Raw genomic sequence first — 72,089 nt, 5'->3', positions numbered from 1 at the left:
AAGGTGAAACTGGCAAAGGAAAAAGTACGTGGTGCCCTGCATTTCTAAGCTTTTAAATGATGTCATGCAAAAGGTAGAATTCCTGTGTATGCCGCTCCTGTTACTTTAACTGCAATTCTGGTAAATGCTGTCTCATTGGAAATGGTGATGATGTGAAGGCATCCCAGTGGATGCAGCATGCCACACTGGGCAGGAAATCTAACTGTCTTGGGTAACTGATGGAGCTTGCTTAAAGCTCTCAAACAAACAAAAAACATTGCAGGAGTTTGGGCTTTGCTAGTAAACAAATAGATAGTAAACTTCCCAGGTAAGCTGAGTGTAAGCTATGGATATCATTGAGATGGTTGTTGAAAGGAAATTGTGCCCAGCAGAGTAAATGAAACTAAACTGCACTGAGTACTCTCTCTGTTATAGGTAGTTGTATGCAGTGTTGTTGTGGTCATGTTGGTCCCAGGAGATTAGAGAAACAAGGTGAGGGAGGTCATGTCTTCTATTGGGCCAGCTACGGTTCATGAGAGAGACAAGTGTTCGAGCTTACACAGAGCTGAAGAAGCTCCAATGCTTGTCCCTCTCACCAACAGAAGTTGGTCCAATAAAAGACATCACCTCCCCCACCTTGTTAGAGGTTGTCTCAGCAGTAGAACAGAGGGGGAAAGAAGCTAGGAACTTATTTTGAGGATCACTGTGACAAGTTTTCAGAAGCCAGGGGAAGAAAAGGTAGATTACTTCTTACAGCTCAGTAACACAGCTCTTAGGCTGAGTTCTAATGAGGCTGCTTAACTTTGGAAAAGACAACAAAGCCTTGCATTTACAATAAGCAAGAAAGTGACAACACTCTGCAAACGCAGCCGTGAGAACGGGTTTCTGACTGAAGGCAAGCAGGCACACCCACACACACCAGTTATCAGCAACAATTTTAGTCACCAAATTATTTTCTCAAGGTAGTAATAGAAAACAAAACAAATGCAAACCTATTTTTTTAATCTATCCCAGCTAACGGAAAATGCAAAAGGAAAACCAGGGGCTGTCCAGAAGGTTTTTGGATGTACCAGCAGTCACTTGGGAACATAACAGGAGGACATCTGGATTATTAAGATTTGTACACTGATGGCAATAAAGCTCACTACCAGTATATTTTGATGAGGACTTCTTTTTAAGAAAAAGGTCATTTGATGGCTATCTTAGCAACTGTACATGGCTTCTCCCTCATTCACTTTCATGTGCAGAAGCAATCCATGGCAAATGCAAGATACTGAAAGCCTGGTCTCTTATGTGGTGCACACAAAGAATAGAGTCTGCTATGTTTTAAACTAATTATAAAATGTTGCCCTGTATATGTAGGGCAATATTCAGTAATACAGCCTGACTGCTTTACAACAATCTATCAGTGCAAAGCAGCCATAAACCGAGCTTCAGCCTGCTAGTTAAAGTGGTTTGATGGTTACTTTGCATCACCAGAACAGTGCAAAACCGCCTGAGTGTATCAGTGAATCTGGCCCATAATAGGTGTTTTTGTGTTTATACAGATGGCCTCAATTTTCAGAACTGACTAGTGATTTTAGGTGCCAAACTTGAGTCAGCTGAGAGGGAGCTGGTTTTCAGGGAATAGATGTTTTATGTTGGACACCCAAAGACTGAGTATCCAACATGACTTTGCTAGACACTTTTGAAAATGTATGTTCGATAGACAGGTTGCACTAATGAATACTTTCAGCATATGGTATGGACATCCCTTCCCTATTGTGTAGTGTGTCGGTATACAGAAACGTCTGTTAATTTATTAATACTAATGGGGAGGTACAATCTGATACAGAGAAGGTCAGCCACAGAAGATGCCATTTCCTTTTTCTCTAAGAGATTTCTCTAAAGCCTCCAGAATGTTCAATATCATCTTCACAAAAATTATTTACCAAATTTCTTCAACTGTTTTCTAAGCTCAATGCGTAAGAAATCACTCCAGAAGAAATCCCAAGTCCCATCAAACATGCTACAAATCAATCCATCATTCAACATAAAAGCCCTAAGAGAATGACAATGGCATTAATAATGGAAAAGATGCCCAGGTGACTTTAGTAATCACACACATAAATCATAGTTGTGGTCTCAGTTAAAAAGCAGGAGCCAGTAATCAAAGACCAATGTGCGCAGCACAATGATGTCACCTGGGACTATTCAAATCTCACAGCTTTCCCAGGTCTTCAGTCTTCTGCCTTTTCTGCATGGATTGGGGGGTTTTTATTTAAATCCAGCGAGAGCTGAAGTAAAAAAAACCCCAGATAGCTATGACTGTGACAATGTTAGGAAAGTGCACAGGAAAGCCAGGAACTGAGCCCCACTCCATTTTCCTATTGTTGCAAAAGTTTTTCTGTTTCTGAAAAGACTCAAAAGACGCTCCATTAGCAAATCTGCCTTTCACTTCCAGACATCAGGTTCAAATCTGCCAAGGCCATGGAGCCTGGGGATCTACCACCAATTGCAAAAGCCTCCCAATTTGGCATGTTGGGAATTCTCTGCGTAGGTGATATGCAGTACTCCAAATGCAGAAGTCATGTAGGTCAAAAGTGAGGAATATGGGCAGAGCTGGTGCGACAAAATCACGTGATTCAGACTGGACACAAGACAATACTATAGGTGACATGAATGTCCAGAGGTATCATAGTATTTCCTGGAAAATAAACAAACAAACTTTTGGAAGGGATAATACTCTCCTGCTTCAGTGCAGAACCTGTCTCCTCCAGCCCCCCAGAGCCATTCTGCCTATCTCAGGTGATTTCCTATCAGGTGCTATTCCGGCACAGACCCCCACTGCGCCCCCACAGCAGAGTCTGTGCATACCGGTATCGCTACATCCACCAGCAAACTGCAGCCATCTCTGGAGCATGTGGTCCCCACTAATAGAACGCACTGAGAACAACAATAGGACAAAGCACTTAGATATCTAGCCCAGAGTCCTTGTTTCCACAGTGGTCAGTTGTTGGTGCCTGGAAAGTGACAGAAAACCATAAAGTACCTGACCAAATGTGTAATGTTATACATGGGAGGGAAACACTCCTCCTGACCCCTGTGATGATGAGTTTAGGTCATGAAGCATGAAATTTTATTGCCCTGCCAAAAAATTGCCCTGTCTCTTTCAAGTGAATTTCATTGACTTTAGTGGCATCCCACTGTTTTCATTGTAGTTAACTGACTGGATCCAAATATTTCTTGCTAGCACATTGTGCTGCCCACTGACTCCAAGTGTATATTAGCCAAAATGAGTCAGTGAAAACTTCCAGAAGTAAATGGCATTTAGGGAAAGCAACGAAGAACTAATGCTTATACTGGTAGCACAAGATATCTAATTGAGATTTCACTGAAACCCTTTGGCAATACTTAAAATTGACTTTTAATACTTTACAAACTAATTAAGAGTAGTGGACTGGATAACTACAATGAAGCATAAGTGGCATTTAATTGGACTACAATGAATCATAATTGGGAATAAGTGTAGCACAGAACAATAAACAACATACTGGGAAAGGCTATGGCCAGTTATCAGAAATGACAAATGACAGATTTCATGCATCTTTGATGGCCATGAACATGTCCGCTTGCTTTGCCCTTTCTCCTAATGCAGAAACAAAGGGACAACAGCAAAACTCGAAGGCAGCAAATTGACGACTGGTCAAAGTTAATTCTGTTTAACACAGTCCACTGCTAGCCCATGAAACTCACTGCCACAAGATATCCCTGAGGCTGAGATCTCAGCAGCATTTTTAAAAGGATTAGACATTTATATGGATACTGAAGACAGCCATGGCTTCAAAGGAATCCAAACCCTCCTTCTTCAGGGTATAAATTGCCTTCTCACTTTGTTAGGAAGAGACTTCCCCTATTGGCAGGTATTTCCAGAATTGCCCACTTCAGGGCACCTTCCTCTGTAGCATCTGGCACTGGCCACTGTGAGAGACAGGATACTGCCCTAGATGGATGTTATGGCCTAACCCATTATTGCAAACCCTACTGGTGACAGGGATGGCGATTTCCTGCAATATCCTGGACAAACTTTGCCTCTAGTAAAGCAAATGGTGATATTCTGCTAGCCAGACTTGTGCTGTCTTTGTGCTCCAATAGCAGGAGACACGTGGTTGATTGCACCGTAGAGAGGGTGCCCGGGGAGTCAGTGCTATGACTAAGTGCAGAGTAAAGCCTGAGAGCTGGTAAAGTGGGATTTACACCTCCTGGAGGCACAGACTCAGAGGATTTCTATCACTTCCCTTCAACAGTATGCTAGCTGGCAGCAGATTTGCTTTCGGAATTGGTTTCCAGCACCAGCGCTTGTTAATTAATATTTCTTGCTGCCTTACAGTTTTCCCCCCTGCTTTTACATTCTCTGTTGCATTTCTAGGATTTATTTCCTCTCTACCCCTCCCAGGCTTGGTGAGATTTTCAGGCTGTTTCCATAGAAGTGAACCAGGTCCCTAGGTGGGCTTTCCTAAGTGGCCCCAGTTCTCATTTGACCTCTGCTGAACAAGGTAAATGATGTCTCCTTGCGTTGTTAGAGTGGTCTGAAGTGTAACAGGAAAAGATGTTGCATTTCTATTGAATGCAGGGGTTCTGCCAAAACCAGGTCTGTTTGGCATTCACTTTTAGGCTGCTGTCAATACCTCACTCCCCGAAGGGGGCTTCTGAGACCATCACCTTGTATTGAGCCATTTATACTGGTCCTCTTCAGATGCACTCCACAAATTCATCATGTAGCTGGTGGTGAGGGAGCAGCCTGTGGCAAGTGATGGAGCACTTTAATGGAAAGCTAAAAAGTAGGGGTGAGAGCTCTGTTCGCCCCTCTGCAATCCCACTGAAGCCATTGGCACATATGACTAGAACTGTACAAAACCCCTGGTTCCTGCCGAGCTTTTCTCAAGTTTCTCAAAGGGAAATCTCAAAGGGAAACATCCAACATTGTCAAGGTTTCTTCAAAATAAATATGCAAACCCAAAGTCTTTTGCATGATTTAAACCCAGAATTACCAGGTGTTCCAGCTTCACTTGAAACTAGATCACTCAGATCCCCAGGAGTTTCACAAACCTTGATTGAATCTGTCCCATGTAGCGGGTTTGTAACAATTTCCACACAGCTCTCACCACATCTTGCAGTTTGAGAACTGCTGGCAAAATGGAAACCTGACATCAGCCAAGGTATTATGTCTGGGGGTCTGTCTGACCCATCATGCAATTACGTTCAAGGGATTTCTCTTTAGTTTCTCTCCAGTCAGATACTTGTCTGATTTCTATGGCACTCTCTCTAATTGATAGCTATCTTCTCCATTGTTCAAAATTCGTAACCCTAGCATGAAAGGTGCATCTCTACAGAGGGTGCCCGTTAGTGCTGTTGTTTCTCCAAAATGTATTGATCTGTAATCTGCACTTCAACTAATCTTGATTATAACAGCTTGAAGCGCCAAGCCATGAAATATGAAGTTGGGAGTGGGAGAAGGGAGAGGTAGAAGCCCACTTACACCTGAGAACCAGTGATTGATCTCTCCCCAAGAGATTTCAAAATGAAACTTTAAATTGAATGACCCAAAATTATTTCCATCCAGTGAGCAACTAAGCTGAAGCTAAGTGAGATCAGTATTCTTCCAGGTCAGCTGCTCCTGGTGTGTGCCGCACACACACTGCTAGCATGCCTGGAAAACGCAGCACTGCCTGGAAGGGAAAGAGGGAATCAACTTATCAGAGCAACATGAGAATTCTGCTCCTGAAGGCTTTGCTTGCCTACAGCTCAAGAGGCTGAACCTGTTAGTCCAAATGCTTATTGCTGGATGTAATATCTTCCTCCACAGCCCAGTCCACTTGGGACAGCGACCGTGAGAATAGATATAATCACCTGTTACCTGGCTCTTCCTAGAAATCCATCAGTAATTCGAGTGCACCCATCACCTGTGAACTGTCACCCTGCCTGGACTGCCCCCAGAAAGCAGCGCACACAGAAAAGCTAACGGAATGCTAGGAACCATTAGCATTAGGAAAGGGATAGACAATAAGACAGAGAATATCATAATGCCAGCATGTAAATCCATGGTACGCCCACACCTTGAATGCTGTGTGCAGTTCTGGTTGACACATCTCAAAAAAGATGTAGAATTGGAAAAGGTAGAGAAGGGCACCAACATTTACAGATATGAAACAGCTTCTATATGAGGAGAGATTAAAAAGGCAGAGTTTTTAGTTTGGAAAAGAGGTGACTAAGTGGGTCTATGATAGAGATCTATAAAATAGTGAATGGTGTGAAGAAAGTGAATAAGGAAGTGTTATTTACTCCTTTACATAACACAAGAACCAGGAGTCACCCAATGAAATTAATAGGCAGCAGGTTAAAACCAACAATAGAAAGTACTTCTACAATGCACAGCCAACCTGTGGAACTTGTTGCCAGGGGATGTTGGGAAGGCCAAAAGTATAACGGGGTTCAAAAAAGAATGAGATAAGTTCATGGAGGATAGGTCAATGGCTATTAGCCAAGATGATCAGGCATGCAACCCCATGCTCTAACTGCCAGAAGCTAGGACTGGACGTTGGGCTGGTTCACTTGATAATGGCTCTGTTCTATTCATTCCCTCTGAAGCAGCTGGCATTGGCTACTGTCAGAAGACAGAAATATAAGAACACCCATACTGGGTCAGACCAATGGTCCATCTAGCCCAGTATCCTATGTATTATATTGTTACCCAAAAGTCTACATGTCCAGTACAGCAAGCAGTATCCCTTCTAGCAATTACGTTCCCAGACACAAGCAATGTCAACTTAAAAAAGGGTTAGCTTTTTGCCTTTCCCCCTCATTTAGAATAGTTCAGACCCTAGCAAGGGTATCCAATGGCAGTCCTACAGCAATACTTTCTGTATTATCAAGCTCTCTTCTCTTCTGTAAAAACAGGGGCCAAATTAATCCCTGGTGATATTCCATTGGCTTCACTTGAGTTACCTCAGGGATTAATTTAGCCCAATATCTGCAATTATCCAATATCAATGCTAGAAGACAAATTTTTAAAAATTCGCCCAAACGCTCTGATAGGCAAAGTGGTTAGCTAAAATATTGCTGCAAGACAGACGTGAAAGGGGAGGTCTCCCTGCCATACACATGGAGTCGACACTGGTATTCCTGTAGGTTTCAAAGCCTTCCCTACTCTGAGCAGCTTAGCCCCTGCTGACAAGCCATTGACCATGATTTCTGCAAGGGAGCAAAGCGCCCTCTGTGCTTGCCTACACTTTCACTTAAATCCTGCTCAGCTGCACCTGCTGGGGACATCCACTGTCAGCAACCAGTACTTTTCCTAGTGTAGACAAGGGTCCGGGCAGTGAAACCCTCATCCAGAACACTGTCGCTGGGCAGACAACCGAGCCGTGACAATACAGGCATGAGGATGGCTGTTGATGATGATGACACTGTCCTATGCTGTCAGTCACGACAAGTGGACAAGAGTTAGTTAAACAATACGTCTGTCAGGCCAGCCATGACCGCTCCCCCTGCACATACTCTCCTTTCTGTTGTTCCATAATCAATATATAAGACCTTGAAGTACACTAGCCTATGGCAGGGTCACCTAACAGACTTCAGCGCGAGGTTACTTAGCCAATCTATTGCAGATCTATTATACACCCTGTCATCTCTCCTGACTTAACTGTGTTGCTCCTTGTCATGGTTTGACCTACAAAGCAAATATAACCTTGTTTAGTGGCTAACACCTACAGAAACAGCTTCTGTGCTGGACAATTTTTTTATTTTATTTATTTTTTTTGGTTCAGCACTCTTAATTCAGTCACTTACGTCTGTAGGAGACACTAAAGTAGGGTAATAAATCCCAGTTGGGCTGTCTGGATCTATTGCTGCCCACCTGGCAGACCTTGAGCGGTATTAGCTCTCAAGAGTCCCTTTCTGTGCTCAAGGATTCACCTACATACTAGGAAGGAAAGGCAGTCTGGTAGTTTAATTATAAGATGCTTTCTGCATCAAATAGCTCAGGGAAGTGTTTTTAATAACGCTAAAATATCAGAATGAAAACGTACAAGGTCGTTCTAAAGGAGGGATCCTAGCAAAGCGGATGAAATGTTCAGCGTTCTTGATGAACAGGAAGGACATAAACATAAACCAAAGCCAGAAGGTCAACTCAAGGCTAATGCACTAGTCTCACTTAAGCTCTAACAAACCCTCTACGTAGAGGTGAATTTCACCCTCTGTTAACATTCTATAATTTAATTATGTTCCCATCAGGGCAAAGCTCTTCAGGTGGTTAGCTGAAGAGCAGAAAGAGGAGACAATCTCAAAGCCAGGAACTCAGGAGTTCTTAGCTCCCGTTCCTTAGTTCAGACCAAATGCTCATGTCTCTGCCCATCCATTCCTCTCTAAGGGCATACAGTTTCACTCTAGACACCTCCCTCTAGAGTAAGATTAGTACTGAGGGTGAAATGTACTGTGGGGAGAGGGGCAGTAGAAAGCATATGAACCACTGACAAAACTGTGTGTAAATGGGGTTTCAGTGGTGTATAGGCCTTGAGCAAGCCCGGTGCCAGGCTCAACCAGAAGGCCTAAAACTTGCTCATTGTAATTATCCACATTGATATAAGCACATATATAATTGTAAACTTTTGATCAGCATTTTCAAGGCCATCTGGACATTAGTACACATTTAAACTCAAGTCAGACTTTGAAATAAATCACCCCGATTCCCTTAATAAACTAACGCTACAGTTCCCAAAGTCAGAGGCTTTTTTGCTGAATGCGAGGTAACAACACTACCTTTCTGTTGGGTTAGTATGTTTTTTTTAAACTCTTGTCTCTTCATGGTCCAATTAATTTAATTTTAGACATAACATCACAACCAGGTGTTAAAGAGTCCTGTCCAGTTCAATTCATGAGGGTAAATACACTTTGCAGCTCTCCTCTGTGCTTTTTAACAAACAATCAACCCCAATGCCTTGGCTAGAGATTTCCAACTTCTCTAGTGTTTATTCCACTCAACAGAAAAGGCCCTGGTAATTCCATCAGTGCTTCAAATGACTCTGAGGGCACTTATGTTTCATCCGAGCTGCTTTACTCAGCCTGTGTCCCCTGCTAAGGGGAAGGTGGCTGCAGGACAGAGATATCAGAGCACGGACTGACTGTGCCTAGCAGGACTCCTTCTTTTGTCTCCCATTTGGAGCCAGGTTTTCAAAAGTGCCTAGCACCCACGACGGGGACCAGGGTTCCAGAAGTTCAGCATGTTGGGTGCAAATCAGGTACTGTGCTCTTGGAAATCTGGCCAGAAGTGGAATGATGGGAGGGGCTGGCTACTTTTTGAAATTCTTTCCCCAACTATGCCCACTGATCTCATGCAAATCTAGCCCTAAGCTCATTTGAAACGGTGGCTGCTTGTTCCTAAGGTCACATTGGTTCCGCTGCGCAGTCACTTTTAGGAACTTAGTTATACAAGCAATTACTTGCAAACAGATTCTGTTGACTACACGCTGAGTGGGAGGCCATATAAAATGCTTCTAGCAAATCCATTAGATGTGTGTTGAGAGTTGGCTCAACGGAGTACGCAGCGGTCTGAGCCAGCAGGATAAGTAACTTCCCTTTAATAACTAGCTCTGGATTCTACCATGAAGAACAACAGTGACCCCAGCATGGATTTCAAACTGACGCTGCACCACCTCGGGTTAGAGAACATTTGATAAAAGTCCACTCGCGTGTGTGCCTGATTGGATCTCATAACTACCATGCCCTAAAAACACATTGAGTCTTTATTCTTCCCAACCACAGTGCCCCTCAAGCACATTCATTGTTTCCTGGTGTTTCGGAAAACGTGAAACACCATGCATGATGACACTTTATAAGCCCTAGTTTGCAGAAGCCATGTGAAAAGGAGAATGAGATAGAGCAGCCTTTGTTTCTTTTACTTGACCACTGGAGAAGTAGTAGAGAGTGAGCGATAGACACCAGGCCCAGCAGTTTGAGGGTAATTAGCAGAGATGTGATCAAGATATTTAATGTAACAAAATGACTTGGATACAAAGCCAAGAAGAACCAAAGGGCAGTACCCAAGAGCAGGATGGCAATTAAGTTTATTTCTCAGTGTTTTCCAGCCATTTTTGTTTTCTCATCCTCTTATGAAGAGGAAGCAAGAGTTTGCTAGAGTTTTCTCTTTACAGGGTTCATCACGTCTGAGGAGCAATTACAAGGTTTATTTTTGTGCCAGGAACATCCCATGGGAGAAACTTGTTAAACAGAGATAGCAACAAGGAAACATTGGGGGGAATCCTTCCCCCCACCCCAAAATAAATCTCCTCCCTTCTTACCCCTTCTTACAAGGCACCGGGGGAACAAATATTTCAGCCCTGTGAGGAGAAAGATCATGGATCCAACCTGTTACCGCAGCAGCTCAGGAAGCTGTCCCAGGACCTTTTAACAACATGACCATACAATCCCTTTAGCCATCCTTTCCATCATGGGAGTATTGAGGGCATCCCCTATCCCAGCATGTTTGTTTTCACCAGGAAGGGCACCCATGCCCCAAGGACAAGTATACAAGTGTCCTGGCCTCAGTGTAACTCATCTTCTGTTTAAAGCCCTTGCACTGAGGCAGGGCCAGGTAAACCTAGACCATCCCTGACAGGGGTTTCTACAACCTGTTCTTAAAAACCTCCCATGGTAGGGATTCTACAACCTCCCTATTTCAGAACTTTCCTATCCTTATAGATAGAAAGAATTTCCTAATATCTAACCTAAATCTCCACATCTTTCTTAAACTGTGGTGCCCAGAACTGGAAACAGTATTCCTGCTAAGGCCCATTGCCAAACAGAGCAGGACAGTTACCTCCCGTGTTGTACATATGACACTCCTCTTAATGCACCTCAGAATGATATTAGCCTTTTTTGCAATTGCATCCCGTTGTTGACTCATGTTATGAGCCACTATAACCCCCAGAACCTTTTCAGTAGTACTATAGCCTAGCCAGTTATTCCCCATTTTGTAATTGTGCATTAGATTTTTTTCTTCCTAAGTGTAGTACTTTGCACTTGTCTTCATTTAATGTCATCTTGCTGATTTCAGAACAAGTCTCCAATTTGTCACGGTCATTTTGAATTCTAATTTTATCCTCCAAAGTGCTAGCAACCCCACTCAGCTGGAAATTTTATAAGCGTACTCTCCACTCCATTATCTAAGTCATTCATGGAAATATTAAATAGTTCCAGACATTAAACACCTCAGCTTTCTTGATGTCTTCTGTTATTAGCTCTCCTTGCCTGCTAAGTCGAGCACCTACACTTTTCATTTTTCTCTTGCTCGTAATGCACTTATAGAACCTCTTCTCATTGCTTTTAATGTTCCTTGCTAGGTGTAACTTATTTTGTGCCTTAGCCTTTCTGATTTACATGTCTGTGCTATTCTCCTGTACTCATCCTTAGCAGTTCATCCACATTTCCACTTTCTGTAGGGTTCCTTTTTGATTTTCAGGTCATTAAAGAGCTCCTGATAGAGCCATATTGGCCTCTTAGTATCTTTCCTTTGTATGGGGATAGTTTGCTGTTTTGCCTTTAATATTGTCTCTTTGAGAAACTGTCAGCTCTCCTGAACTCCTTTTTCCCTTAGATTTTCTTCCTGGGGACCTGTATTTGGGTGGCGGTCATCCCTCCCACTCGGGGTCAGAGGGAGGCCACACCACCTCACTACATCGTCAGGATCTCAGCCTACTGTTGGGGGAATTAACAGTTAGGCATTAGTATCCCGACTGGCCTAATGGGGATGAACTCCCAGATGGACAATTAGCTCCAGGCCATAGGCAGAAACAGGTTCTCCCAGGAGTCTGTATGCTCTTGCCCTGAGGAGTGGGCTGAATGGCCAACAGTCTATTGCCCTTGGGCTCCTTAAGCAGGGACTGGGCAAACACCATAGGCTATGGCCTGGGGTCCCTTCAGCAGGAGCCAGAGCAGTCCCAGAGGTCACTTAGTTCTGGGTCCTTGATGCTGCCACAGAGTAAACCCCGTAGTCAATGAGCTCTGGTCTCTCATTGCAGAGAGAGAGCAAACCCAAGGGGTCGGACATCCTAGCTCTGGAGGACAACAGATGAACGCAGGCCACTGGACATGGCGAGGGGAAGTTGCCACCCCAGGAGTGGGGTGGCAGGTGGGGTCTGAGCCCACCCTACTCCACCGGACCCCAACCCAGGGCCCTCACAGTGGCAGAATGGTCCGCCACTGGATCAGCGGGGATCCCAACTGCAAGACACTGACCAGGCGGAGCTACAGCCCAGCTGAGGTCGGCTGTCCCTAGGCCATTTCCTCCCCTCCCCTTGGGGTGTACCTGGATCAGCGGGGAGTCCTGCATCTTTTCAGGGTAGATGGCCAGTGGCAGTCCAGGCAGGTCCGTGTCAGCAGAATCCATCTGCCTCCCTCGATGTCTCAGCCCCAACTGAACGGGAGGCCCTGCCCTTTCTACTTCCTGTCCCAGTTATGTACTTCCGGCGGGAGGGGCGAGGCAGGCCTGGCTCCGCCCACTGGGACACAGAGGGTGGTTCCTCCCCCTCTGGCTAGGAGGGAGGCCACACTGCCTCACGACAGGACCTTACCTACCAGTTCTCTGAGGTTGATAAAGACTGCTTTTTTGAAGTCGATTGGCCTTATTCAGCCCTCACTCCTTCCTTCCCTTAGAATCATGAAATCTATCATTCCATGATCACTTTCATCCAAATCGCCTTCCACCTTCAGGTTCACTACGAATTCTTCCTAGTTAGCCAAATCAAGTCTGAAGTGGCTCCCTCCCCTGTCCCTCCCCAGTTAGTTCCTCCACCTTCTGAAACAAAAAGTTGTCCTCAACACATTCCAAGAACTTACGGGAAATTTTGCATCTTGCCATATTACTTTTCCAACAGATGTCTGAGTAGTTAAAGTCCCCCATTACTGTCAGGTTGTGTGTTTGGGATATTTATGTCATTTGTTCTTGAAATGTCTCCTCTGCCTCTTCCTCCTGACTTGGTGGTCTAGAGTAGACTCCTACCTTGACATCACCCCCATTTTTCCCCTTTTTATCTTCACCCAGAGACTTCCAACTTGTCTGCTTCTCATCCTTCTGGACTCAGAATAAGTGTATGTATTCTTGGCATATAACGCAACCATGCCCTCTTTTTCCCCTGCCTGTCCTTCCTGAACAAGCCAGGCCCCTCTATACTGATATTCCAGTCATGAGATTTATCCCACCAAGGCTCAGTGATGCCAGTTAAGTCATAATTTAGCTTATGTACTAATAATTACAATTCTTCCTGTTTACTCCCCATAATAAAAGTAATAAAGCCAGTAAATCAGTCTGCCTGGCTTCTGTCAGATGTGGGAGAAGCACCCACAGGATATTCTCATTTCACCCCTAAAAGAAATATTGGTCTCCTCTCTACTCTGCATCCTCCCAGCACTCAGTTAGCCAAAGGGACATCAAGGCAAAAAGTTATGGGCCTGCATCCAGTCTAGCTAGAGAAGTAGAGGGCTTACAATCCGAGTCCACAATGAGAGGCAACGCATACATTTGAGTTTGCATTGCTCCGACCATTTTGCACTTCAGAGTTTCTAATCTCCTGAACAACAGGGAGCAGCTCATTGCAGCTCTAAGTGAAGCTGTGCAATTCTTTATGTTTTATGCAATCATAGCTCCTCTGAGGGTTTTTCTCATTACATGCACGCATGGCAGTGTCTGGATCGCTTGCACCAAATGTCTCTATCACCTCATAGCATTTCAGTGAATGAATCATTGTGACATTTCTCTTTGAGATGTTAATTTTTTCTCCCGAGCTACTACAAGAATACCTTTAATGTGATGGCAGCCCAGAGCTAGGCAGATCATCAGTACACATGCCAGGATACCAGTAGCCAGCCCATTTAGGGTGACCAGATGTCCCGATTTTATAGGGACAGTCCCAATATTTGGGGCATTGTCTTATATAGGTGCCTATTAACCTGGGATGGGGGTGGGGGCTTTCACACTTGCTGTCTGCTCACCCCAAGCCCACCACTTTACCTTCTGATGAAAATCATTCTGCTTCTAGCACGGACACAAAAATGCTAGAACTAAGGGTGCGGGGGGTGCTGCTGCTCCCCTGGCTTGAAGTGGTTTCCATCATATACAGGGTTTATAGTTTGGTTCAATGGCTCTGAGAAGCCCCACGATACAAATTGTACCAGCGCCCCTGCACTGACAATGGCAGCGCAGAAGCCCCCAGTCAAAAAGCTAGTGGGCCCACGTAGCTATAAGCTGCAGTGTCTAAAGCCTGACTACAGGCGTTTATCAAGGAGACAGGAAGAGCAGGCATACTCGCTTTTGGGGATTTGCTTACCAAAATGACCCTTCCAGTTTAGAGAGCTGCATTTCAGGTGCAGTGTGGACACATTTCACTTCCTACATAACCACAACTAACAAAAAGCTTTTCTGAGGAGGCACGGATGGACACCCCTCAGTAGAAGATGCTGAAAGATGTGAATCACTGTTACAGAACTTCACTGAAATGCCTCAAAAATCCCACCTAATAGCATGTATTTTCAATTCGACACACGCAAGTCTCAGAGTCTAAAGTATTTTACCAGCTCTAGTTTTCCACAAAAATGTCACGAGAAATTCATCTCACATTATTTTACCAGCTCTAGTTTTTACAAAGCACTGTAGCGAGGCAGGACACGCCAGCGCAGCACCTCCCGCTGGTCGTCCTGGGAATTAGCTCTCCAGCCTCCAGAGTGCCCTCTGCAGGCCGGTGTTCCACTTGCCTCAGGCCCCTGTGTCCCTCCCAGACCCTGGTGCCCCTTTATCTTGGGTGCTTCCCCCTGGCAGTACACCCACGCTCTGGGTCTCGCCACCCAGAGGAACTCCCAACCCTCTATCCCCACCTCGCCTCAGTCTATGGCTACTGCCGTCACCCTCTAGCCCCCGCTTACTGGGGCAGACTGCAGTGTACAAGCCATTCATCATTGGCAAGGGGGGCGGGGGGGTTGGACCTGCTGCCTTTGCCTACCCTGGGCTGCACCTCTGCAACCCCAGTACCCTTCCCAGCCTTTAACAAGGCCTGCAGCCTGGGGGGTTTCCAGGCTGGAGCTCCCCAAGCCCTGCTCACTCTAGGTACCTTACTCAGCTCCCAAGCAGCCAGGCCTGTCTCTCTTCACAGTTAGAGAGAAACTGCCTGACCTCCTGGCCCACAGCCTTTTATAGGGCCAGCTGTAGGCTGCCTTCCCCATCAGCCTAGCCTTTGGCTCACTGCCCCAGGCCTCTCCCAGGGCTGGCTGCAACCCTTTCAGGCCCGGAGCGGGTGACCAACCCGCTACAAGCACCTTTAAACTTTGTATATAAGTGCCATTCCCTATATCTATCCATCCAACAAAGGAGCTGTCAGCATAGCACTAGGCATCATACCACTGGCAGTGAGGTTCGTGAGTGTCTGAAGAGGAGGAAATTGAATTAGGTATTGCAATCATGTCAGGGACACCTACTTTCTTCAGTGTTAACATGGCTTTTGAGAAAGCAAGGACAATCCATCAGTTTGATTGGATTCACCCTGACCGTTAACACATATGGCTCTATGAACGTGCAAGTGCCTTTTAGTTTTGTCGCATGATCTGGAGTGAATATCACGGTCATAGACACACCTTTGGCATGGAATGCCTTGGGCCTGCCAGCACTATCCAGTGCCAGGATGCAACAGTTTGAGAATGTAGGACTTAAAGTGACACTGTGTGGTTATTTTGGAGCATGCTGGGGCAGGCTCAGACAATTAGTCTCCTTAAGGCTGATGAATACAGATGAAGAGATGGGATGTTTTTCCCCTTCTCCTTCTCAGAGTCCAAATCCAAAGAGACCTAAAATGAAAATCTGATTAGCCCCAAACCAAATTTCCCAGAATACTTTAGATGATGTTACATTAGGCTCTTTACATGAAAACAATTTCTTTGGAATAAAGCACAAAAATGAATATCCAAAGTAAATGGATTTTTTCTCTTTAATTTATTTCAGAAGCTTCTTTGAGGATTGCTCTGCTTATTGCTGATTTCCTTGCCAGTCTGTTTGAAGGGAACTTTTGTCTCTGTCTTAATTGGTTTTTCACCATCCACTATTCAGCACTTCCTGTAAAATCTTCTTTTCGCTGTTCTAAACCCAAGGACAACAGAGAAGCCAGTTGTGGAGGAAGGGAAACTTTTTGCATCACTTATTTCTACATCAGTATTTAGTCAGCAAATCCCCATGTTTTCACTTACAATTTCAGCTTCCCAGCTGGCGTTCAAGGCTTAAGTTTTTCAGCTGGACACCTGAGCCATTTATCAAGCTGCTCTTCAGCTGGAGTGCTCCAAAATAACACCAATCAGCGTAGTAAATTTCCTGTGCACTTATTCCTTCACCATCTCTCATTCTACAACAGTAGACGTCTCCTAGTCTAATGGGAGAGATCACTCTGGCTCCTCCCTAGCAATGAGGTATTTTTAACTGCTTTATTTAACCATCCCTGCAGCAGGAATGTCCAGCATGCTGGGAGGGCTTCGGGGGCAAATCTAAACAGAAATAACTAGCTTGGATAAAATAAGAAGCAATGTTGGGCCTGATCCCAAGTAATGCTGTGGATCCACGAGGTGTCTTTGTCCATAAGTGCTAAGGGTACTCGTGCCATGCAGCACTTAAGGAAAAGATCTATGGAATTTAATAGGGCTGAAATCAAAAGGGTTCCATAGAAATGTAATAGGGTTCTACATTTCTCTAAAATCCTGTAGAACTTAATAGAAGAGGTGATTCTTCTAAGGCTTTTTAAAAAGCATCCTGCATAATTCTACAGCAGTTATGTAAGTCTCTGTTCCTACTGTAGGATGGCTCAAAAGACCTATAGCAAAGTCATTGTTTTCTGTTGAACTCTGGGGAACTTTGCTATAAGAAGGGAAGTACTCTGCACCCGGCAGAACCACATGTCTCTGAACAAACCTCTAGCTCAGGGATTCTCAATCCATTTACTATTGTGGGCCGCGGCCACGCAATATATATACTGCCTGTATGGCCCTGAGGATGCCCTCAGGATGGCCCTCAGGGGTGCAGCTGTGTTCTGATTGGACCACAGGTTGAAAACCACTGGTCTAGCTGAACAAGACACCTGAACCCTCTTTGCAGGCTTGGAGTCGAATGATAGAATGTGCCGGGGTTTGTTTTTTTTATTCTCCCTTGGAGGGAGGGAACCCTTGGAGCCTCCAGCTGGGCCAGAACCAACTTGCCTGACATTCACAAAAGCTGCCTTTCTGTGAGAGATTTGCTGCCCAGTTTTGCAGACTCCAGAAGTTTGGAAATGGCTGTGAATGGAGGTATTTATCCAAATGGAAATGAACTGGCCAAATCCCTCACTTCAGTGCAAATAACCCAGAGAGGGCCTTTGATGTCATCAGGTGACATGTCTGTCCCTCAGATATTTCTAATGCACCCAGCGCTGCAGTTTGAAGGCCCTAGGTGTGTTGGCTGTTTCAGGAAACCAGAGCGCTGTCATGAACATAAAGTAAACCAGCAGCTCTTTCAGTAGGCTGTTCTAACCAAGCTTTCTTCCACATAAAGCATACAAGGATATACTATATCATAAAGAACAGCAGATGGGCCTGAGTTTGTAACAGTATTTTACATCTCCTGGTCTGGATAGCTCTTAAAGAGCTCAAGCTTTGCTCTCACCGTCTGTCACATCACCCTGTCTCTTCAACCAAACATCATTTAATTGTTAACTACAGACCATCTGTTACCCTCCACTTTTCTAACAGAGTCCATGCTCTTTATGGTTTATTAATATTTATTTAGCCTGTTTAAAGCGCAATCATGTTATAAGAGACTTGCAATATATCTATGAGGAGTTTAATTCCCTGTACAGCCCCACACTGCACCCAGTAATTCTTAGTGAGTCAAATGGGATCTTTTAAAAGGCTTTTCTCCTGCAGCTGGTACATGGTAGATACGTTGAACTGTGAGGCATGAATAATACATAAAAGACTTGCTTATACTGAAGACACTATTTCCACAGCTGGTTTGACAGTTTGGACATTTTCGTGCACACTTTGATTGTTTCAATTATACTTAGATGAGAAATCACTGGTTTGGCTACCAGCTTGCATACATTTGCTGGTTTTACCTTTACATTCACTTTCTTCTATGCCCACGCCGTTTGCAACTTTGTGCTTTCCCATATTCTGTTAGTGTAAACAAACTAAAAGAGTCCAGAAAGACCTGGACACCCAGCCTCTGAAAATCAGACCTTTTAATGGGTCTCAAGCACCCAAAATCACTAGTCAGTTTTAAAGGTTTTGGCCTTCTATGTTTGCATAGCAGCTTTCGATGACCAAGTGTGTATCCCTCCTCATCTTAAATATCTAGGGAAAGGGCCTAAGTCACATGATCTCATTTCCTCTCTGGAAATCGTAATGCAACAGATACACATGTAAAAAAAAAATCATTTAATCATAAAATCCCGTTAATGTTTTTGGCTTGATGCATCTTGGGAGAAGTGCCTGAAAAAATGTTTTTCTTGAACAATTGTGCATGGAAAGTGAAAACCCAGTAGGTGTGAACTAGCTAAAGCGAGATTCAGCTTAGGATCTTGATTTGATATGTCCTCTAATAGGTGGCACCTCAGTGAGAAACTCATCTCTTCACACTTTCCGTAGGCATCAGTTCTTTACTAGCTCATCGGGACTGGTGCCACCTACTGAATTACCAGCACCACTTTCTGCTGAGCTCTGGGTTTCCCATCTAAGAATTGACCAGTCTTAATTCTTAGCCCCGAGAGCTATGCCAAGACAGTCATCTGCGGTGTACAAATGTGAATTGTAAATGACAGATGTAAAGCTTTTTGCAAGTGAAAAGTGCTATATAAGTGCTCAGCATAAATGTGTGGCTGGCTGCAGATTATTTCAGTCTTTTATAGTACTCAGCAGCTCTCACTGAACTGCTTGGGTAGCTTCCTGCCATTTTCGGGGGATGGAAAGCTGGGGGCACTTAAACAGACCTTGTAAGTAATCCAGTCTTCTTCTCATCGAATCTGACTGTGCTCCATCTCCAGTTACAAATGAGTCTCCTCATTTTTGAAGGTGCTGCGTATCAGCAGCTCCCAATAAGTCTGGACCGACTGGCACTTCTGAAAATCTGGCTGGAAGAATTCAGAAGCTGAGAGACTGGTATAAACTATTATTTCATCTTTTTTTTTTAAGAAGACAGATAATATAATCACAATTGTGTCTTTTGTTATTCCCAGCAAAATTGGTCCAAAGTTTACACGGTCCCTTGGGATCCTTTAAACCATATTCAGTCTAATTTCAGTCTCAGGGCACTCGCTCTGCTCAGTGCCTCCATCTGAACTGTGAGTGTGGCCTGGGCAGAGTATATTTTGCTTTTCTTGTGTTGATGGGAGGTTGATTTACTAGAAGAGGCTTTTCAGGCCATTGCTAAGCTCAGTTATGAACAGCAACCCTTTGTGTTTTGGTGGGTGCCGCTGTCCTCCCCAGCACACTGTGTGAAACAAGTTCAGTGTTTATTTGATTCCACACCAGCTCAACCGTGGCAACCTCCCTACAAATTTGAATGGTTTTAGCTGGAACTTGAATCTGCAGAACATAAGAAAAATCAGAGGGTTGATTGCATTAATGGGCACCAAAAGGAATGTATTAGCACACAAAACACTGAGCCTGTACAACAGTTAATGCAATCAAAGTTAGCCAAGCATCGCGAGTGAAACTGAAATCACCAGTCATATCAGACAAAGAGCCTCTCAACTGTACTTAAAGTCTGTTTCAAGCTCCGCTTTTCTCATGGCTTGATTTTGAGAGGAGCTCAGTGCCTTCATTTGCACTGACCTTAATGGAACTTGAGAGCAATCAGCGCGTCCCAAGGGGTTCTCTGTATCGAACAGGATTGGGCCCACACACTTTCTTGAGCTACAGTCCAGTAGTTGCCTGGCTGACAATGTGCTTCAGCATCTTGATTTTAATTTACTATGTTTCCTTGAAAAAGATTTCTATGTTTTGCAACTAATTTAAAAAAAACATTTAGAGGGAGACAAAGTAAGTTCTTGCCTATGGCACATTCAGGCTTTGAACATTATTTTACCGGAATTCTACCGTCTGTTCCAAGACATCAAGTGATGACTGCTTCTGTTGTCTGTTAAACTCTCTCCTATGAATCCCTTATTGTCCAACTTCAGGTGTGTAGCTATTTCAAGTCTATATGGCTATAAACCCAAATGTCGAAGACATCAATGCTGAGCTCAGAGAGACAGCTGCATAAAACACAGCCTAATTGCCTAATAATTCTGGAGCGGATTCATGAAGATTCATTTAGCACTGTATGTACAGTCATTTTGCTGTGATGATGCTGGGGGAAAAAATCACCAAGATATAATTCAATATAATCTCAATAGAAATTTGCTTTTTCACAACCCATTCTCTTCAATTTTAGGGAATCTCCCCTGTATAGAAGCTGTTGCAATGTATTAATTATAATTATTATGTTTTATTAAGAGGGTGTACAGCTGATTGTGCAACACTGCCCAATGAATGGGGTACGGCTGGTTTGTATACTGGCAATGGTGAAGTTTTGTTAATTTGCCACTGCAAAAATGAGCATTTTCCAAAACCTACAGCTTAGGGCATTCATCAGTAAAGAAAAAATATGTTCCTTTTCTGCACTGCCGAAAAATGGGAGAGAAAGATAGACTTTTTGCTGCTTCCACAGCTGTGTTGAATGGCAAGATTTGTTTGTTTTTTTTTATTGGATTATGTCCACAGCAAACCAAACTGTTCTGGATTTAAATCTCAACACACAATCTTCTCCCTACAATTCAGCTCAGTCTATGATACCTGTCTTTGCACCCTCTTAAAGCCAGGAGAAGGCAAGTGCTTCTGTGGCAGCAATGATAAGAAACCCTCACCCAGGCTGTGTTGGGGAGATTGGTTGAGATGATCTCAGCTGGAAGTTGCCCACTGGACAGATTTTTACACAAACCAGTCTTAGGCAAGCTCTTTTGAGTCATTTAACACTAGGCCTCAGAGCTAGAAAATGGCAGCTCCCTTAGTAACAGAGGGGGAACAGGCTAGATGGCCCAGTAGGGCTTTCCCAGTTCTCATTGTTGTTGTATATTCCCAGGGAAGCCTCTACAGCAGATATTGCTGCTATCCTACTGCATCATTCATGGGACTGTCCTCTGCATTCACTGTTCAGTACAGGATTGGGATGAGGAGAAGTCCATCTAAACTACCAGGGGACCTTAACCCAAAGCCAGCACCTGGCCACCTCTGAACTTTGAACTGGACCCAGATCTGAAGCCAAATTTGCCACGGGTCTCTGTATGTACAATGAAACCCCACACACCCCTCTCATCACCGCATGCACATGTTCACACATTTGTGTTATGATGAAGCACCTCCTTTCTTCATAACACAAACTGTAGCACCAGCTTCCTTCTGAGCTGGCTGTTTCTAGAGTTCTCTCCCTGCAAAATCATATTTTTCCTTGAAAATTATCCAGGGTTTATCTTCCTATGTTGCAGCTAATAAGACCCTCCTGATATGGCTGTCAAGGTGAGCCAGCAGAATCGCTCTCCATCTTCCATTCAGACACCCACAACCAGACAGACTGCCATGAACTCTGTGCCAGGCTAAGACTGTCATGACTATTTACAGCATTCATGACACAAGTGAAGGGAAAGGGCCCAATTCGACACCCACTGAAGTCGATGGAAAGATTCTCTTTGGAGCTATCAGCTAACAAACACAGAGAGACATTCCCTCCAGTCTCTGTATAAAGACTGGCACTTCCACCAAAACTATTTTTTTACATATTTTACCTGCAAACACGTATGAGATCTTGTAATTGACTCAGTTCTGAACCCTTCCCAAGCATTATCAGGTTAAGTATATAGTCACTGTTGTGTGTTTCATTGCTTCAAGAGGCTTTAGTCCTTCCCCCAGCTTTTAAAGATGGAAAATCTGCTACTGTACATGGCTAGTTGGGCTCAGAATGTACCAACCCGCCTTGTGTTTTTCAGCTGAGAAAAAGTAATGTGCACTCTGTATTTCTTCCTCTATGTCCCATGAATTTTTATTTCAGTGAGGGTGGGAAGGTTAAAGTCTTAACACTCCCACAGTGAACACAGAGCAGTTCAAACGGTTCTCGCCTCCAGAACAGGGTGGATTACTAATTCCTTACATTTATGTCCCTTGTTCCGGAAAGCTGAAATGTTGGCTGGCCTCATTCTCTTTCATTCCCACCTCTGACCCTTGCTACTTCCTCAGCCCTTTCCTACACGGTCAAATGTTCCAGAATCAAACTTTCAATTGCATGGTAGATACATGGAAGCTGATATTTGTATCTGGAAATGTATAAAGGGACAGATTCTGTCATCCTTGTTCACACTGAGTAGCACCATCGGTGGAAAACAGCCTCCCCATTGGAGGGGTCTATTTCTCAGCATGAGTAAGAGGGGGTAGAATCCAGCCCTGTGTGGTTCATTACTGGGCATGACGTGTGCACTCCCATTAGAATGCTGAAGTGAAAGAACTGACCTCATTCCTACCGGCTCATGTGTGATGATAACACTGAGGTCTGCACCTCCATTTCCTGATGAAATAATGCTTGTCCTTGGTGTTCAGCTTGTGAGTGCCTCCGGCGAGCTGTGTAATGCCTCCAGGCTGTAACTACAAATGAGTTATTTTTCTATTTTATTTATCATCAGCTGAGTGTGAGGACTTTGATAAGATCAATATGTAAAGCCTACAGTTCTTGCTAAACTGCACAGAGACAGGGCTGTGATAAGCCCAGGTTCACTCTCAAATTGGCCACTCAAAAGGCTTGAAAAACTTTCTGCCTAAGGCTTCCCTCCCCCCTCCCCGCCCCGCCCCATGGTTTAAAAAAAAAAAAAACTATATTCTTATCCAAACATCTCCATTGCACTGTGAAGAAGCTGCAGCCGTATGACATCAGCGACCAGGAGTCTGCTGTCCCATCCTGCTGTATTACTGAAATAGATCTTGGCTGTGTGCTTCTTAAAAGAAGAAGAGGCAAAGGTTAGAGCCAGAGCCCAGTTTCCCTTGGTCCTAATCAGAGTGAAATATCATTTTGTTCCCTATTCTTCCCTCCCCCCCTTAATTCTGAAAGGGTGAATATCTTGTAATCTTGTCGGGGGATGTGCCAGGTACCAGGTATCTGAAGGTGAGAAAACATACACACAAATCAAAAAGTCTCCTGGTGACTGGTCAACCCTGATGGCTCAGCAGACAAGCTGGGGACCTTGGTTTGCCAGGATCAAGAGCATAATGGAAGACAAATGGGAAAGAAGCTCAGGCCATGTAGTTAGTCTGACTGATGATATGGATCCCCCAAGGTCAAGGCTGTTCCCGGTGAGGTTTCTTGTTCACAATCATTAGAGACAGGACCCCTAATTATAACATTTTGTTCTAGATCCAGACATCTTCGCCCACTCAAGTTCAGTTCTTTTTGAATCCAGGGTTCAAGTGCATATCCACCTCTAGTCTTTAGAGGTAAATCCTTCTCCTTGGTGGGATCACTGGCTGCTGGATTGCACCTTCTGTGACCAGGGCTATAATCGGGGAAGGGAATAAGCCATGAGTATAGCAAAGGACAGAAAGCCCATCATGAAACCCAGAGAGCACAGTTTAGTCTAGTCCAATATTTCTGATCACTGGACTGCTGGAAATGAGGGTTCCCTGGAGTTACAGCTTTGTACTGGATAACAGAGGATGCTATTGCTTAGGTGTCTACTGTTCCTAAGGCCAGGTGCAAGCAAAACTGCCTTACAGCAGCCGACTCCATGATTACAGCTCTGACTACAGCACTTTGCCATGTGGGAGATATAGTATGGGTTTTACAGAACTAACAGGACGTCATTTGTTCCACCCTCATGAAGATCGTGTGGGAAGGTGCTGGAATGGGGAAAAACCCATTGGGGATAGACAAAAGAAATATTGCTCAGCCTCTAATCCCTGGGTGGCAGGGCTTTGATAACAATAAAGAAATCTATAATAGCTGTAGACAATGGCAGCTTGAATGAAGCATTTCCCGGTCACTCATCTTTACAAAGGGAAACATTTCTGCTTCCTTCTACTGTTGTATTACAGGCCCTCTGCCCTCCATGGGCTTCCTGTGAAGGACTAACAACCTGTAGAGTGTGAGCAAGTTTAAAATATTCCTCCTCTGCTCCAGTCTAGTTGCTGCAGAGCTCAGCTCCACAGACTACAGGACATGGGTCGGGCACTCCACCAGGGAGGGATCTCCCCCATACTTCACTAACCCAGCAGGGCCATTGCCACCTGCCCCAGAAGAATCTAGCAGGTGTGTCATATATTCTGTCGTGCCCCATCTCACGGATAGTCTATAAACCTTTCTGAACTGGTGGGGGCTTCAAGAAGATGGGTCTTCTGGGGAATTACTAACATTGCCACTTCTTGATTAAGAGCCAATTGCAGGCGGCTCAAAATGCCAAAGGAAATGATTTTTCTTCCTAACACCTTCTTTTATGCTGCTGTGACTCTCCTTTATGCTTTAAATCAAATAGCCCCACACCTGCTGTAAACTGAGAGCACATTCAAGGGGCTGATAGTTATTCTTGACTGAATGGCCAAAAATGTTCTGAAAACTATTACTATTTAAACTTCAAGGCCTCCTAGTACACACAGCCCATCTTCCCTGCCTAAATGCCACAAGCAACATTAGCCAGGCAACCTAGTAACAGCAGCAGGATACAATTATACAATAAAAGAAACCCCTAGTCTTTTTCTGGCTTTCTCTATATCAGGATTCAAGTGATGCTCCTTTCAATCAATGGACTGAATTATCTCAGCCATGTAGGACAAGGTACCTCTGACTTGTCCAGAGACAAGGCCATGGGAAGAGAGCATCAGTTTCCTCTGTCATGTAGTGGATAACAATATTTTGACCTATTTTCTGAACTGTAAACTTCAGCAAGCAGCATATTCTGTGCTCAGCTCAGCCTCACCCCTTGTGCATAATTAATATTGTTCTCCAAGTTCCAAGCCAGCCCCGGTGAGTGCCACTGGGGGAAAGTTCAGTTACAATTCATCCTAAAAATAGACTAGCCCAAATTCAAGGAGAAAATGCGGAAGCACAAAAGCACTAAACCATCAGTTTTTCATCAGCCGTAGCCAAAACTACTCATCAGTCATACTCCAGCTGCTGGTTGTGAATAATGTGATTACACAGGCTACATTTGCAGACCTGATTGCCTAAAGTTAGGCGCCTAAGTCCATATTTAAGCATGTCGATAGAAAGCAGCCTGACTTCCCAAGGTGCTGAGCTCTGAGGACAATGGAGCTGCAGGTGCCCTGCACCTCTGAAAATCAGACCACTTTTTAATTTACGTGCCTAAATAAGGTAGAGAAGCCTGATGTTGACACAGCAAAAAAAAAAAAAAAAAAAAAAAAAAAACCACAGGGCAGCAAGTCTCGGAGCCTGGGTCCAGTGACCCTGGTGTGCCGGGCTCATGCTACAGAGCTGAAAACAGACCAGCGCCCCTTGCCCGATTTGGGATCCCAAAATTGTACTGATGGCAGATGGAAAAATAACCTGCTTTCCCATGTAATCTGGCAATACTTTATCTTTTCTTTTGTCCCTGCTCTCCAGATGCAGAGAAAGAAAAGCCCAGTTTGCAAATGCCTGGACTCTGAGCATCTGAACAAGTTGACTCTCTGAGTGAGTCCCTCCCTGGGTATCTCAGCACTAAGACCTGTGTGAGAAGAGCAGGCTAATGTCAGGAGTAGGATACCTCCAGAGGTTTAATTTTCCTCTCAAGGCTAGCCTACTTCTTCCAGTCTGGCTCTTAGGACTTCTTCACAACCTTCTGCATAGCCATGCAGTCCTAATAATCAGAAAAGAATACTGGAGGCAGAGAGAGGGGGTGAAAGAAGGAACAGGGTTGGATTCGATGTGATGCTTGTTTGTTTCTTAGAAGCAGCTCTTAGTCTGCTAGCCAGACAGCTAGTACTGAGCGAGCAGGTGTGGGCGAGCCGTATTCTCTCCTATTCCCCATGCACCTTTATTTCTCTCCCTTAGACAGTGGCAGCCAAGCACAGCACAGCTGTGTGTCTGGATAGCTATTGTGCACAGGTAAGCATCTCATTAAGAGATCGTGAGCCTCACAAAGCAACCAGAGAGTAGCAGTAGCATCTATGCCTGCACCTTCTGTGCGCTGTTCGAACACGTGAGCCTTGTTGTTCTCTCCCTCCTCCTCCTTTTTGCGCTACTCCAGCTCCAGGCTGAGACTTCTGGGGGAGAATTATGGGGTCTACATTTTTTGCCTTACTGCGCTGTTCATTCTCAGTGCCACCCTACACAATCCACAGCACGTGAGTTTGAGCCCCATGAACAGAAAAGCACCTCCGGCTTTCATTTCTGGGTGCATTGGTTTAGAACTCTGTGCTTCAGCAATGAATGGAGAATTGTATCATTCGTCTGTGTGTGTGTGTGTGTGTATATATCTCACACAGAGAGACACTCGTGATCACAGAATAGAGTGAATGGAGAACAGTATCACACACATTCTATCCCCAATGCATGACTTTGTGTGTCTGTGTGTATATGTAACAGAGCAGATGCCCCTAATTCTCTTTATCGGAGTAAAATCATTACGTGAGAAAGGCAGCGAATGTAACGCAAAACTGCCGGCCAAACAACATCTAGACAAGGTCACCTTGAAAATAAACTCTTCTACAAGGAAATCTACCCCACATGAGCCTTTCTGTAGCAGCATGCTGAACCCTGCAAGTGACAGCTAACTAGGGACACCTCTCAGACAGAGGGACTGCAAGATATAACTCAACTAGTAGATTTCTCCTGAGAAAACTAGTCCTGGCTCCAGCCCTTCCCAAACAGAAGGAAAATGTCTTGCACTGACCCAGCCATAAGGCACAGTGATGGCCCACTTCAGGTCTTCTAAGCTTCTCTACACTTCCTACTAGCAGAACCTAGATTGATTTCCTATTCAAAGATATGAAGGCTGACAAGATCTTCTTGGGTCCGGGCTCCCTGCACTGTGGCAGGAGAATCAGCACTGGTTTTTACAACAGCCCCTAGAGCTCAATATCAAAACAGTTCACAATGAGCCAGGACAAATTATCCCAGGTGGCTTCAGGAACGAGGGGGCCTATGATGAAAGCTCTACTATGGAGTTGAAATCATCCCATAATGGCGGAGACTGAGATACATATTCTCCTTACTCCTGAAAATCAGCTAGATTGCAAGCTTATTGGGGCAGGGAGGGTCACGTATTATGTGTCTTATAGGCAGGAATGGTGTCCCTAGCCTCTGTTTGCTGAAGCTGGGATTGGGTGACAGGGTATGGATCACTTGACGATAACCTGTCTGTTCATTCCCTTTGGGGCACCTGCCATTGGACACTGTCAGAGGACAGGATACTGGGTTTGATGGACCTTTGGGCTGACCCAGTATGGCCGTTCTTATGTCTGTATAGCCAGTACAACAGGGCCCAGCCTGGTTTTGAGGCCTTTAATGCAATATAAATCTTTAAAGTTCTTTAATCGATAATTAATTGAATGAAGATTCTATCTATGATCTCAAGGGCTTGACAGGCCTGGGTTTATCCTCACCATGCCCCTCTGAAGTCAGCAAGTATTAATACCCCCTTTTAACAAAGCAGGAAGCTGAGGCAGAGAGAGGCAAAGTGACTTGCTCACGGTCACACAGGAAGTCAGGAGCAGAACCTGATCTCCTGAATCCCACTCAAGTGCCTTAGCCATGAGCCTGGGAAGCAGCCTGGAAGAGGAACATGTGGACCAGGAGGCAAGGAAGCACACAGAAGGGGTGTTCAGGGTTCAAGGAATATTTCAGATACAGCAGATTCCATGGAGTCTCTCTTTAATGTGTCTGCTTTCTCAGATCTGGATAGCATAATATCTGTGGTGCTGATTTTGGCGGGACACTCCTGCATACGACTGTCCCCTGGGGCATGTTTAGAAGGCTCTTGGCTGAATGCTTATGGCCCACTGCCATAAAAACTAGCGCACTCCAACTTGCCTATGAAGTAATGTCTGTGATGCAAGTCTGCCAAGTAACAGGAAGAGCTGAAATGATTCCGGTGAGGCAGTGACAGTCCTGGGGCCTTTGACATTCTTTTTCTAAAGACTAAATAAAAGGATGTACTAGTTAGTACAGTGGGATGCGAGAACATAATTAAGGTATTCAAGCCACAGTACAAGAATGATGTTGTTTACGAATGTAAAAAAATAAATGAAGCTTGTAATGCGGATTTTTCCAAGGGAACTATCTGAACTGTATTGAACTGGCATTTCTCGATGCTTTAGATTTCAGAGGGGAGGCTTCTTGAAGAAACAGTACAAGGTGTTCTCAGCTGTCATTTATACAAAATTAAGATATTTGGGACCGAGGGGCTAAAAAAGCCTGCGGCAAGATTTTTTACCACATTTAATGTGATTGAACGAAGACGGGGAAAGCAAAAACTAAACTGCACTGATGTTTAAAATAAAAATAAAAATAAAAAACCACACTAAATTACACATTTGTACTGGACTTGAAGGGGGGGAGGGAGTGGTTCCCATTGAGTCAAAGGAATTTCTTCATGGGTCCCCGGGCCTTTAGCCAGCACTCTCTGCACATGGGTGACTCTCTCCCCAGGGAAAGAACCACTCTCACTGCTTTGCTTTGATTAATCAGTGTAAATACAATAACCGGACCCTGGACACTATAATCCCAAGAATTTTACATTAAGATCTAGCCTGGCGCAGTTAACATTCAGTTTGTAAACAGAAATGGCTGTTGAGACATGAGTTTCCTCGTCTACCTTAATAAACTGTGGACAATGTCGATGCCAATGCACCCAGAAAACCTGGGTTAATGTTCACTAGCAGTGTAACAGCCACCCGGGTGCATGGGCTTACAGTCCAAGACTTTAGATTTTCAAGACAATCTATTCTCACCAGTCTTTGAGAAGGAGGAGTTACCTGAGGAGGATTTAAGTGGGCTCTGGGGAGGAAATTATTAGTCCTGATGTACTGGGAGGGGTGAAGAAGAGTTTGCTTCTGATCCCCAGTTTAGGACCAAATTAGGATCTCCTAACTCTCACTGAGCAGCATCTTCCTCCATGAGGATTCCCACTGATGTCACTGAGACCACTGGTGCAGTGAGGGCAGTAAAAAAGACATTGGAATCTGGCCCTTTGTAACCTGTCCATGTGGCTTTAGTATTGTCCGAGCATCTGGTTTTTGGATCGGTGCTTTGGTTATGGAGAAAATATTTCTATTTACATGAACTTGTAAAGAATAGTTCTGCTCCTCTAGACACTCTCTGAACCTCCAGATATTCTTGTTTTGGGATGGACTATTCACATCCCGTTCTGTAACCCAGCCTGCTGACAACGCACCCTTGTCCCCTCCACTCCTCTTCCTGCAGCCAGCTAAGAGGAAACAATGCAGGTCTCTCTCCGCCTGCCCAACACACTCATTCGAACACATGCTCTGGGTTGTGCCTCGTCTCCATGCTGTGCTTGCCTCTGCTTGCTATGGGCTCTAGTCCGGGATAACATGATAGCTTTTGAATTTAGCCGTGGGGAACGTGTAATTGCTGAGCCATGTCTTTTCATCTCCAACAGGAGGAGGGGACTCAGTGACTCCACCCACACCTTTTGGCTTTAACTGCTCATTAGTGCTGTATAAGTGCTAGCAGATTGTTACCAGTCAAACACATGACGGTGTTTTTCACTCTAGAAATAGGGTTCCTTTAGATACAGAAGGGGCATTGTCATTGCTTGATTTGAAATACATCCCACTGTATTGTGCTGTTCTCTGTTTTCTTTTACATTTCATACCATCCTGCCTATTTAATACACAGGAGGTAATGCTGTGCTGTGACTAATGTAAAAAACTATGAATGTAAATTGGGACTAATTATACAACCTTATTAATATCCTTCTACCATGCCATGATAATGTAACCAAAAAAATACTATGAAACAATTTCATAATAACACATCAGGGTTTTTAAATCATTTTAAAATGTTTTTTCTTCTATGTCTTATGGTTCTTTTTTAAAAGATTGTCAGCTCTTCTTTGTCATGCTCCATGGTGTCTTGTTGTGGTGGACGTGACAGGGCTGCTCTAAAGGAAAATGTTCTCTTCTGTTTCTCTTTTACTTTCACTTACCCAGATCTCCAGTTCCTAATAAAACCCCACAAGTGACTTTGCTGATCTGTCCTGTGTTATTATTAGTATGATCATAGCACCTAGGGGCCCTAGCCATAGACCAGAGCCCAATTGTGCAAGAACAGAACAAACTGCTCAATGTCTAGGTCACTTCCTTAAGAAAATGTAGGTATCTAAAAACTCCCTGTTAAAATATGGCCAGATTGTCGGCTGATGTAAATCGGTGTTATTCTATTGAAATCCGTGGGAGTAATGCTGATTTATGCCACCTTTGTACCTGACCCAATATAGTTAGAATCTTTCCCTCAGATATAACAGGCTAGATCAGAGAGAATATGCTATAACCAAAATAAAAGGGCCACTATTAAACTCTTCTTGTTCAAACACCCTGGATGCTGCAAAGAGTTTTAAAGAACAAAACAAAAGAAACAAATAGGGAACCTATTTTAATTGCGCTTTTCAAGCTAAATGTATCCACTTAAACAAGCAGTACTCATCCCAGTGAAGGAGAGGAGCTTTGTGGTTCACCTAGGCATGGGAAGAAGGCCGGAAGGCAGGGGAAATTGTACCAGGCAGGATCAAGAGAGAGAAGTTCAGTGGTTATGATGCCAGCCTGGAACTCAGGAGACCAGGTTTTAATTTCTTGCTCCGTCACAGACCCTGAGCAAGTCCTTCAGTCTCTCTGGGACCAGGACCCTAGCTATAAACAGGGTCTAATACTTTCCTCCCACCCTCCCAGTCCCACAGCTGTTGTGAAGATAAATACATTAAAGATTGTGAGACGCTCAGCTGTTGGGGTGACGGGAGCTGCATATGCATCTCAGATAGCTAGATTGAATATGAGGGAGCTGCCGGGCTTGTCATTCCTAGGATGGATGAGTGAGGAGCTCTGACTGATTCCCCAGCTCTAAGTCCTGGATCATGCTCCCCGCACAGAGGCCTTGAGCATCTGATCTCCAAGAAGCACAATTCCTCTTGGTTGTAGCGGAAGAATCATCTGCAGCAGCACCTCTTTACAGGGCTACAGCATATCCCCCTGCCTGAAAAATACAACACTCCTGCCCCGTTTGTTGGGGTGAGCCAACAGACCTACTCCCTGCCCCTGCTCCCCCCGTTGTTCCCAGGAAAAAGCATGTGGAGTGCTGGGGCTACAGCCATGAGTAGTTCTTAGATAGCCACAGGGAAATTCTTAACCCTCCTACATCTCTGCACAGCTACATAAGGGTTAGTCACAGGCTAGAGTTGGGAATAGAACCCAAGAGTCTTGACTGGAGCTTATTGGGGCAGGGCGGGGCAGGGGAATTGCAAACATTTTTTCAAAAAAGTTTCCTTTTTTTATTTTAATTCTAAAATTGGTCACCAATTTGTAAACGTTCCAGCAGCTCTAGTCATGAACCGCAATCCCCTGCTCCCAGGGCTGGGACCTCATTCCTTCGAAGAGCAGTGGGGAAAAACAAGCTCTGACTCCCAGCCCCAAATTAAAAGTGTTATACGATGCTCCTTAGCCAGGAACATTTAGGTATTTAATTTACTGGGATTCATAATCTGCCAGAAAGCACCTCTCTTGTGCTCCAACAACCTTTGCCATAAATGTACGGAACATGCACTTTTTACATTTCCAAGTGTTTCCCGACTTTAGAAAAGCCTGGTTTTTCACAGTTCTTAGATTGAGTCACATTCACATGCTGGATAAGAATGAAGCATCAAGCTGTTCATGTTCTCTGCACTACACTTAAATAGCTTCTTCCGGAGAAGCTTTATGGCTCTTTCAATGAACTTTCCGATTAAAATGATAGGTGTTTCGCTCTGGGCAGTATCAATGAAAACATAAATAGAAACTGCTGGAAAGGCAGCAGAACCAATGGATTGTTTAGCTCTTGCTCAGTGGATTGAACTTGCATATCTCTTATTATATCCTGAATGGAATAATAATCAATCATCTAAATGAAGCTGCCCAGTTTCTTGATTAAGTCTTATTGCTATTGTTTCATAAAAGACATTTCAGAATCCAGGCCTCTCCTCACTGAGCTGTGGTTTACCCTCATTGTTATTCTGAAGCTGAAAGTTAGGTACTTGGCTTATTATTTCATTACATCATCACTTCCTCTTACACCTATAGCCATGGGCAGGGTTTCAGAATCGGCATTACTCATCATATCCAGTGTAATATACAATAATAACAATAATCCTGTACAATCCTGCCAACATGGAATGATTCCCGTGGGCAAGGAGAATAGAGTTTGTCTTTAAATTTCCACAATACTCATGTCCATAGAATTGATATAATAGCTTCACTTTGGAGGGAAAAAATCCCATAAAAAATTATCATGCTGAATCTTTCTCACTCAGATAAAAATCCCCATCAATGACAGTGTTTGGGTTGGGAAAATGAAATCTTAGGTGGATTATAATCCATTCCAAAATTCACTGCACAACCACCCTAGGCCATAATGTCATTTAGATTAGTATAAATCAGAATGATCTCCAATGACAGGAGTTAGTACAGCCACTGAGAGCAGGGTGTATATGCTGAGAGCTGGTTGAACCATTTGCAATGAATAATGTACCCCATTCCTTGCTTATCGACCCGTGGATGAACCAAACCTGATTTCCACAGAAAGCGCTCAGCATTCCAAAGCAATCGCTGGATAATTCTCAGATTAGGGGTTGTCAATCAGCTGTTCGGGTTGGCTGGTCACTGTTTGTCACCTAGGTCAAGAGGTATTGTTCCTGCTTCCTGACTGAATGATGCACCAGGAGTGAATAACATAGGGTGAAATTCATCCCTGTTCACAGGGACAGCACAGAGTCTAGATACACTTCTGACCCATTTGATCCTAGTCTGAGGGCTTAAGTGATGCCTTGGCCATGTGCACAAGGGAGAAGGTGACCCAAGATGACTGGTGAGCACACTTCTATTCTGAATTTCTGGCTGTATAACCTCAGCTGCTATAACTAATGAAATTTTCCAGATCTGCAAACTTTTCGTGACTACCTGGCGGTTGTCCTAATACTCACAGACGATGACCTCATGAACCACAGCAAAGTGAACTTGGTGCTTTTATTGGTGAAAATATTCCCCCCTGTCCCGCTTTTTTTTTCCATCTCTGGTTATGAGCTACCAAACCAGTCTTGCAGAATGGTGCCACATTTAGCACTGGGATGTGATATTTTGTTTGGGTTTTTTGGCTCTTGTGATTAATTAGAAAGTCACTTTGAAGTTTGTCCTTTCCTAAGGCTAAACATAACTAATGAAATTTACGATCCCTTGCCTGTTAGAGGGCTCTCGCTATATTTGCCCGGAAAATAAAAATTGAAAAAAAAACATTAGGAAAGTAAAGAACTGGTACTGTGTCTGCATTCCAGATGCAACCTGACTTGGGGCCCACAGTGAAATGAATGCATTGGACTGGCACTCAGAGTTCTGGGTTCTTTTGCCAGCTCTGACAAAGACTCAGTGTGTGCCCTTGGGCAAGTCACTTAATCTCTCTGGGGCTCAGTTCCCCATCTGTACAATGGGGATAATAATCCTTCCTTTCCCCATCCTTTGTCTGCTTTGTCTAGTTAGATTGCAAGCACTTTGAGACAATGCTTCTCTCTTATTACATGTGTACAGTGCTTATCATAATCAGGCCCTGATCTTGGTTGGGACCTGTAGATGCTGCTGTTAATAATAATGATAATAATAATAATCAGGATGTTTCATTCCCATGCACAGAATATGTGGACTGATGGATGCAAAAATAAACTACCTGATGCCGAACACACAGCACCAAAGCAGCTGTCAGTTGTTCTCCCCAAGAAATATGCAACGCGAGAAATGAGAATTTGAAGCCAAAATTGCCAGCTTTACTTATGGCTAATTCTTCCTTCTAAAAATCCAGTGGAGAGAGGGGGGAAAGCTCTCAAAACCCTTTTACCAATTTAATTTTAAGAAGAAAAATTCTGTGGCCTTAAGGAAAGAGTACAGGATGAAAAACTCAGCATACTTCAGCTCTGATTTCCAAAACATGTGTGTGTACAATTGCACGTGCAACTGCTTTGTACATGCAGCTTCAGTGTTTAGTTTTTAGAAGCACCAGTAATCGGCACACCTGGAGAGGTATGAAGATCCTTAGCCCCATCTGAAGCCATTTGGTGCCGTGGGAGCCAAAGGGCCATAGCTCTGCTGAGCCCAACTGGTGAATAATCACTGGGATAAGGAACCATAGTAACCTGCACAAATTAGAGCAGCCATGTGGCTCTTCTGTCTTGCACCAGTGACTAATTTGCTCCTTGGCCAACGCAGGTCTGAGGAGGTAGGAAGGTGGCTTAGAGCCACTTTTGCCTTTCCCATCCCGCAGCCAGGCAGGCGCTATTAGGTTCAGCTATATCTATATTTTTAACCCCTGTGAGCTGGAAACTGGGCTGGAAATGTAAAAAAATAAAAAGTAGGGTATTTTTCCTGGACCGTCTGGTATTGGTTGAAATCTTGGTGACCTGCCAGGATTTGGGCTGAAACCAGCATGTGCCTGAATGTGAAAATTAAAAACTGAACTGAACTTTTGGAAACCTCAGAAAATAAGGTTCTATTCTGACTTTGGTATTCAGTGAAAGTCCATGGCTCTGCTCATTTAATCCAAATTGGGTCATCCATCCACAGCAGCAATCTCTTTAATTATGCACATAATCAACACTAATTATGAAAGTGCAATTCCAGGTTAAGACATCAAAGGAAGGTAATCCTGCTTATTAGTGTATGTTTCCCTTACTGGATAAATAAATGCTCAATAGTGGTATATCTTAGTCTGAGTGGCAGAAGTTGAAGAAGAAATTGTGTGGCAATCCATACCTCACCCCTCTATTTAGATTGATTAATTGACCTTTAAAAATGTACCCAAAAATAAATTACCTCATAAAATAAATTATCCCATACTCCAGCATGCTTGAAATCCACAGTAACTTGAGAAAGGACTAATGAAACATTGAAAGCATTGAAGAAATGACTAATGAAGCAAATAAACCTAATAAAGAATAATTGATTAGTCATTTGGAAGAACTACAGAATGTATGAGAGAGACCACTCAAGCTGTGTCAGTGGATAAATAGAATAAAGAAGAATAAAGACAAAACTCAGCTGTGGCAAAGGAGAAATGTGCCATGGTAATTCAACAGAGCGAAGTGATTCACACTCCAAACTTTCCCTGGGCGTGGGCAAAGAAATCCCTCCTGCAGGAATCTGCTCTTTAAAACTCAGGAAAGCAGCAATTCTCAACCATTCCTCGCTGAAGGAAAGGGCTCAGCCAAAACAGAGAGATGGATTTAGAGAGAAAGGTCAGTTTATGGTTAATACATTGAATTGGCATTTGGGAGAGCTGCCACAGAGGATTTTCAGTATTTCAACGTTTGATTTTGTTCCCATTCAGAATGAAGACCAACATTTTTGAAATTTTCTGTGACAGGGACAGTCTGCCTGGTAGGTGTCCTGGAGCCATGGACCTGGAAGCCTGAGGGTCCTGTCTCCAGGGCAATCTGTCTGGCAGACTGTCCTGGAGCTGCAGACCTGGGAATCTGGACTCTCGAGCAGCAGCCTGCCAGATGGGCTGCTGAGGAACTGGGTGTGCAATCTGACAAGAAACCAGGCTTCAAAACCTTCCTGATTTGTAGAGGGACTTTGTTGAAATCAAAAAGTTCCAAAGTGACCAGTTTGATTTAAATGAGCCAGCAAATTCCAACATAAAAATATCTCATTAGATTTTTTTCTGACCAGCTCTAATATTAATATTTTCTTTGCCTTGTCTGTTTAGATTGCAAGCTTGTAGGGGCAGGGACTGACTTTTGCTATATTTACGTACAGCACCTGGCACAATGGGACCCTGAACTTGGCTGGGGCCTGGAAAAACTGCCATAATAAGAACGGTCATACTGGGTCAGACCAAAAGTCCATCTGGGCCAGTATCCTGTGTTCCGACAGTGCCAGGTACCCCAGAGAGAATGAACAGAACAGGTAACCATCAAGTGATCCATCCCCTGTCACCCATTGCCAGAGTCTGGCAAACAGAAGCTAGAGACACCATCCCTGCCCATCCTGGCTAATAGCCATTGATGGACCTATCCTCCACGAACTTATCTGGTGCTTTTTTGAACCCATTTATAGTCTTGGTGAACCCTATTATAGTCTTGTTATAGTATAATATAAATAATACTAATACATGCCTCCAGTCAAACCTGAAATCCATGGAACCACTCATAACTTAAAGCAAAACATGGGCTGGAGAGCCTTGCTGGGCTGGGGTATCTGCAGTCCCTCTTGCTCTACAAGCTCTTCGTATTTATTCCAGTTTTTTGGCTAAGTATTTAAGATCCTTAAACATAACAGGAGAAGTAGCATTGGCAAGCACCTCATAAATTCCTGCAGTCTAGAACTTCTGGGTCTTCCTCACTGCTTGGAACTGCCGGAGCCATTGTTCTATTGCTGTTCAGGACACTTTCCCCCGTTGCCCTTCCTGTCACTGAATGTTAACCGTGCAATAAAGAGGAAACAGCCTTTGGTCTGCATGCCTTGCTCAAGGGCTCGTATCTTCCTTCTAAAGGTAGAAACCCTTCAGTGCCTTCCACTCGTTTTAGCAGTCTCTCACAGTGAATACCCCTGGGAGACAAAGTGGAGCCACACCCTTCAAGGGCTCGGCTACTTGGGAATTTGATCCTGACTCTAAATGGAAAATAAAAGGTTCAGCACTTCCCTGAGAAGAAGAGTCTCGTGTCACGAACATGGAGTATTTTCAGTCCCATGTAATCTGAACCAATCTCTGAGGTTATTGCCCAGTATCAAATGGGGACCTTGATGTCGGTGGCTGTGTGCCCTCCACTTCCCAAGAGATATTGAAAAGAAGAGCAGAGGGGACTCTTCTCTGTGCCCTTCACCAATCCCCAGAGTGTGTGGACAGGAACACGCACATGCCTTCAATCTTCTACACAGCGCTGCTCTTCTTTATTCCTCCTGCTGTAGCTGGTTCAGGTTGTGCCCATAAAGCCACACACAGGAACATGAGGTTGGAGGCATTTTCTCTTGCATCCTTTCAAAGGCAACAATGAGAAAGCCACGAGTCCTGTACACAGGTCAGACGAGGCAGGTCTTTAAAATAAATGGGGCCAGAGTTTAATCCCATGCACGATAAAAGGAATGGAAGCACAAGTAATTGAAATCATCTGGTCCTCTTGCAGCAAGGTTCTCCAGAACCTCGCACGCTGAGGAAGCTATTTTTTCCACCAGGGTTCACGTCAAGGTGGGAATGAATACCTTGGCTTCAGCAGCTGTATTTATCTTGTCAATTTAATCTTTTATTTGTACCTGGTTTATTTCTGTTTTCTCAGGGAATTAAGGGACATATTTATATCCTTTCAACAGCATTTCTTTGGAAGGCAATCTCTCTCTCACTCACATAACACAGTGCACTCTCTTCCATCACTTAGGGTCTGATCCAGAAACTAATTGGAATTTTTCCATTGCCATCATGGGCTTTGACTCAGGCCCCGAAGGAACTAAATGCACATTGATGGGTTGAAAACAAGGATTCAGAATGCAATTCTGAGTGATGGGCGGTAACACATAATCTCCACTGGGGATGTCTTTGGCCATCTCCAGAATGCTTTCATGTTACACTTGCTACACAAATTCAAAGCACTTAAATTTTGCTAATATGAGCACTTGTGAAAAGCAAATTTTAAACCTGAATGATCACAAAAAAACATATTTCAATTGATATTCAAGAGTAACTGCCTAGTCCCTTGTGTCAGTCAACACATGGTAAGATCAGATATTTGCATTGACCTTGTTTGCTAGCTATTCTAGTAGGGGGTGAGGCTGTGAAGAAATTCACAAATGTTAAATCTGCGTTATGCAGCCGGATGAGCCAGCGAAAAAATGCATTTGATGTGTGCTAATCCAACTCTAGAATTGCCAGTTTTTTCCAAACCTGAATTTGTTGGCCAAAATTTGGCTTGGCTCTAACTCTGCGAGAACATCTTCTCATGAGCTGCACAGCCCCGTTCTGCATTTTCCTGAGTGTGACTAACACCTGGAGAAGCACTGGGCTTGTGATTTTTAAAGCTGATGAAAGTATTCAACCACACGGCTCCCAGTGAAATGAATGGCGACAACCAGAACATAGCCCGTTTCCTGGCTGCATTCCTGAACCTCCATGCCTCTTCTGAGATTCACCCATTCCTAGGTAAAAATGGTGCCATGCCCTCTACTCAGTCATGCGGTGGTAAATTTTCAAAAGCACATATGTCACTTACTACACCTAACTGTCATTGGCATCGTCACTAAGGAAACAGGTGTGTTCTTAACTCGTGTTCGCCAACACGAGGAAAAAGCCTAGAGAAGACTACAAGGCAGTGTGTCGTTTTCACAGCAGCACATCGTATTAAAGACTATGGAGGGGCCTAGGGTCTACTTTGATCTGTTGACTCATGTGAAAACTACAAACTCCCTGATTTTTCAGTAAGATTTTACCTTGCGTTAGTTAATTCAAGTGTACTAGCTTGAAAAGCTACCTCTTAGACAAGTTTTCCGTACTAACAGGATCCTCTGCCATCCGGTGAGGCAAGTCATGTGGTTGACAGAAAGAATAATAAGAATTTTGATGATGATGATTATATACATAATTATCTGGCAGTGTACACGTTCAAAGCACGTACAACCATGAGCTGGTTAAAACTAAGTGGACAATGCAACCTATCTCAGTCAGTGCTGACCTGACTCTCTGCACCTAATCTGATAGTGAATCTCAAGGATTCTCCAAGTTCACATTTTCAGAGGCAGTACACTCCGACCTTCGCTGGATAGCAAACGTTCTACATCATCAGGTGCAGTCAGTCAGGAACTGGAAACTGAAAAGAGATTGAATTCTCCACAAGCTGATGGCCGTGCGAGAGGCTAACAAGTGGAACAAGTACACTAGGGTCAGAGTTTTTCAGCTCCAGTGACTTCCTGCAGGTTTTGCTGCTGTTGTAATTTATTTACTTAGGGAAGCTCGGCTTCTCGTGCAGCATCCATTTTCTTAGTGACGTTCCTGCTTTTCACCCAATTTTCCACTTGGGGAGACTAAGGCATGAGTGGGTCTTATCACTTTCTCAGAGTCACACACTGAGTCAATGGCTCTTCTGCTAGATTTTTCAAAGAGCGTCAGGAAATCAGAATATGTGAGAGGGATGGCTAGGGCCTGCTTTGCCTGAACATACACAAAGCAGCATCTTCCCCTTTAGCAGCACTTTTACTTTTTGTTTGAGTCCCGAAAGTGATATTCTCGTCTTTTTCAAGGCAGCTCCCCAATTTACTATGGCACTGTGAAATGTGCAAACCTGACTACATGACGCTCTTCCTAGTCCTGGATATTTCTCCCGTATGAATTCACCTGAGCCCATACAAGGTGCTTTTGTAAGTGCACATTCAGAGTAATTTTGTTTCAACTGTTTCAGGGGCAAATCCATTCTGACTGATACATTTAACCATCCACTTCAACTCCGTAAGGCCCTCTTAACTCTGCATGCCCTCTCCTCTCCATACACATGTACATTACTCTTTATACATCTGTGATAGCTAATGCAATTTTCTTTAAATGAAGACAATTTGAATCAAAGATTTGAGCTACAAAACAATCAATTTTTAAAGGGCAAAATATCCACGTTTAGGGACTCACCCTCCTTAAAATGCCCAAGAGAAACTGGGCACTCTGAAATACCATTGACATCAGTAATGAGGAGTCCCAGAAATCAGTGGGACAACTCAAATGATTACAGGCTCCAGGTTTAGAGCTGGTAAGGGCAGAGCAGAAGGAATCCTTACACAGAGCACTACAGAATCCAACAAGCATGTGGATCTCATCAGGATTATAGGGAGCGTGTTTAATTCACATGAAGACAGGGCACAACTCAGTCAGGTCCACTGGTAAAATACAACTATTAAAAATTAAATCATTTTCTTTAAATGCACTTTGGGGCCAGTGCAATGCTGCACTCTAAGTTGCATGCTGGAAGCTGGAATTGTGGTTTTATCCATCCAATCCGCAATGAATATTGCATTTTTCCTTCCTGGTAATTTCTAGCCATGCTTCTGTTGTGCCCGCTGACCTTATTCGTGTTTCCCCTTTTGGTTCAGTTAGCAACGCTGCTGTGTGTAGGAGCTCAAGTTCATCTTGGCATCTGAAGGGAAACGAGTGTGTTTCTCTGGACGTGCTACCCCAGGTGTAACATTTGCCTCACCAAAAACACCACAAATAATTCAGCTCATTTCAGCCAAGCTGCCACTCCACACACAGGCCTAAGGCTAAATGAGCAAAGAGCCTTTCTTAGAGGTGCCTCTCCCTTGCAGGGAAGCTGGGAGCAGCACAGAATGCCTATATCGCCCTACATCAATAGGTACTTTCCAGTCCTTCCATTTTTGGAAATGGAAGCTTTCACACTTGGGTGGTTTGTGGGCAGACAACATACATAACCAATACATAGATTGTGTCCCATTCATTCAATCATCAAGGCTTCCCAGGAGTAGGAAAACTGAGGAAGCTCAGGTAGAAATGGTTTGGCCTCAATTTATAAGAGTACTTCACTCCTTGCGAGAAGTGCCAGCTGAGTATGACTGGGATTGGTGGACGGAGCCACAAAAGGCCCAGCCCTCAGGCCTGGGAGGGGCCACAGGCAGAGTGCAGGGGCAAAAAAATGAACAAGCCGGGACAGGAACTCAGTTCACAGAGTCTAAACAAAGGGACAGTGAAACTGAGAGCCTTGGAGACCGAGGCCTCCGTTTATTCACTGCACAGGCAGACCATGGGCAGTGACACGCAAGCCTCCTCCACACGCTGTCCCAGAGTCCTGCCAACGAACCCTCATTCTCCCCGGGAAGGGTCAGCCCTAGAGCTGAAGGGTTGACTCCTCCAGGCCATATCATTCTTGAGCCTTCCTGTCTGGACTGTGCACAAAGATGCCAGTCAGTGCTAGCTCTGAGGCAGTCTACTGTACTGTGACAACCCCTGGCTTAAGACCTGGTCAGGCACAATTCAATGGCTGCCAGATGTCAACCCCCTTCAGTCGGTGTTATCACCATTCGCATTACAGTAGAGCCTTGAGGCTCCATATGAAACCAAAGCCCCACTCTGCTGCGTGCTTTGCCTACAAATAGCACGAGACAGTCCTTGCCCCCTAGAGCTTACAATCTAAATGGGCAAGACAGAAGGTGGGAGACAGGAAGTGTTATTATCCCCAATATTCAGACAGGAAACTGAGGCACAGAGAGATTAAGTGACTTGCCCAAGGGAGTCTGTAGCAAAGTCAGGAAATGAGCCCAGCTCTCCTGAGTCTTGGCTCTGTGCACTGACAAGGCCATCCTCCCTCTCTGATCACTGCTAGGCTAGTCCAACTGTTAACTAGAAACCACACCGTGAACGGTTTTGTGTCACATTGCCAACTACCTGTGGCACCCAGCCCCTCTGTCCATCCTTTTGCAAGGAAAATGCTTTGAAGTTTCTAAGCAGAAAACAGGCTGGGCTATTTTAAAATGTTATGGGTCAAATTTTCAACCAGCCTTAACTGGCACTCCATTTTTGCAGCCACAAAACGTGCACAATTTTGCAGCTGTAGTTTAGGTCACCTGGACTATTAGGTCCTTGAATGCACCTTCAGATGAAAGGCTTAAACATCGAAAGGTCTAATCTGCAACGGTTTGTCATGTATCTGAAGCTATGGGGGCCTAGAATCTCCCAAGATCAGGTCTTTGGTGACCTCAATTGTGCCACTACTAACCTTGATAGTTATTATTTTATTTATACAGCAGCCAAAACACACAAGGTGCTTTGGACAGTGTCTGAAAATATAGCTCCGTATCTGTAAGGACTGCATAAAAGTGAATAACTGCAGCATTCTAGAGAGAATTGTATTTTTATAGACATCTCTTTTGCTCAGTGAATTTTATGATTATCTATGCCCACAACATCATGGCATACAATGCATTTCAATGCTGCATTAGACAACACAGCTGGTTTCACTATGAAAGCGGCATTTCCTGTTACATGAAATCATATCCTTACACTTAAATGAGAACAGAGCAACTGGAAAACATGCAGCAGCCAAAATTCATTGCTGAAGATCTGTGTGGGAACGGCATGCTGTTAGCACATAGCTCATGTTCACTAAGCAAATTATTCTTCTTTTGGAACATTAAGGGCTAAATAAAGGTTAAATGAATCCAGCCGTTTGAAATTGCTATTGCTACTTTAATTTGTAGTTCACAAGAATTTGGTAAATTAAAAATGTGAAAAGAAATCCCTTCCCATCCTGCACTCACCTCCTCAGGGGAAGAATAATTTTGTACTTGAGTTTTAGCATCCATAACACCCTTATCTCTCTGAAAAAGCATTCCTCCATTTTTATGAGTTTCTTGGTAAGACCGGGGGGACCGAGTGATTGTGCTGTATTCTCCTTTCTCCTCTGAGTTCAGTGTGAGTGGATATTGTTCCCGAGGTGGGAAATAAAGGTGGAGGTGTCCACATTTAATTTACTGCTTGCAATAACCAGGGGTTTATCAACATTCCATCAACAAATTATTTTTATTGTCAGCTTCTTATTGCCTAGAGCTGTGACCATGGAAAAGCTGGTTCAACGAAAATGAATCCTGTCACCTATTGACTGAACCTGAGGATGCCCCAATTGTGGGTACGGCTGCAGGTGTTAGATCTTATTGTGAATGAAGTGTTGGTAATTTAATTGCTATTGCCAGAGCCTGGCATCAAGAGGGGCACTGCTATTTTTTCCCTCTACTACAGCTGGATCAGATGTCCCTCTGTTTGTTTTTTCATACGCAATTCAGCTTCACAACCCAAAACACAAGTCAAGGCTGTCACACCATTTAGAGAAGAGCATGCAGAGTTGCTCAAGGCTGCAGACTAAGGCAGCCAGGTGTATTTACTGTAATTTAAAGGCTAGGAGCCAGCTCCTAGGGACTCACTGAGCTGTGTGTAGCATAGGATGTGGGGAGGAGGAGAGCAAGTTTCCTCGAAGCCCCTTTCCGCTCCCACAATCCCGGGGATGGCTGGGGGCGCTGCAGCAGCAGTTCATGAAAATGAAGGAACCAGTTTGCCGCAGGCGTTCCATGCTGACAAAGTCAGAAGCAAAATCCCCATTGCAGTAGGATGAGGCTGGCACCATGGCTTCTCCCCCATCCCCTCCGTTCGCATCCAAAATCACCCTGCTGGCGGGGGTGGCGAATGGGCTGCTTTTTGGTAAATGGAGACTTTTGAATTGGAAGCCATAAGTGCAGCGGGGAAGAAAACTCAGCGTTTTTCTCTTCCAAGAATGTGTGTCATCCGAGCTCTTTCAGAGCAGGGCCACGGGTCCCCTTCCTAATTAGATCCGTGACTTCTCATCTCTGATGCCTCATTTAAAACCTGTCCAAGCACCACCCAGGAGTAGAACTCGCCAAGCAGTCAGGGTGGAGGGCTGTGAGGGCCACGCATACCACAGTGCAGCATGGGGACAGCCTTGAATTAGCAGGAGCTGACATTTGGAATGTGAGGTTCCCTGTGGATAAATAGGTATTTGGAGAAATCATGGAGATTTTCATCTGCACAGGGCAGCGGAGAGTATGGCACTTCCCAAGGGGTATTAGTCTGTCCTTGGTACTCTCATCTCAGCCATTAGCATCAAAGAGTGTTTGCTCTGTTGTAGGAGCTGGGGGTAGACCAACCATCAGCGTTCACAGCACTTGATCAGGGTTTCCTGGCGGACAATAGGCCTGATGCTGTGTAGTAGAGACAATGAGTGTTACAGACATGGCATTACTGGGGAGCTGCCAGCTTGAGGCGGGATATGAGGAGGTGAGTCCTGGAGAGGGAAGAGTGAAAGGGGCGATATGATCCCAGGAGAAGGAGGAGCAATGATCCCACAGCCAGTGTAGCTGGGTACCCCCTTGCTGAAGGACACTAGTGACTTGAGATCACTCTGTTTAGCCCCAGAACTTTCGTGTGGCAATTTAGGCTGTGGGGGTCTGCAGTTGGCCATTATTATAGACAGTCGTACACCTGGAAACCCTGCAGGGTGCTTAGGTGGGTAGGATGGAGATTACTCAGCAACTTGGTGACAGAGTGGTCAAAAGTGGAGTTGGGCTCAGTCTCACCTGTGCCTGATCAGCCATTTCCCAGCTGACACAGACCAAGTGATTATAAAAGCCAGCTTGTGGCTCAGTTGGAAGAGGGAGCTGTGGGAAGTGGGGGTGGTCTAGTGCAAGCTGCAGAGCAGAGGGAAGTGGCGCAAGGGAAAAGATCTCTAGGCTTTGCAGCTTGCTTTGTCTTTGAAGAAGAAACTGAGCCCTGAGGAAAGGGGCATGATCTAGAGTCTGGGTGTGGCAGTAGTCTATCAGAGGGATTTAAGCACTCAGAGGCTTGGGATGTAAAATTGACCCTCTGAGTAACTTAAACTTTTCCAAATCCTTTCCTTTGTTTCCTAATTTGATTTGCTGTATGGTGAGCAGCTGGAGTTTGACTCCAGGAAAAGTAAATAATATTACTCTGACCGCAGAGCGGTTCTGCAGCTCTCTGTGGGAGGCACGCCCCTAGTGAGATGACGCTGCCTACTTAATGAGGGAAAGCACCTGACATAAAAGCACTGGAAGTGAAAGAACTGAAAGGCACATGTTCTGTCTGCTTGCCAATGTGCGGATGGCAGAATGCGTATTTCCCGTGTCTCCGTCAGGGAGCTGATGGTGGAGGCTTTGAAAAATATTAAATGAAGATATAATAATAATGTGAAAGACAGATATTAAAGAGGAGGCAAAAGCCCAAAAGCTATAATGCTGGAAGAGCCCCCTATCCGGTACTTCTCACAGAAGTATCTGGGCACCACATTGGCACTGATGGATTTTTATCCTCACAGCACCCATGTGAGATAGGAAAGTGTCATTATGCCCATTTTACAGGTGCAAAACTGAGACACAGAGAGACAAAGTGACTCTTACAAGGTTATACAGAAAGTCTGTGTCAGAGCCAAAAATTGAACCTAGATGTCCTAGTCTAGGCCCTTGCCCATCCTTCACTAAGGCTGAAAGTGGACAGGCAAATAATCAAGAGTGCATAGCAAGACATGGTAACATGAAAGGCCAATGCACTGTCAGGCTCCGCATCAGAAGTTTCATCCCATAAGAAAGGGAGGCAATTGTCTCTGCCTATGGCTCTGGTGTGACCATCCCTAGAACGCTGTATTGTCTGTAAGGTGCATTGTTACCAGAAAGACAATGGCATTCTGAAACTAGCTCAGAGAAGAACCCCGGAAAGGATTAGAGTTCTGGAGAGAGGGTCAAGGAGCTTGTTTAATTCTCATCGTGATGACACAGCTGGGCCAAACAGTGGCGAAAGGCCTGATTTTCAAGAAGTGCTGAGCTCTTGCAGCTCTGTCGAATTCAGCTGGCACTGTGAATGCTCAGCACCTTTGAAGACCAGGCTCTTACGAATCTACAAGACTATATGATAAATTTTTGAAGGGTGCAACCACCAAGAAGGGAGAAAAATTCTTTAGGGTGGCACAAAAGGATGTAACTAAGAGCCATTTGGAGGAATTTAAAATAGGGGGAAACTGGGCTGGATACTAGGAGAAATTTACTTTCTATGGGATCTGATACAGTGTGAAATAGTCTCTCAGGAGGAAGTGACGGAGTCCCCATTGCATTTTAAACTAGCCTGGACAATGCACCAGTATGGTATACCTTAGCAAGGGAGGAATTAGACAGCCTCGTGGGTATTTTCCATCTATAATCTCTGGATGTCTATGAAGCTAACTAGGCCTAGTAAAGCATGAAAAGTACTATGCCACTAGAGGGGGAGCGAGCTGCTGCATTACAAGCAATAAAGCTTTATTTTGCATCACATCTTTCATGCCAATGGTGACCCAGAATGACGACAGGGGTGGTGAAGCCTGTGAAGACTGAGTGGTGTTGGGAAGAATGAACTCTTAAATCTTAAACAAAAGTGTTTTGGTGATGCCTATACCCTGATAGCCAACAGAAATAAAGACATTCACTGATGAAGCAAGAGCAAAACGTATCTCATGCATTCGGCACGTCACTGAGAGTTCGGTGTGTGTTGGAAAGGAGGATTGCACCCCTTAATGATTCTCTGTATCTTATCCTCACTCTCCTTCCACAGAACACCCTGGTATCACAATCAAAAGGCATCAGCCCATTGTTCTGCCATAGGCAATGCTGCATGGATCATTCAATAGTAACCACAATCACTCAACTGTAGATCACCTGTGGGGGGGTGGGGTTGTCAGATCATTGCCAATACTGAAAGTGTAACAGGTTGACGTTAGAATGGTCCATGGCAAAGGTATTGAATTGTATCCAAATAACCAATATGTTTCTCCTAGCAATCTAGTAGACTGAGCAGCAGGGTAGCTGCCATACAGTAATATAATGGATGAATCTGTATTCACATATTTATTAAATGGTTATTAGCGTCCTGCAAAATAAAGTGGTATCAAAGTATTCATTTATAATCCTGACTAGACTGCTGGATTTCAGAACTGAAATGCAATTGTGTAAACATGCAGATACGCTTTACAATGTAAATAGAATGCACTCATGTAATTAGTTCATCTATAACTGTATATTTTAAAATCATATGAAGTTTGCCCTCATTTGTCAAAATCACATCTTCCATTTGTTTATTTGGGGTTTTTTTTTTTTCAAATTAAACCAATAGAAACGCCACAGCTACTTTAAGCAAATTAGGTTTCTGCTCAAAGCTTAATTTCCATTTTAAAATATGTCCTTGTAGAAGCTGCTGTAGATATGGGAATTTTCAGTAAAATCAGTGTATGCTAGTTGAACTATTTTAATGGCATTATTAACATTCATAACTGCTGTGACATTTATAACAATATATAGTGTTTGGGTAATATAACATGATGATGAAAAACTATATTTATGCACAACTTTTGTCTCTCAAATGTCAAAAAGTACCCTTCATGCTCAATGAATTTGAAATGGATTTGATTTTTTTCCATGTCAGTTAAGGTCATTGCACAATTTTCCTTTTGATCATGTTAAAGACCATGCTAAGCAAACAGCTTTGCTTACCTTCCTCTGAGGAGCTGAAAATGGGGGTGGTGTCAGCCAGGTAACGGTTCTTGTCATTCACACCTGAACAGAACGGCATGAGATGAATGAAAAGCCAATAAACTGTTGTGTGTTAATGATGCACCAATGCCTTGAAGAATGCACGGATGGGATGCTGCAGTAATCCCCCCATAGGACACTTGACTGCATCATGGTGTAGCAAGAGGCTGCCAAAGTCCTATTACATAGTCTTTGTTCTCCTATTTCAAGCTACTCTGATCTTCAAAATACAAGTTGGCTAACCCATGAGATGGGCGGGATGTGTTTGTTGAATTGTTGGAGGCAATGAGCTCATGGTCACTCAAAATCTGGCAGCCTGCCTATTGTTGGAGAGCTCCCTTCCCATATACATAAGAGAGAGGCATACATGGGATGCAGAGCAGGTAGCCTCTCTTAGTAATGGAAAGGGCTTGACCCCACTGGCAATGAGAAACACACTTCTGGAGAAATCAGAATTCTTGGCTGAAATGCAACATACAAAATGCACAACAATGCCAGAAACAGTTCCCTACGCTAAATGGATGGTGATGCTGGGATCATGAAAGAATTACTGTACTTAAGGATTTAGTCCCAGTTCAGTCACTGTAAGCCTAAGAGTTTCACTTGGCTAAAGAAACCCCATCCCTTAATATGAGGGCTGGCTGGAAAACAACAATTGCAAATCACGCAAAAAAACCCTGAAGGGTTTCAGATTTGTTTTTGTAATGATGCAGAACATAAATGAAACCTTTTGATGAAAACGAGAGAGAGAGAGACAAAAGACTGACCCATCCCACAATAGCCCAGTGGCTAGAGCATTCAGCTGCGATATGGGAGACCCTGTTTTTAGTCATTGCTCCGGATCAAACACTTGACCTGGGTCTCCCACATTATTCTGGGCTCTCTTTCACTCTGGTGAAATGGCATTTTTGACCAGCTCTACTTAATTCCCATATATTTCTACTGAACAGATTGTTCATCGAAACACAGAACATTCTCAATTCTCAGTGTAAAATAAATCGGTGCCGTAGGAACTGTGATTTCCAGCTAGCTGCTGTGTGGAAAGAGTGTTTTTGCCATTAGCAAATTTCCTTTCTCAAATGTACGAAAGGAAAATTTCTAAAATCCCTGCGGGGGGAGAAGTTGTGGCCCTGTGATCAGAGACTGACTGTACATGTACATAACTTTTTTATGGTGGAGGAGCACGCTGCTGTCAAGAGAAAGGAAGGAGGTATGATGTGGAGGTTCTGCTGCAAAGAAATATTACGACCTCAAATCATGCAAATCTGAATGCCAAAAGGTTTTGGATCTACGGTCACTTAGCATAAAAAACTGAAAATAAATATGGACTGACATTACAAAAGAAAGTAACAATTCTTGCAAGTTATCTGTAGTTAGGGAATTTCAACAATGTCATAAGGTTGTCTTAGGAAAGAGGCAATAAAAAGCCAAATATTACTATTTATTGTTACCTCCCCAGTTCATACTGAACATACGGCCCAAGGTGCATCGTGTATTTACAGCCCCTTCATCATTCAGCGACACTGAGTGTCACTGCTAGGGATGTCACTGCTTGCATTACACAGTGCATTGCATGCACAAAGCTCGCTTTTTTACAGCCCTTCCCAGTCAAGCTCTGAGATGAAGTAGCTGAGCAGTTCACTGAACAAAAACTATGTTTTCTTTTTTTCTTCTTCTCTTTTTTTGCAGTGATTTTTAAAGTGTCCACAACAGAGAGAAATGGGTAGCATCAGCCAGAGTCTCTGGGCAGGTTAGCAAGGGTGGGTGGACAAGCTTCCACAGCATAGTTTGCAATAAATTGTCAGTTGCATATGTGCACATCCGCCCCTACTGGGTGAAATATTCACGCTGCTCAGTATCCAATGTCTCCCTCTTCTGAAACCAGCGCAACAGTCTCACTGAACTGCTTCAGTCTGGGCCTGTGAGGTGGTACCAGAGATCCTGCATTTCCTTTTAGCTCTCTCTTTGTCACCAGTAATGATCTGTTCCTTTGGGCCTCACAGAAACCCCCTCTGGTGCAGCAGCAATTATTGGGCAGTTGTAAAGCGTTCTCCTTTTCTTTTGTTCAGTGCCAGTAAGAAATGCCCTGTCAGGAAGCGTACACAAGTGGGTGTAGTTTAAACCCCAGTTTGTCCCTCCGGTAGCCGCTTGTTATAGAAGCAGAGAATCTGTGTCTCCTGGGCAGAAGAGTTATGCAGTCTACATGTTCATTCGCCTAGAATGTCTTTTAAGAAAAGGCTTGTAATTGTGTGAAATGAGACCCTGAATTAAGTGAGCTGCTCAATCTTCAATAAACAATCCCAGAGTGAGGGCAAGATAAGAATAGACAGGCTCTATTTTATACAGGTTTGCCCAGCATTGCAATATTTTCCGTCTCATGTTTCTGCCTGCCTATCTGTTCCCAGTTCCAGCAAGGAAATGTCATTTTTATGATTAATTGGCTATATTCCTCAGTGAAGGCTGTCAGGAGCGGTTTCCTGGGATGTCATCATTACTTGTACATGACAGTGAATAGTATTCCTGAGAAACTGATGGTCAAATAGCTCCTAAGCAACTTGGGGTCTAATCAAGGTCACAAGACTTCACTGGAAATTCCATTCCCTCCCTTCAACAGCAGAGTCCGTAAGTTCCTTGAGCTGCAGCTGTTCAGTGTGATGCCTCTTGAAAACAGCTATCCTTGACTGAGGCCTCATTAACTAAGCCATCCTCAACCACTGACCCATAGATTCCAAGGCCAGAAGGGACTGTTGTGATCATCTAGTCTAGCCTCCTGTAAAACACGAGCAGAGAACTTCCCCAAAACAATTCCTAGAGCAAATCTTCTAGAAAAATATCCAATCTTGATTTTAAAATTGCCAGTGATGGCGAATCCACCATGACCCTTGGGAAATTATTCCAATGGTTATTTACTCTCACCAATAAAAATGTATATCTTATTTCCAGTCTGAATTTGTATAGTTTCAACTGCCAGCCAGTGAGTTGTGTTATACCTTTCTCTCCTAAATTGAAGAACCCATTATTAAATATTTGTTCCCCATGGTAGGTGCCTATAGATTGTAATCAAGTCACCCATTAGCCTTCTGTTTGTTAAGCTAAATAGATTGAGCTCTTTGACTCTTTCACGATAAGACATGTTTTCTAATCCTTTAATCATTCTTGTGGCTCTTCTCTGAACCCTCTCCAATTGATCAATATCCTTCTTGAATTGTACATATCAGAAATGGACATAATATTCCAGCAGCGGTTGCACCTGTGCCAAATATAGAAGTAAAACAATCTCTCTACTCCTACTTGAGATTCCCTTGTTTATACATCACAGGATCACATTAGCTCTTTTGACCACAGCATCACATTGGGAGCTCAAGTTCAGCTCATTATCCACCATGACCTCCAAATTGTTTTTAGAGTCACTGCTTCCCAAGATAGTCTCCCATCCAGTAAATCTGGCCAGCATTCTTTGGTCCACAGTCCCACTGAACCAGCTGTCCTTGAGCCCAGATGTTCAGGAGCAAGTCTCTACGATTAAATCTCCGTGAATGCTGCAAAGGTTTGCAGAAAATTGTTGCAGTAGCTGTAAACGTATGACAGACTGATGTTAGCAGGTGCACCCCTCAGTATTCTTAAGGTCGGACTTCCTTAAAATGAGTGATACAAAACAGATATAAATTATGTCATGTCCATGCGGAGAGAGCGAATGCTGCCCAACTTCAGAATTCCTGAATGACTCTTCTTGGATTGATGTTAAGTCTCTCTGGGATCAGCAAAGTGAGACCCGTTTGATGTTTCTACTTTAAATGGTCAGAGCACTGCACTTCTGCTTGGAACATATGAGAAGTATGTTCTTCCCCTCGCTTTACGAACACAAAAGACGGCTGAGCTAAGTCTGCTGAAACTTTCTACCACTATTACCTTTTTCAGCTGAGAAAAAATGTGGAAAATTTCAACACAACATTAATGTGTTTGAGAACATCATGAGCAACTGAAAAGGGGATTAGAATTGAAGATAGAATTCATTTTGACTGCAAGAAGTGTTCCAAGAGTTTGCTTTTATAGAGTCGTCTTTGGAATCCAGATTAATGGAGCAAAGGAACAAACTTCCCCATGAATCAAATAAGTGCATCCTCCTAGCCCACCCAGTCCTCCTGAAATGGGATGAATTTGGCTTGTCTGATTCTCTAAATATTCCTGTTTTCTTTCTGAAAACTTAACTTGAGAGCCAATGCTTCCGTGTCATTATTGGACAGGAGTAAACGTTATCTCCGTGAGTCATGGAATAAATTTATTCTCAAACTTTACTCTTCATCTCATTCTGTTCCCCCCCCACCAAACATTCTAGATGTTTGCATTTGGAGGGCAGAATCTTTATGAGGGTTCAGCCTAGTATTTTACAGCCTATAATTTTTCACATGGACAGTCGTTACCATTCCATCTCAGTTTCCCTCTTCTGTTTCTCTAATGTTGGTAGAGATGACATCACCTGAATAGGACAAGATGGTGGCTCTGAAATGACTACAGATATGAACATTTTCATTTGAAGAAGTTTCAGGCCTAGTGCTGATGTCAATTTAATTTCCCCCACATCCTAGTCATAATGAATGGAAGATTAGTTAGAGGTGGGGAGAATATTAAAACTTTAATAAAGCCGTCAAAATCTTACACAAGCCATGTCTGGGCTCTAATCTCTTCCTTACATTACGTTTGATCATTTTATAGTTTGATCAAAAACTTCTAGATCTGCAGAGCACCAGGAGCTATAAAATCCAGGTGTGATATCGGCATCAGCAGCTCCAGAACAGGGACGCCGTTCTGTGAGAGAACAAAACACCAATCAAAGGGAAATTTCCATTTAGATGGCAAAGGCAGAAGTCAAGTGGACACTTTGAAAAATAGTTTTAAAGAAATAAAGTTCCAGGGGTGCAATTTTATGCTGCATCTGTAAGAGGCACAACAGAAAACGTACAGCTCAGGGGAGACTGGGTAGGGTGGGTTAATGGCACTTTTATGTCCTCTCAGTTCAGGGCAGTTTTGGGAGCTTAAGAGCCCCCAGCACAAGTTAGGCAAATTACATCTGTTTGTTCGCTGCTGCCTGTGGGTGGCTGCACTGCCCAAATCCCCATGGGGCTGTGTGCTGGAGTCTTGCCCCCTCCCACCATTGAATACCCTTCCTGCTCCCAAACCTACCCTCAGCATGTCCTTATGCCAGGGATCTATCACTGACAGCAGCCTCCTGCAGTGCCTGCACCGGGAGAATTCTTCCCCAGCCAGCTAAGGACCGTTCCTGCTCCCTTTAAGATGCCATCATACAGGGCTGGACCAATGGGAAGAACCCCTCCCTGGTCTCTTCCTTTTCTATAGTTCCTCAATCCAAAAGAAGGAGGGGAAGGGCCCGTTCATTACTGCAGTCTTTTAAAACTAGGCAGGAGAAAGCATTCAGAGATCGCCTATTCAGAGAACAGTCCTACACTGGAGAAGGTGCCCTAATAGATCTCTTCCATCTCCATAATCCATATGATCCCAACAAACCCCTTCACGGATTTCCAGACCTCTTGCAGCCAACCATAATATCAGCTCTTTGTAGCTTGGACATGGTTACTCTCTCTCACAGAGTGGGATCTCTCTGCAAAGGATCTTTTTTCAACCTAGAAAGTCTCAGAGTTTAAGCCCAGAAGGGATCACCAAATCATAGAGTCTGACCTTCTGTCTTTCACAAGCCACACAACATCACCCACACACCAAGCCCAACAACCAGAATTAGACCAAAGTTCTCTCTTGAGCCCTATGATGCAATTAGATGGAGCTTTTGTTCTTTTTAGGGTTGCTCCTGCCACCAAAAATGTCTCACTGGAAGGTGCCCTTAGTGGGAGGCAAGAAGTCATAAAGGAAAAAATTCTGAACTCAAATCCAGAACTTGTCCACAAAACCCTGTCAGCTGGATTATCTCTAAAATCAACCCATTGTACTAATCACCAAAGGGAAAAAACAAAAACAAAGAAATGGAAAAAAAACCCTGAGAAGAGGACCCTGCTGAAAGGATCCCCATTCTGTCTAGCCAGGGCTCCTTAAATATTTGGGCTTTTTAAAAAGTTAGTGATAGACACAACTTAAATTTCCTGATTGTTCCCCATAACCGCAGAGTCCTCATTATTGATTTTTTTGCCATCTTCCCAGTTGCTGTGTCACATGATATATGTGGTTAATAAAAGCTAAAGGAGAGTTAGCATTCATTATCTGGGGCAGTGCTGTTGTTAACTCACAACATCGTCTTCACCCATCAATATTTTCAAGGTCACAGAGAGATTTCAAAGGCCAGATCGCAGGCTCTTCTGAGCACGTGTAAAGGAAACGGTTGACTTAACACTTGCCCACTTGCAGCAGTTTGCAGCTATCTTCCCAGTACCAGCAGCACTTAGCTAGGTTAGGAGTTTCATTTAACAAGTTATGTACCATTCCCCCCTGCCACACACACACACACACAGAGAGTATTTATTCAAGTATCTATTTAAAGCAGCAAAGTATAAAAATAAAATTATAACCACTTCATGCTTCAGAGCAATATTTTGATGACCTTGGGGGTCAAAGAGAAATTGCCCTCCACCCACCTGCAGCATTTCAGAACCAGCTAGTTGAATGTAAGTGTAGAGGCTCATCTTCTGATAGTGGGCAATGTCAGAGGCAGAGAACCAGACTGGAAGGGTCAGTGATCAGCCTGGGGGGGAAAATCCAGTATTCTCAGCATCCCCCAGCAAGAAGGGAAAAGACCACTTCAGGGACAGGGAAATGGTTTGAAATAACCAGACACACTCGTCCTAAATCAAAAGCCAGGAGGGGCTGTTGGAACACAAACAGGATTCTTCTGCTTGGCACACTCAACCTGAAATGGAAATGCCACTGTCACTAGGTTTGATATTCCCGTGCGCACATCCTCCTCCTAAATAAGGCAGCTGTGGGCACATGCTGCCACTCATGAACACATTGCTTTAGACTTATTGTTAACCTCCTGTTTTAGTCCTGCCTGTCCATGTAAAAAAACCAAACCATTAAAATTCACTAACATAGTCAAGCTGCCCGGGGCACCACATGCCTTTCACTCTAGGTTCTCCTATGGCACAGTCCATTGGAGAATCTGACATCTGAGCACAGTCACTTTTGACTGTAAACATTGTCATTAGCACACGCCAGTCAACACGTGGCACAGTGAATGAGCAAAAAGAATGGACCCATCATTCAGTTACAGAGAGTATGAGGTCCCAGCCATGATCCCCATTATTCTAAGGGCTGTACATACCCACAGTCAAAGGAAATCCCTGCCCTGGAGAGCTCACAGAGTGGAAGAAAGGAAGGACTATCCACATCTTACAGATGGGAAACTGAGGCACAAAGAGATTAAGTGAGCTGCCCGAGGTTACACACGCAGTCAGTGACAGAGATAAGAATTAAAAGCCAGATCTCCTGAGTGCCAGTCCCATGCCTTACCCCAAGATCAGACCATTCTTACTAAATTACATGAAGATAGTCAGGATAGAGTGATGGATCTAGGAGCCATCAGTATAAAGAAGATGACTTATCTCATGGAATTTTTCTGCCTCCTTTCTCCAACCCTGTTTTCCCCAGGAGAGGGGCTAATCTGGCCAAAAGCACCTTTTGCTATTGACATATATTTACAGACATATGTTTTGCCTAATTTAACCCATGTGATTATCACAGAAGTAAAAGATACCTGACTTTTGTGTACGCTGCAAAATAGTGTCACCCAAGACTCATCATAGGCCCAGATAACCTGCTCTTTGTTTTTTCTTAGTTAACAAGTGAATGATTTTTTTCCATCCATCCAAAATCCCCAACTGCTTTTCTGTTTAAGAGCAAGAAGTAGGTAAATCCAGTAGTTCATGTTGGACCTTCTCTTAGAAGAAATTAACTAACCAGAGGAGTGATATTTAGGTTATAATATAAAATGATAATATGCAAAGTTGCAGTTCAAACAATGAAGATAAATTTATGGCCACAAGGACAAATCTGAAACAAAATAGAGACTTCAGGGTTGGGTCTAACATATTAAAATAGCTTTTTTTAAAAAAATCAGGGCCCCTGCAATTCAATGTTTGAATTCATTGCTTTGAGAACACCACTCCATGAAAGCTCCAACAACTACATTATGGCACCGATTTACTAAGAGTGCAACACAAATAATTCAACAGATCTTTTGTTTTTCCAAAAAAGAATGGCTCATTTAGATTTGGAACCAAACACACAAGGGAATTGCAATTAACGCCTAAAGTTACACACTTTATGGTCTTTAGCTAGCATTGTTACAGCAAGGCTCTCTGCGCTGAAGGCCACATGCAAAACTTGGGAAAACACAACAAAGGGTTTTACCCATAAATGTTTTCAAATATTTACATGCAATAGGTTTTGTATGTTACTGTAACATCCATTAACAAAGAGGAAGGAGCTTTTGCCATAGTGGAATCTCTGGGTTGTAAGTTACAGGGTCCTGTGATATCTTGAAAGCTTTCTGAAAAATTAATGGATTAACATCCTATTTACACTGCAGGAAATCACATCATCCCCTTCCTTCAGTTAGAGAGATGGCAGAAATGGGATGGATTGTTACTATTTATTGGGGGAAGCCATCTGGAATCTCAGGGTCACCCCCTCTGCTGTAACCTAGGAGGAGGACAAAAGACTTGTCCCCATGTTACTGATATTGTGCGCTTCTTCCAGTTGAAGAGAACCAAACTTATTTGCTAGTAGACCCCATCAAAGCAGCTCCAAGCACTGATCAGAGAGGGCAGCTGTCTTCTCACATGGGAGATATTCTCAAGCCTTTGCAGGTCTGGGGGGGCTGAACTCCTAATCCTAACTCAGATCCCCACCAGCCAGGGTCAATGCTGAGTTGAAATCGAAACTAAACTGTTCTGAATGATGCGGCTACCTAACAACCAAAGTGTCCTGTCCTGAACAAAGTGTCCTTTATTCATCAAGAATAAAACGGGTACTTTAAGATCCATGTCCGCTTTTCACACTGCAACCAGGACAAATGAACCAGGTAGTTACCTAATTCTGGGCAAACCTCAGAAAGGTGCACCTCAGATAAAGCATCCAAAAAACTGTCGTCCTCCTACTTTCTCTTTTGCCTCTTGAACCTTCAAAATTCAGCTGGAGCTTTCTCAAGAACAGAAATGTCTCTTGCAAAATTCCTCTTATGAGTAGGCTAGAAATCACAATAGTTTCTCTTGTGGTGTTAAGACACACCTTTCCAATCATCATTATCAAATCCCAAAAGGACGTCGCTTCTGTGCAGACTGAGCAACATCCAGGTCAGTCTTTAGCTAGGTCCTTAAGACATCTGGCTGGATGTTCATTCACTGTCTGTCATTGGCAGTCTGATCGTGCCCCCAAAGCTTTTGTCGCCCCCATGATCACCGACCATATAAGGGCATTCCTTGGGTAAATGCACTCCAGCATTAGCTGATCTTCCGTCTTGTACCAGGAAAGACACTGAAACCAAACCAGTGATGATGAAGGTAGTTGGTCGGTTCATCTATGAATATCCTCATATTGCTGATCTTGCCCTCCACTTGATGTGGAACAGCTGATTAAAAGAATGAGCATCAAAAATGTCAACACATAGCTTCCCTGGCACCTACGATTCATAGCCGTACAATGCAACTGATTCTATAGATCCACAGCAAGCTTGATGTCATCATGTCTCACCAGAGGTCACTGAATGGCCTGGAACATGGTGGCAACTGTTGCTACATGAGCATCCACATCTTTTGAGCAGCCTCTGTGCTTTCTATCATCATTTATACTAAGTGAATCAGATTCAGCAGGAGCTCTGCCTGAGGTGGGGCTGAGACTTGAACCCAGGTCTACCCACAGGCCAGGTGAATGCCCTAATCACCAGGCTATTAGCTATTCTGATGGCTCACTTGCTCGCTCGCTCTCGGGATTGGGGGCGCTGTTGAGGGTGAGGGGAGGCTGTGTTTGACATGTGCACTAGCTGGGTGTCTGTTAGTCTGTGGCTTTTGTTTTGTTACTTGCGGTTTCATTGTTTTAGGGGTGTTGTTGGTCCCTGCCCCGCCTTTCCTTTGGGGGAGGTTGTTCTCCAGAGGGTCCACTTCCATGGGTTTAGCGGTTTGACTGTAAGCATGGGGTTCGGTGCATGCCTGCTGTCTCCAGCATTGGGGAGGGTGTGTTGCTGAGTGAAGATAAAATTCTTGGCTGTGCTAATGTAAAATCAGTCTCCTGAATTAATAAATCTATTGTGCTTTTCCTGGCCCAGGAGCAGTTTGTGAATCGTTTGGTAGAGGAAGGGCTCTGTGTCAAGGAGTCGTTTGTTCAAGTTTTCCCCATGTTTACCCCTGCTACCAACTTCGTGTTTTTTTCCAGTGTCCCAGCCACCCTCCCCCCGGCTTCAAAGTGAGAGGCGAGTGTCTGAGCCCTCGCATTATGGGAAGGCGGTGTCCGCTGTTCACGTGAGTCCGTTGAGCTACAAGAACCCAAAGGGGAGGCGTGTTACGTGATTTCAGCGCCAGGTTCAGGTGGTTCTAAATAACCCTGAACAGTCCCAGAACCTGGTGTTATACACCACGTAGATGGGGCCGATTATACAGTGTTTGTTACCTCTGAAAACGTGCAATGTTTCCTGTGTGGTCATTTGAGGGGTTCCTGCCCACACACTGCTGGCTCTGGGGTCCCTGGTAGAAATGTGGGACCCCAGGATAATGGGAAGGGGACTGGGACAGCAAGAGACCAGCAGGAGACAGAATCTGACAGTGCGGATGCAGGCTCTGTCTGTGCTTTGGGAGCGTTGACGGCAGCACAAGCCCCTGTATGAGTCCCTGAGACAGTGGTGGGATATCGGAGAGGTCCAGAGCCAACCGTCCCTGCCAGCAGTATGCCAGCTGCCACACAGTCCTTGCATCAGGTCATGAGTGTCCTGGAATATGACATCTTGGGCTTTCATGGCAATCCTGATATGGGAAACCCAGTGCAGATTTACCAAACCTTAACTGAGAAATACCAGCTCCTGTGGTGCTTGCTGGAAGAGACGATGCAGGGAGCCCTGAGTTTTACTCATTTGCATCAAATTGACCCTCCCACAAGGTTCTTTTTCTGCCTGGAGAAAAAGCTTAAGCACCGTGGCAGACTGTTTGCCTACAGCTGCTGCATGGTCATCTGACGGCTGACCCTGCTGGGATCCAGAAAACAGCTGGTTCTTTTTACAGTACTCCGTACTTGCCTGAAGCCTGGCATGTGCTAGCAATAGAGAAGCTGCCCCAGGGGTTACCCTGGCTGACTGGTGCGGAACAGTGGGGCCTGGATCTCCCGCTGTCACTGCAGGACCTCTCTGCTGCACCCCAGCAGCTATCCAGAGGCAAGGCCTCAGGCATCGATGGGCTGCCATCTGAATTCTATAAGCATTTGTGGCATCTTATCAGTCCTGACTTTTTTCTCGGGGGCTGGAGTTTCCCCTAGAGAAAGAGCCGCCCTCAGTTGCAGCTGGGAAGAGACCACCCTGCTGCACTCGAAAGGGGATCTCTGTGACTTACAGAACCGGAGACCTAGTTCCCTTCTCTGCTCTGATTATAAACTTTTATCCAGGCCCTTAGCTAGTCAACTGAAGGACTGTCTGGACTCCTTGACGCACTCTGATCAAACCTACTGTATTCCTTGCAGCTCTATTTTTCATCATTCGTTTTGTTGCAATGGATCAGGAGAAGGCCTTTGATAGAGATAAGCAGAGTTATGTTTTAAAAGCGTTAGAAGCTTTGGGGATTGGGCCAGTGTTCTCCTCATATATTTCTTTATTGTACCACCATGTTTTCAGTGCTCTAAAGATGAATGGGGGGTCTTAGCTGCTGCTTCCCAGTTCGCAGAGGCATTTGTCTGGGTGTGCTCTGTCTGGGATGCTGTATGCTCATAGTTTGGAGCCATTTCTGCGTCTCTTCAGAAGCCGTCTGACTGGCCTTTCTGTGCCGGGTGCTTTCCCGGCTTGTCTGTCAGCCTATGCTGAAGGTATCTAGGGTTTTATCACGTCTGACAGTGACATGCAGGCACTTTGCACTTGTTTACAAGAGCGTGAACAGGCATCTTCTGTCTACATTTCCTGGGCTTGGAGCAATTCAATCTTACTGGGCTCTTGGCAGTGTATGGACCCCCTTGTTGCCCCCACCAATTGCAGTGGGGCATCTCTGGGGGTTAAGGTGTTGGGTGTCTCTTTCGGATCCGAACAATACATGGTAAGGAACTGGGAGGGGGCTGAAGAGAAAGCGTAAGGCCCCCTGCAGAAATGAGGCTGCTCCCTTCCTGGCATCAATGTCATGGCATCAGCTACTGTGTCTGGACCCCTCCCACCCCACACCCCTCTAGGCCTTTTGGACTGAAGATGAGATCCTTGTGCAGATTCCAGGCAGATTGCTCTCCTGGGAGGGTTTGGTGAATGTTCCTTTTGCAGCCATGACCAAGAAGCAGCTCTGTGGTATGTGTGTCAAGCTGCGGCATTATGCCACCCTTCTGGTCTCCCTGATACAGCCTCTGTCCCTGGGTGACTCTGTGTCCCTGGCTTGGAGGATGCTGTGCAAACCTTCTCATGCTAAGCTCTCCGGTGACTTGCAGTGGAGGGTCCTCCACTGCATCGTAGCAACCAATCGTTCTGTGCACCATGTTACCGCTGTGGGGTCCGCGCAGCGCTCCTCCTGTTTGGCATGAGGCCCAGTGCTCCATTTTTTCCTACACTGCTCCTGACTGATTCCTCTTCTTCTTCTTTTGCAGCAGCTTTTCAGCAGTTTGGGACTGTTTTTCTCCAAACCACTGTTTGTCCCTGGAGCAAGATACAGCACTCGCATTCGGCTGGTTTCCCGCCTTGCTAACTTTTTGCTGGGTCAAACAAAACTGTTTTGAAGTCTCACCGGAATAGAATGGCCAGGTAGAGTGGAGTCACATGCTAGGGCTGTTCCACACAGATGGTGGCCCGGCTGCCGATTGATTACACTTTTATCAATTGACTTGTAACTGGGACACTTTTCAGTTGACTTGATGGGTTAACAATATTTTGAGTCAACTCCATGATGATGATGATGATGCTTTAGTGATCCATGTTTAAAGTTCATTGGAGACCTGATTTACTTTATTTTATTCATATCTCTTTGTGTGTGTGTTGAAATTTTATAACATTTTTAAGTTTTTTGATGTGATTTTATGTGAATAAAGGTGTTTTTCATGTCATTTCTCTCCCCCCCCCCTCTCTGTCCTCCCCTCCCCCAGGTCTCAGGTTCATCTCAAAGCAGGAAAAAAATTCCAAAATCTCCAAAAATGTTGTGGGGTCGGAAAACCATTTCCCACCCAGCTCTACATAGCAGCGTATCATAGCCCCTTGCTACTGACCCAGGTAGCAGTGTATGTTGCATATACTTCCCCACCATCTCCTCCCCAGCCATCCTTTTAGTAGAACAATGTGAGAAACCAAACAATTCCCTGGGAGGGCAGAGACATGTTAACTGAACTCAAGATGCAACATCTCTAAGTACTTGAAATTCTGAACTGTACATTCAAATCTCCTTTCCTAATTAATCTCCATATCCCTGTTTCTGCAGCGCTGTGATGTTCCAGGCCGTTGATTAATCATTGCTGCGAGTTTTAAATTGAAACACGTGCAAATTAAACAATAGTTCAAAACCAACACTGGGGTCATCAACTCGAAGTATTGAAGAAATGTCTGCGCAGCACAATAAATCCTAATTCCAACCCATTACAGCTTTATTAGTGGAGAAGCCTGCTCATCAAACCGGCCACAGTCACGCTGCTATCCCCTTCTGTCTGCTGTAAATTGCCCTCAGGCCAACCAGTGGCATGCAGGGAGGGAGGTCGCGATCCAGATTATAGGCATGGCAGAGGACGGGGCTCAACAGAATCGATAATATGCGGCAAAGAGAGTCACTGATAGCCCCTTTCTCTCTTGCAGTTCTCAATGGAGCGAGAACTGCAAATAAGACACTCCTCTCCATCTGAAGAGGAAGGACACATGCCCATCTGGGGCCTGTGAATGCCAGTCCTTAAGCCAGAGAGTGGTGCTGGGCTGAGAGATGCTCTCTGCACCGCACGAGATAAGCATGCTGCCTCTGGAGCATTCTCAGGGCCAGTGTCACAGAACGCGCAAGAACCAGCCCCTTATTCCCCACATGGGGCAATGTGCCATAGAGCTGTTAGACAGAGCATCAAACGGTCTCATGCTTTATTTTCACTGTATAATCAGACCATTTCCTTGTGCTTCAGTGAGACTTGCATCCCCTGCACAATTCACAGCCAGGGCCAGCTCTAGGTTTTTTGCAACTGCCCAAGCAAAAAAAAATAAAATAAAATAAAATAAAAGGGTGGCCAGAATGCCGCCCCTGGAATTGTGCCACCCCAAGCACGTGCTTGCTTTGCTGGTGCCTAGAGCCAGTCCTGCTCATGGCACGGCTCCACTGAAGGATGCTGAACAGGGCTTTCTGCGCTGAAATCAGCAAACTCAGACCGGGGAAGAAGTCCAACTCAATGAGCCAGATACCTCTCTCTGTCACAGTGAGGTAAAATCAGATCCCATGGAGCTACTCTGGATTTATGCCAGAATAACTGAGACCAGACTTTGGTTCAATATCTCAAAATAATGTCTAATAGTTTCACCTCATCCCAAAAGTCAAGGGAGTGTAGAGTCCAGACAGCCTAACCAGGCTTATTTCAGCCCACTGAGCAGAGATGGGCAGCTCTTCTTTTCGGTACAACACTGGACAAGTGCCCCCTCGGAACCTCAGTTTACCCATCAGTAAAATGGACAATATGATACCTCAGAAAGGGTGGGGAGAGACTGAACTGATATTTGTGAAAGGCTTTGGATGGGAGGCACTATATAGGGGCAAAGAATTAAGTGCTAATATTGGTTTTGCTGATAAAAATCATGTGTGTGGTTTGTTTGTTTTTTTGGCTGAAAGCCTGAGGTGGTAAAGTAATAAATATGAAATGTAAAGGAAGCTAGTTGAGTCTCCTGACCAATAGGAACAGAGATAATTGCTACTTTGTGTGTCCCTGACATTACAAAATGGTTACCTTAACCTAGAGAGTGTTGAACAAATTAAAAAGGTGGTTTATACAAGCTGAGGAATTATACTGGGGACAAAAGAATCCATATGGCTTTTCTGTTTTCCTTCTTACACTTGAAAGTTCTCCCCTTGAGCACTGCAGATCTTCTTGCCCAGAAAATGTCACTTACATGTTATGCACAAAGCAACGCAAAACTTATCTGAATTTAATTTGTGGTTTGGGAAGTCAGCTTTTCTGTATGTGCCTACAAATACCTCCTGTCTGTTCTACCCATGTTCCTGCTAAGCAGACCGCTCTGTTTTTTGTAAGTGCATTCCATCTGAAAGGTTAATTATTTATTAAGCATAATGGAGTTTAATCTAAACAATTACTTAAGATAGTATTAATCTTAAAACCATTTAACTCTGTGTCAGCACAGAAGTAGCTTGTTAATTTAGGATTTGTTCCAAATCCCCAGAGATCTTGCTTTCTTCATCTCTAAAGATGGATGGAGCACACAGGAAAAAAAGAAAAGAGAAAATATTTCTACAAAAATTAGCAAAATTATTCAGACTTTTCTCAATGCTCTTCTAAAAACAGGGTTAGCTGCAAAATGGTGACAGTACATACCTGCCCAAGACATCTGTACAGTCCCCATTACCATTCTGGCAGAATGCCTCACAGTCTGTCATGGGTACATCCTCATAATACCCCTGTGAGGTAGGGAAGTATTATCCCCATGCGGCAAATGGGAAACTGAGGCACAGAGAGACTACGTGACTTGCCCTAGGTCACAGAAGGTGTCTGTGGCTGAGCAGGGAGCTGAATTCAGGCTAGTACACATCCCACTGGACCATCTGTCCTCTCTCAGGGTGAATTCAACCCCGGAGCTGAAGGCCCCAAAGCCTATGAACCACTCTAGGTCTCAGAATGGGGCTTGAGTGGTGCCCTGTGCTGGCTTCTTGTGCAGGGGTGAATGTCACCCACAAGAAGAGACTGAGAGTATGTTCCTGAAATTCACCCTGCCTGGACGTGAAGTCAATCCGATATATGTATATACATTCAGTGGCCTGTGTAAAATGAGCTTGTGGCCTCAGTCCTAATCACCTCCCTCAAGCGCCCCGTGCTTTGCATGGCGTTCTCCTGACATCCCATTTCCCGGATATTTCCCTGGTCAGAGGCCCACTGTGTATGGCTGTTTTCTCAGGGAGCTTCCATTCCACTGAGGCTGCTTCACTTCTTCGGGTCAACAGAGAGGGTAAAGAGGGAGGATGAATTACCCTGTTAGATTGACAGCCCTTTGTGGCCAGGCCTGGCTTTTTGTTATATGTGTGGACAGCATCTAGCGCAGTGGAGTACTGATCCCTGATGAGGGTTTCTAGGCATTATCACAAAAGAGATCAGGTACCTAACTAGTTCAGCTTTAGTGCCTGGTGTTATCTATATTATCAAGGCATTTATAAGTCCTGGAGGGGTTGCACAATTGACTCTAACAAGAAAAAACACCTCAGTTCAGTGGCTAGGCAGGTGCAATAAGGAGGAATGCCCAGGGCATTCTCCCTTGGGGAATTCCAGGTGCATTTTAACAACCAACAGTCCTGATCCTCCACTGGAAGTTGCTAGCACAGCCCCCATGATCTATGTCAAGGCCCACTGATGTCAGGGATCTGTGGTAGAAGATAGCAGTGCAGATATGAGGCTGTAGTCTGGGAGCAGGAGTTAAATTAAAAGTCTTAAATAAAGATTCCCCTTAGACTTTATACAGCAACTTATTTTGAAATAAAACCTTTACTACATATAACTATATTTCACAATGCTGGGCTGGAGAACATTTTTGTGTCCATGGTAATGAGTGCCTTAAATAGTATGCCATTCTATTAGTTTCAGAAAAGGCCACAATTTCCATAACGCTCTTATTTTTATGTATTTATTAATTTTAAATTCCTAACTCTGCCTTCCTAATTACATCTTCTTTGGGTTACTGCAATGGAATTGATATTTAAAATCTGTTACTTTTTATGTGTTTATCTTTTTTGCATTTCTATCAAGAGGAAAAATAAAAATTAGCCAAGCATCAGAGGATAGCCATGTTAGTCTGTATCCACAAAAACAATGAGGAGTCCGGTGGCACCTTAAAGACTAACAGATTTATTTGGGCATAAGCTTTCATGGGTAAAAAACCCACTTCTTCAAATGCATGGAGTGAGAATTACAGATACAGACAAATATATATTGAAAGAGAAGGGAGTTACCTTACAAGTGGAGAACCAACATTGAAGGCCAATTTAGTCAGAGTGTAGTCCACTCCCAATAATTGAAATAATTTAAAAATTAGCCAGTCAATTTCACCCTCTTTGGTGGAGTCAGTTGTTAGTCAGTTGTATGTTCTAATCTCAGGGTCTGCTTTCTCAATGCTGCAATGTTTAGACTGCAAAAGAATAGGGCGGGGAGGTTGTTTTGTGTTTGGCAGGGAAGTTGTCAAAACTGTATTGGAATTTTGTTAATCATAAAAACATTTCTATAGGTTTTCAGTTTTTTGTAAAAAATTCATTTTTTCAGTACCTAAAGTTGAAGCCAAATTTGTACAACAGCGTTTTTGTTAAACCTATAACTGAACACATCTCAAATAATTACATAAGCTAACTAAGGATGGGCAAAGCTCAAAAGGATCAGAGGATCAATTTAGCTAAGCATCCGACCTCCTAGATGTTCCTCTTAACTGTTTTGATCTAGAAGATGAGCTGGAAATCTTAGCTTTTCCATAAAATTTCCAGTACTCCCTGACCCCAGGTCAATCAGCACTAGAAACACCATGATATTCCAGTCCCTCCTTTTCTGAGCAATTGAACGTTAAAAGAAATATAACGCTTTTTTTAAAAAGCCAAAGGGATGTTCTAATCTGGGTTGAGGTTTGGGAGAAGTTTTCCATTGACTCTTACTTTAACCAAATGTGATTAATAACTGTATAGAATCAAGCAGCCTAAATTTTCAAAAGCATTTTGCAACGCTGGACATTTAGGATTTTTCAGAGGTGCTGAACACCCACAATTCCAGCTGAAGTCAGTAGAAGCTTAGGGTGCTCACCTGCTCGGATAATCAGTCCCAAACTGAGTAACCAGCATTTTGGAAAAATGAGGCAAACGTGGTAATTTCAGCAAAATTGTTCCTTGTGGTGATAATGGCAAGAACAATGCTCATGCTCCGCAATGGAGACCACCTGTAAATGTCCTGAGATGTAATCCTGAAATATGAGTTTGACCTTTTCTTTGTTCTCTAATTTGACTCTGCCCATTTCTCTTCTCTTTTGTACAGTCTCTGGGCGCTAGAGAGAAAGAGACCGAATGGCCAGCAAGAAAAGTACAGACTGCGTAAAAAGATGGCAGTGGCTGTGCATACTGATATGGCTCATGGACTGCTCCCCGTATTACAATTCAACCAGCTTGTTCACGCGACTAACACTGTAACATGGACAGAAAAGCCAAGCACTGGAATTTGTGGTACAAGGATTGCAAGGCAAATGGGAATTGCTATCACTGTGTAATCTTCCTCCTATTTCAGGGCCAGTGAGAGCCAGGGGCCACCTACACTGGCCAGGGAATAGCCACTTGTCTTGCCAAGGTAGAATGCAGTGGTCTTTAAAGAACCAGGTATGGTGTGGTTGTAATGAGGAAGGAGCCATCTGGCCTGATTGACAAGGGGCTGGACAGAAAGGGGACGTGACTTCCCCTGACTTCCTGCTGCCAACCAGACTTCCCATTGGAGGAGAGGAATGTCACTCCAGAGCAGGGACAGAGTATTGGCTCCAGGCCAGTCAGCTGGCACCAGGGCAGGGCTAAAAGGAGAACACACATGTTGAGGCTGGTGCACATGTTGTGGAGGTGGTTGGGGGGAGCAGGCCCCACCCCCAGGACGAGGTGATCCGCGCAGAGAGCAGGCCGGGGCATGGCCGCAGCCAGGCTCACGGAGCAATCTAGACTCAACAGAGGAGCCTGACCAGTGCACTGACATGAGGGCAGATGCCACGCAATACAGCAAAGACCAGAGACTTGGAGCCTCTCTGAGACACACAGTTTGGGATCCATTTAATCAACGCCGCGGTGCTCCACTGACCATGAGCCTAAGTTTCTGCCATACCAGATTGAACCAGTGGCCCATTACATCCACTGTTCCATCCTCAGTCTTAAGCAATACTTGATGTATGAGTAAATAACAATAATATGCTGCACAGTAATACTTCCTGAGCCCTGCCATCTTCATCACGCTTCTGCTGTGTCCCACAATCCTCATATCACAAGCCAAGGCATTTTTAAAATGTCTCCCTCTGTAGCTGGAATGGGATCATTTGTATATTCCTAAGATCTAGGAGAGTCACACAGTCTGGACTCTTGGGCAGTGTTTAAAAGAATACATTTGAAAAGGTCGGGAGAGCACTTTGCAGTGTGTGAAAGATGCTAGGTCCCAATAAATGTCTTTGGTCAGATTAAAAGCCTATAATTTCGTTCTCCTAACTTTGTTTTCTATTTCCTGCAGGTTGAGACAAAATCAGTCACCCGTCTGCTTGCTCCAGAGTATGAGAAATGCTCTCTGTCCTGCTTTTCTTTTACTGCCAATCCAAAGTTTCTTCTCCTATAAAATGATGATGTTTGCTTAAAAACGTAAGGCTGAGAAATAAGATATAAACTGAATGTACCCAATGGTTAGAAAATATTGTTAACTTCTTGGCCCTGAAGAAGAAAATTATGGCCGCTTTGGGAACCATTAGGGAGAGAAGAAATGTTTGGAGCTGCAGCTGAGGCAAACGGTAATGAAGATTTATGGAGGATCACCGGTGACATGAGTTTATTTAGGATCCTATGAACAGCTCCTGAGGCAGAGAGACACAGCTATCAAAGTGCTGGTAGGTGGCATGGCAGCACAAGAGGGATGGCACATTTCCCTCTGGAAACGTGAAAGCCTGAGCAAAGTGATGACCTGAACAGTTCAAAAAATGGCAGCCTGACGTCCGAACCCTGAACACGGAAAGTCCAATAAAAATCACTGTAACACTTTGTACTTGCACATCTCAAAGCACTTTACAAGGGAGCATAGGAGCCTCCCCATTTTGCAGTGGGCTAAATTGGGTGAACAGATTAGTTCAGGCTCTGCCCAGAGTCAGACTTCCTCTCCCCAGTCTTGTCAGTCTGCATGACCGTGGCAAGGGAGATTTCGCCAATAGCTGCTCTGTGCATTCAGCCCGCCCTGACTTGCATTGGAAAAAAGGGAGCTGGTTCTGGGGGAAACTTTCTGTTCATTTAATTTGCAAATAAACCATGTTGTTGAAAACCATTATTGCAAAATAATAATAATAGAGTGAAGGTGAGAGAGACCATAGGGGGAAATACAAGTCAACAAGCATCATTCCCTTGCATTTCATTGTGCTAAATGATGCAACCTGGTCCTGCAGTTTGGAGAGCAGGGCCCAGGTCCTGCAAACTGCTTTGTGTGGGCAGCATCCACACGGCGCCCCAGTGAGTCCCATTAAACAGCTGTTGACCTGGTATCTGGGTGAACTTCCAGCTCAGATAATCCCGTTCAATCCATTTAAAATGCCATGCTGCTTTCCACTCTTGCTCTCAAATCCTCTACTGCAGCAATGCATTTATCTAGTCACCAATTTAAAAATAGAAATATTCACTACAATAAGTTCTTAGAGAACGATCATACTGAAGGTCAGACAGGCATTAGGATTCTTAACAATCATGATGTAAATGACATTAGACTGTCTGATTTAAAATAACCCTTACTGGATTCTGAGAAATTAATAAAGGGTAACCAGATAGCAAAACATTACCTGAAAAATACTGTGCATTTATATCGCACCTTCATCCAGAAGGATCCCAAAGCACAATGCCTAATAAAAAGCCCACTGAAGCCAATGGAACAACACTCATTGACTTCAAGGGGCTTTGGATCAGGCCTCTTGGGTCAGATTTTCAAAAGGGGTGAGGGGCAAATTTCCAAGGGCACAGTAGCCACATGGGAACCAAAACATAGACCAGATTTACAGAAGTGCTCAGAATGCATCTGCTCTCATGACAACCCTTATGGCTCTTTTGAAAATCTGACCCTGGTTGTTAGATCTCTTTTTCCCCACCACCACCTCTCTCAGTGACAGACAGACTACATCCCATTGAAACCAACAGTAAATTTAAAGTGAAACACATGTAATGATCTAAGTGGAATTTGATCAGGATGCCAGATTAAACACCAGTCTTTGGCCATGTAAGGACCCCAGTTTTCTCTCTATCTGATATCCTGTTGTCCCATTTGTAAAGCAGTGCATGAAATCTCATGTCCCAATCCATCCTTGAAAGCAATGCTGCCTCTCTGAGCATCAGAACGAAGAGGTGCAGGAAGATGCAACATTTGCAAGAGTTAGGTGTTTGCTGATGGGAGCCCAAACGAAAGTTGAGTAGGGGAGGCCCAAGAACTCTGGATAGTCTCGCCCAAGCCGTGCCAGCCGCACAGGGAGCGTGGCTCTCTAAGCGGGTCTGGAGCATGACAAGGAGTGGCAAAGGTCCTGGTGTGTTTGGGAAAGGAAGTGGAGAGGAGTTTCTCATTTCACATCAAGCAGCGAATTAGGAAAGCTACTGTGACATGTGCCTCTCTCCTTCGCAAAGAGGACCAGGTACAGACAACAACAATTTGGCTTTTCTTGGCAAACCCGCAATGACGTGACCTCCCTCTGCCTGGCTCTAGGGGCAGTCAGGCCATCAGGAATCTATCAGTGCAGACATTCTGCTCTGTCTCTTGTGTCACTGCAGTGCTCAACCAGAGGCCCCAGACCACCTAGCAAAACCAAATCAGACTAACCATTTTAAGACAGGAAACATGACTTACTAATGCAAAACACCCACATGCAAAGAACCCTGTGATATGCGCTGAAATGCCATAGGGAGGACCTCCAACTGCAGAAAGAAACAGGTTGGCTTTTCCTAGCCTGACATTTCTATTTATCGTTAGCTGCACAAAACCCCTTTCCTATCTGCCAGACATATTTACTCTGGGACCTTTACTGAAGGATTTATAACTTGGGGAGAGATGAGCGTACGCTGGACACATTCTCCATGCTGCATACACAATCAGGAGCAGCAAGCCTTGCTCAGAGCCCTGCGTCCCTGTGTAATGCCGACCCAGGGCACCGACTCCCCCTGTGGAGAATGGGCTGCTTCTCCCCTGTGAAGCAGAGCTGAGTTTCCTCTGGAACGTTGCTGGCCTGTCCGCTTACTAGGATCCCACCTCCCACCCCAAGGAGCTGCAGAGATTGTTTATCTGAGCAGCTTTTAATTTCCCGAATTCAAGTGTCAACCCCCTATTGCTGAGTGCGCTGCCAGGAGAATGTCTGTCGGAAACGTTGGTAAATTGCTCCTGCATTATTAAGGGCTCCTCGCCGGGCCAGCGGGGTTCAGCTGTGGTTTGAACTTCACCTTTCCTCAGCTGTTCATCCGGGGGCTACTTGAGTGTGTTGTGTTAACCCTGCCTGGAATCTCAAACCAGGAGAAATCCCAGCACCAGCATTTTTCTGAAGGTTTTGCTCCCAGATCCTAACGGCTAATGAGGCTTAAACGGGTGAGCGCAGTTCTCCTTTGAGCTGCCTCTGATACAGTTGTTTATTCTGCTTGTGCTACGCCATTTTTTGTTTTCCTGCAGAGGCAGGCACTGGGGAGCTTATTCTTGCAGCACATCCTAATGGCAGCACGGCTGGTCCCCTCTACGGCCAGTTTCCTTTGCGATGTTAAAAAGCATTTACATAGGCAACAGGAGTAGTCATCTTATTGTTTCCTTCCTTTCCCCCCTTCCACCTCATTTCTCCCAGTTGTTGGTGACACACACTTGTTGTCCCTGGTCTCAGCTGGACTGTGAGCTCTTCAGAACAGGGGCTGTCTTTTACTCTCTCTCTCTACAGCACCTGGCACAATGGGGAATCATAACGCAAATGATAAATAGTACCAATAATCATCAAGAATACTGCAAGGCTGGCTCAGGCCCGGCCACTGAGGGCCAAACCCCAGGGGCCTTACCCACGTGAGAAGTCCCATGGCTTCAGGAGGTCCTTTCATGTTAGTAAGGCCTATTGGGTTGGCCTATACAACCAGCCATAGCATGTTCCTCCCTGATTTCTCTTAAAGAATTATAGTAAATTAGAGCAAAGTGCCTTCCATGCCCGGCGGACAGCCCCAGAAACTGAGGTCCTGTCCCTCTGCACAGGCCAGCCACTAGCATGCCTGCGTCCTGACCTGGATCCACTGGAGATGAAGGAGCAGTTCACAGTCTGGGCTTACGGCCAGTTATGTGGGTGATTTTTCTTGTGTGGACATGTGGAACTAAGAACTGAAGTGACACCCACCCACTCATTTCACACAGAGGGTAAAGCTCTCAGCCACCACTGACCCGGGAAGGAATTGAACCAGTAACCTGCAAGCAGAAGGGCCCATATTCCATTAGCAAACCTGGAGCCATCCCACCTCCTTCTTCTCCCATTGCCAACCTTTCTTTTCATTATCCAAATGCCCCCTCTGGCCTTGCACGGTCTGTTAGCCTTGGTCAGTAGGCGTGATTTCATAACTCCATGGCTTGGAAAGGACATCTTGTGCCATGCAGTCCAGCAGGGGCCTGCGTGACTGCAGGATGATGCTACTGATAGATTTCCTTGTCCACTAGCCTTGCCTGCCCTAAGTATTTCCACTGTTGTGCACTGCAGGGCCTCCCTTGAGAATTTACTCTGTTATCTAACCCACCGTTCTGCTTTTAGAAAGTGCTTCCCAAGAGCTCACATGGTTCGGTGATTTCTGGCCCTTGAGCCCGGGAATTGTTTGTCAGACTTGGTTTTGAGACTTCTTCCTCTGCCCCTGCTGGCTTCTGCCCTCTCCCTGCCCCCTCAGAGAGAAGGAAGAAGCAGGAGGGCAGGGACCTGCGAGACAGACATCACTGCTTCGAATGCTGCATACACCTCCCCTTTTCTCCCTCTGTAATGACAGGTTTCAGAGTAACAGCCGTGTTAGTCTGTATTCGCAAAAAGAAAAGGAGGACTTGTGGCACCTTAGAGATTGGTTAGTCTCTAAGGTGCCACAAGTCCTCCTTTTCTTTTTTCTCCCTCTGTGTCCCTCCAGGGCTGTGGTCTGAGATCATTGTGTTTAGCAGGCCCAAAACACAGCTATGTTTCATTGTCTCCTAGTTCTCCCTCAGCTAAGGAGGTGGCCACATGAAATTGGATTATGTTTTGTAATTGCTTTCCTCCTGACATTTAGGATTTAGGACATTGGAGGATTCATACTAAAAAGCTGTAAATCCTTCATTCTCTTGACATGAGTTGCCAAGATTGGGCACAGGGGTCGGGCAAGGCACTCGGTTTCATCAGGGGTCTAAATCTATTTATGGGACTTGGAACGGTTGGACTATCTCCCATTACTTCCAAGACCTAAAATGGATGTCGTTTTAAAATTCCCATGTTATAATAATATAAAGAGGGAGACGGACAGGTAGTGAGCTGATTCAAAAGAAAATCCTTGACATTTTCTCCTCTGCAGTGCTTAAGAAAATGAACAACCACATTAACAGGAAAGAAAATGAAAAAGGGGGCGAAGAACCTGCAGTGCCATTCAGTCTACGTGTTGCACCTTCAAATTTCCAGAGAACTCTGCTGGTGTGCATAGATG

Source organism: Eretmochelys imbricata, chromosome 18 (assembly GCF_965152235.1).
Source record: "Eretmochelys imbricata isolate rEreImb1 chromosome 18, rEreImb1.hap1, whole genome shotgun sequence".
Classification (NCBI taxonomy): domain Eukaryota; kingdom Metazoa; phylum Chordata; order Testudines; family Cheloniidae; genus Eretmochelys; species Eretmochelys imbricata.
The sequence above is the reverse complement of the archived record's forward strand: the minus strand, read 5'-3'. Positions refer to the sequence as shown.